Consider the following 72,089-nt stretch of genomic DNA (forward strand, 5'->3'; position numbering starts at 1 on the left):
TCAAACCAAAACAACTTTCCCGCATTCGGTTCTATGGGCTGCCATAGACTCCCAGTTGGAAGAAGGAAGAATAATAATAATAAGAACGGGAACAGATACAATAGGTGCCTCCGCACCTTCGGTGCTTGGCCCCTAAATATAGCTGCAAGCAGCAATTACCGGGGCCAAGCAGAATAAGACGACAAGACATGCCAACATTGCTGAAAGTGTCAGATCAACTGCAACAATTAGCAATTAAAGACATTTAAAGAAGATTTTAGGCGAAATGCCTGAAAAATCATATAAACAGTAATTAAAAATATGATTTAATGGATTATCACTTTCGAGCAATAGGTGGCGCAGTTACAAAACTGATGTGATGTGGTCAGAGTGAAGTGACAATGACACATACAAAGTTTGGTGTCAATATGTCAAGGCATTGCAGAGATAAAGCCTGAATAATGCTTTTAGCATCATGCCTCAACTTTGCTGCTGCGCTATACGAAAACGGTTTCGTCAATCGACACGAAATCCATAACTTTCAGTCGGCACAGTCTGGAGATGATATGATTCGATTTTGGTGAAAATCGGACAATCGGTGTAGGAGGAGTTCGAAAAAGTAGGTTTTGAATGAAAATAGCATTTTATTTCACAAAACTCTATTGAAGTCAATGGGAATTTCATGTTTTGTTCTATTATAGCGCCACCAAGAGGCTCAGTCCCACAATTTTTTTTACGTGTCCTCAGAGTGAGCCCATACATATGTGTGTCAGTTTTGGTGAAAATATCTCAATTCGCTTCAGAGTTATAGGCATTTATATGAAAAAACACGTAAAAAATGACTGACACATGACTTTGTTTGGAATTTACTACCCCTAAACATCAATATTTTCGCATTTGGGCATTGGCGTATAGCTATCGACCTATGTTTCCAAACTTCTGACGGTGGTTTCGTCTCGATCGGACTAGCGGTTTCGAAGATATAGCCAAATGTTTTTTAAGCGCTAAATCACAACGCTACACAAACCGTAAGGCGAAACCTAGCATGTTTGGTATCATAGGACTCGGCAATGATTCAGGAGTCTAAAAAGATGAGTTTCGTGAAAATAAGTTGACCACACCCAAAGTTATAAGCATTTGAAAAAAAAAATTCACCACTAGGTGGCGCTGTTTCGAAACTTCTCACGCTCCTTCAGGACATCGGGCTGATGACCCATACCAAGTTCCGTAACAATCCGTTCATGTGTTCTTAAAATACAGCATTTTAGCACAAAATTCAAAATGGCCGACAGCCAAAATGGCCGATATGGTAATATTGGATATCAGTGGACTCGGCATGTTACCCTGAATCTAACGAGACCAATTTTATGATTTTTGGACAAACTGTTCAGAAGTTATAAGCAAAAATAGCCATTTTTCATATCTCCGGACCAGTAGGTGGCGCTGCGCCGAAACACAGCATGTAGCCTCAGGTCATGCTTGTGATGACATGTACCAACTTTGGTCTGAATCTGATAAAGCGTTGCGGAGATACGGCTTTACATCTGTTTTCGCAAGCGCTACGTAAAATTTATTCGTGGGTTTATCGAAAACTGTTAAGCGAATCAACTTGAATTCCATAACTTTTTGTCAGCATGGTCTGTAGATGATCTGGTTTAATTTTCGTGCAAATCGGACAAACCGTCTAGGACGAGTTCGAAAAAGTAGCTTTTTAGATAAATTCAAAATGGCGGCCATATTGTTATGACGGAAATGACGTCATAGGGTGCAATCGAATTGGCATGAGCTCAGGAATCAGAGAGAAAAAGAATTTTGTTGATTGGCCTTACGGTTCAAAAGTTATTAGCAAAATAAAAGTGAAACTTTGGACAGGTGGTGGCGCTAGAGGGAATGACTTAGACACACCAAAATTGGTGTATTTAATGTTGGGACTGTCCTCTATCAGAATGTCAAACCAAAACAACTTTCCCGCATTCGGTTCTATGGGCTGCCATAGACTCCCAGTTGGAAGAAGGAAGAATAATAATAATAAGAACGGGAACAGATACAATAGGTGCCTCCGCACCTTCGGTGCTTGGCCCCTAAATATAGCTGCAAGCAGCAATTATCGGGGCCAAGCGCAAGCAGATGACAGGATATGCCAACATGGCTGAAGGTGTCAGACCAACTGCAACAATGAGCAATTAAAGACATTTAGAGAGGATTTTAGGCGAAATGGCTGAAAAATCATATAAAAAGTAATTCAGAATATGATTTAATGGATTATCACTTTCGACCAATAGGTGGAACAGTTACAAAACTGATGTGATGTGGTCAGAGTGAAGTGACAATGACACATACAAAGTTTGGTGTCAATATTTCAAGGGATTGCAGAGATAAAGCCTGAATAGTGCTTTTGGCATCATGCCTCAACTTTGCTGCTGCGCTATACGACAACGGTTTCGTCTATCGACACGAAATCCATAAGTTTTAGTCGGCACAGTCTGGAGATGATACGATTCGATTTTGGTGAAAATCGGACAAACGGTCTAGGAGGAGTTCGAAAAAGTAGGTTTTGAATGAAAATCAAGATGGCGGACAGGAAGTTTGGCCAAATAAGGAAAACTTGGTATCTATGTTCTCGGCTTGACCCAGGGAATCTATTAAGACCAGTGGCATTTCAATAGCCAGATTTATTCAAAAGTTATTAGCCTTTTTGGAAATTTTGTTATAACTTTTGACCACTAGGTGGCGCTGTCTCGAAATATTTTGGGTACCTTTAGGGGATGGAGCTGATGGCACATTCTGAGTTTCGTAATATTACACCAATGCATTTGTTTAGTATAGCATTTTATTTCACAAAACTGTATTGAAGTCAATGGGAATTTCATGTTTTGTTCTATTATAGCGCCACCAAGAGGCTCAGTCCCACAATTTTTTTTATGTGTCCTCAGAGTGAGCCCATACATATGTGTGTCAGTTTTGGTGAAAATATCTCAATTCGCTTCAGAGTTATAGGCATTTATATGAAAAAACACGTAAAAAATGACTGACACATGACTTTGTTTGGAATTTACTACCCCTAAACATCAATATTTTTGCATTTGGGCATTGGCGTATAGCTATCGACCTATGTTTCCAAACTTCTGACGGTGGTTTCGTCTCGATCGGACTAGCGGTTTCGAAGATATAGCCAAATGTTTTTTAAGCGCTAAATCACAACGCTACACAAATCGTAAGGCGAAACCTAGCATGTTTGGTATCATAGGACTCGGCAACGATTCAGGAGTCTAAAAAGATGAGTTTCGTGAAAATAAGTTGACCACACCCAAAGTTATAAGCATTTGAAAAAAAAAATCACCACTAGGTGGCGCTGTTTCGAAACTTCTCACGCTCCTTCAGGACATCGGGCTGATGACCCATACCAAGTTCCGTAACAATCCGTTCATGCGTTCTTAAAATACAGCATTTTAGCACAAAATTCAAAATGGCCGACAGCCAAAATGGCCGATATGGTAATATTGGATATCAGTCGACTCGGCATGTTACCCTGAATCTAACGAGACCAATTTTATGATTTTTGGACAAACTGTTCAGAAGTTATAAGCAAAAATAGACATTTTTCATATCTCCGGACCAGTAGGTGGCGCTGCGCCGAAACACAGCATGTAGCCTCAGGTCATGCTTGTGATGACATGTACCAACTTTGGTCTGAATCTGATAAAGCGTTGCGGAGATACGGCTTTACATCTGTTTTCACAAGCGCTACGTAAAATTTATTCGTGGGTTTATCGAAAACTGTTAAGCGAATCAACTTGAATTCCATAACTTTTTGTCAGCATGGTCTGTAGATGATCTGGTTCAATTTTCGTGCAAATCGGACAAACCGTCTAGGACGAGTTCGAAAAAGTAGCTTTTTAGATAAATTCAAAATGGCGGCCATATTGTTATGACGGAAATGACGTCATAGGGTGCAATCGAATTGCCATGAGCTCAGGAATCAGAGAGAAAAAGAATTTTGTTGATTGGCCTTACGGTTCAAAAGTTATTAGCAAAATAAAAGTGAAAATTTGGACAGGTGGTGGCGCTAGAGGGAATGACTTAGACACACCAAAATTGGTGTATTTAATGTTGGGACTGTCCTCTATCAGAATGTCAAACCAAAACAACTTTCCCGCATTCGGTTCTATGGGCTGCCATAGACTCCCAGTTGGAAGAAGGAAGAATAATAATAATAAGAACGGGAACAGATACAATAGGTGCCTCCGCACCTTCGGTGCTTGGCCCCTAAATATAGCTGCAAGCAGCAATTATCGGGGCCAAGCGCAAGCAGATGACAGGATATGCCAACATGGCTGAAGGTGTCAGACCAACTGCAACAATGAGCAATTAAAGACATTTAGAGAGGATTTTAGGCGAAATGGCTGAAAAATCATATAAAAAGTAATTCAGAATATGATTTAATGGATTATCACTTTCGACCAATAGGTGGAACAGTTACAAAACTGATGTGATGTGGTCAGAGTGAAGTGACAATGACACATACAAAGTTTGGTGTCAATATTTCAAGGGATTGCAGAGATAAAGCCTGAATAGTGCTTTTGGCATCATGCCTCAACTTTGCTGCTGCGCTATACGACAACGGTTTCGTCTATCGACACGAAATCCATAAGTTTTAGTCGGCACAGTCTGGAGATGATACGATTCGATTTTGGTGAAAATCGGACAAACGGTCTAGGAGGAGTTCGAAAAAGTAGGTTTTGAATGAAAATCAAGATGGCGGACAGGAAGTTTGGCCAAATAAGGAAAACTTGGTATCTATGTTCTCGGCTTGACCCAGGGAATCTATTAAGACCAGTGGCATTTCAATAGCCAGATTTATTCAAAAGTTATTAGCCTTTTTGGAAATTTTGTTATAACTTTTGACCACTAGGTGGCGCTGTCTCGAAATATTTTGGGTACCTTTAGGGGATGGAGCTGATGGCACATTCTGAGTTTCGTAATATTACACCAATGCATTTGTTTAGTATAGCATTTTATTTCACAAAACTGTATTGAAGTCAATGGGAATTTCATGTTTTGTTCTATTATAGCGCCACCAAGAGGCTCAGTCCCACAATTTTTTTTATGTGTCCTCAGAGTGAGCCCATACATATGTGTGTCAGTTTTGGTGAAAATATCTCAATTCGCTTCAGAGTTATAGGCATTTATATGAAAAAACACGTAAAAAATGACTGACACATGACTTTGTTTGGAATTTACTACCCCTAAACATCAATATTTTTGCATTTGGGCATTGGCGTATAGCTATCGACCTATGTTTCCAAACTTCTGACGGTGGTTTCGTCTCGATCGGACTAGCGGTTTCGAAGATATAGCCAAATGTTTTTTAAGCGCTAAATCACAACGCTACACAAATCGTAAGGCGAAACCTAGCATGTTTGGTATCATAGGACTCGGCAACGATTCAGGAGTCTAAAAAGATGAGTTTCGTGAAAATAAGTTGACCACACCCAAAGTTATAAGCATTTGAAAAAAAAAATCACCACTAGGTGGCGCTGTTTCGAAACTTCTCACGCTCCTTCAGGACATCGGGCTGATGACCCATACCAAGTTCCGTAACAATCCGTTCATGCGTTCTTAAAATACAGCATTTTAGCACAAAATTCAAAATGGCCGACAGCCAAAATGGCCGATATGGTAATATTGGATATCAGTCGACTCGGCATGTTACCCTGAATCTAACGAGACCAATTTTATGATTTTTGGACAAACTGTTCAGAAGTTATAAGCAAAAATAGACATTTTTCATATCTCCGGACCAGTAGGTGGCGCTGCGCCGAAACACAGCATGTAGCCTCAGGTCATGCTTGTGATGACATGTACCAACTTTGGTCTGAATCTGATAAAGCGTTGCGGAGATACGGCTTTACATCTGTTTTCACAAGCGCTACGTAAAATTTATTCGTGGGTTTATCGAAAACTGTTAAGCGAATCAACTTGAATTCCATAACTTTTTGTCAGCATGGTCTGTAGATGATCTGGTTCAATTTTCGTGCAAATCGGACAAACCGTCTAGGACGAGTTCGAAAAAGTAGCTTTTTAGATAAATTCAAAATGGCGGCCATATTGTTATGACGGAAATGACGTCATAGGGTGCAATCGAATTGCCATGAGCTCAGGAATCAGAGAGAAAAAGAATTTTGTTGATTGGCCTTACGGTTCAAAAGTTATTAGCAAAATAAAAGTGAAAATTTGGACAGGTGGTGGCGCTAGAGGGAATGACTTAGACACACCAAAATTGGTGTATTTAATGTTGGGACTGTCCTCTATCAGAATGTCAAACCAAAACAACTTTCCCGCATTCGGTTCTATGGGCTGCCATAGACTCCCAGTTGGAAGAAGGAAGAATAATAATAATAAGAACGGGAACGAAAACAATAGGTGCCTCCGCACCTTCGGTGCTTGGCCCCTAAATATAGCTGCAAGCAGCAATTACCGGGGCCAAGCAGAATAAGACGACAAGACATGCCAACATTGCTGAAAGTGTCAGATCAACTGCAACAATTAGCAATTAAAGACATTTAAAGAAGATTTTAGGCGAAATGCCTGAAAAATCATATAAACAGTAATTAAAAATATGATTTAATGGATTATCACTTTCGACCAATAGGTGGCGCAGTTACAAAACTGATGTGATGTGGTCAGAGTGAAGTGACAATGACACATACAAAGTTTGGTGTCAATATGTCAAGGCATTGCAGAGATAAAGCCTGAATAATGCTTTTAGCATCATGCCTCAACTTTGCTGCTGCGCTATACGAAAACGGTTTCGTCAATCGACACGAAATCCATAACTTTCAGTCGGCACAGTCTGGAGATGATATGATTCGATTTTGGTGAAAATCGGACAATCGGTGTAGGAGGAGTTCGAAAAAGTAGGTTTTGAATGAAAATAGCATTTTATTTCACAAAACTCTATTGAAGTCAATGGGAATTTCATGTTTTGTTCTATTATAGCGCCACCAAGAGGCTCAGTCCCACAATTTTTTTTACGTGTCCTCAGAGTGAGCCCATACATATGTGTGTCAGTTTTGGTGAAAATATCTCAATTCGCTTCAGAGTTATAGGCATTTATATGAAAAAACACGTAAAAAATGACTGACACATGACTTTGTTTGGAATTTACTACCCCTAAACATCAATATTTTCGCATTTGGGCATTGGCGTGTAGCTATCGACCTATGTTTCCAAACTTCTGACGGTGGTTTCGTCTCGATCGGACTAGCGGTTTCGAAGATATAGCCAAATGTTTTTTAAGCGCTAAATCACAACGCTACACAAACCGTAAGGCGAAACCTAGCATGTTTGGTATCATAGGACTCGGCAATGATTCAGGAGTCTAAAAAGATGAGTTTCGTGAAAATAAGTTGACCACACCCAAAGTTATAAGCATTTGAAAAAAAAAATTCACCACTAGGTGGCGCTGTTTCGAAACTTCTCACGCTCCTTCAGGACATCGGGCTGATGACCCATACCAAGTTCCGTAACAATCCGTTCATGTGTTCTTAAAATACAGCATTTTAGCACAAAATTCAAAATGGCCGACAGCCAAAATGGCCGATATGGTAATATTGGATATCAGTGGACTCGGCATGTTACCCTGAATCTAACGAGACCAATTTTATGATTTTTGGACAAACTGTTCAGAAGTTATAAGCAAAAATAGCCATTTTTCATATCTCCGGACCAGTAGGTGGCGCTGCGCCGAAACACAGCATGTAGCCTCAGGTCATGCTTGTGATGACATGTACCAACTTTGGTCTGAATCTGATAAAGCGTTGCGGAGATACGGCTTTACATCTGTTTTCGCAAGCGCTACGTAAAATTTATTCGTGGGTTTATCGAAAACTGTTAAGCGAATCAACTTGAATTCCATAACTTTTTGTCAGCATGGTCTGTAGATGATCTGGTTTAATTTTCGTGCAAATCGGACAAACCGTCTAGGACGAGTTCGAAAAAGTAGCTTTTTAGATAAATTCAAAATGGCGGCCATATTGTTATGACGGAAATGACGTCATAGGGTGCAATCGAATTGGCATGAGCTCAGGAATCAGAGAGAAAAAGAATTTTGTTGATTGGCCTTACGGTTCAAAAGTTATTAGCAAAATAAAAGTGAAACTTTGGACAGGTGGTGGCGCTAGAGGGAATGACTTAGACACACCAAAATTGGTGTATTTAATGTTGGGACTGTCCTCTATCAGAATGTCAAACCAAAACAACTTTCCCGCATTCGGTTCTATGGGCTGCCATAGACTCCCAGTTGGAAGAAGGAAGAATAATAATAATAAGAACGGGAACAGATACAATAGGTGCCTCCGCACCTTCGGTGCTTGGCCCCTAAATATAGCTGCAAGCAGCAATTACCGGGGCCAAGCAGAATAAGACGACAAGACATTTCGACATGTCTGAAAGTGTCAGACCAACTGCAACAATGAGCAATTAAAGACATTTAAAGAGGATTTTAGGCAAAATGCCTGAAAAATCATAGACACAAGAATTAAAAATGTGATTTAATGGATTATCACTTTCGACCAATAGGTGGCGCAGTTAACAAAACTGATGTAATGTGGTCAGAGTGAAGTGACAATGACACATACAAAGTTTGGTGTCAATATGTCAAGGCATTGCAGAGATAAAGCCTGAATAGTGCTATTAGCATCATGCCTCAAATTTGCTGCTGCGCTATACGAAAACGGTTTCGTCAATTGACACGAAATCCATAACTTTTAGTCGGCACAGTCTGGGGATGATACGATTCGATTTTGGTGAAAATCGGACAAACGGTGTGGGAGGAGTTCGAAAAAGTAGGTTTTGAATGAAAATAGCATTTTATCTCACAAAACTGTATTGAAGTCAATGGGAATTTCATGTTTTGTTCTATTATAGCGCCACCAAGAGGCTCAGTCCCACAATTTTTTTTACGTGTCCTCAGAGTGAGCCCATACATATGTGTGTCAGTTTTGGTGAAAATATCTCAATTTGCTTTAGAGTTATAAACATTTATATGAAAAAACACGTAAAAAATGACTGACACATGACTTTGTTTGAATTTTACTACCCCTAAACATCAATATTTTCGCATTTGGGCATTGGCGTATAGCTATCGACCTATGTTTCCAAACTTCTGACGGTGGTTTCGTCTCGATCGGACAAGCGGTTTCGAAGATATAGCCTAATGTTTTTTAAGCGCTAAATCACAACGCTACACAAACCGTAAGGCGAAACCTAGCATGTTTGGTATCGTAGGACTCGGCAAGGTTTCAGGAGTCTAATTAGATGAGTCTCGTGAAAATAAGTCGACCGCACCCAAAGTTATAAGCATTTGAAAAAAAAAATTCACCACTAGGTGGCGCTGTTTCGAAACTTCTCACACTCCTTCAGGACATCGTGCTGATGACCCATGCCAAGTTTCGTAACAATCCGTTCATGCGTTCATAAAATACAGCATTTTAGCACATAATTCAAAATGGCCGACAGTCAAAATGGCCGATATGGTAAAATTGGATATCAGTCGACTCGGCATGTCGCCCTGAATCTAACGAGACCAATTTTATGATTTTTGGACAAACTGTTCAGAAGTTATAAGCAAAAATAGCCATTTTTCATATCTCCGGACCAGTAGGTGGCGCTGCGCCGAAACGCAGCATGTAGCCTCAGGTCATGCTTGTGATGACATGTACCAAGTTTGGTCTGAATACGATAAACCGTTGCAGAGATACAGCCTTACGACTGTTTTTGCAGGCGCTACGTAAAATTTGTTCGTGCGTTTATTGAAAACGGTTTGACGAATCAATTTGAATTCCATAACTTTTGGTCAGCACTGCCTGAAGATGATCTGGTTCAATTTTCGTGCAAATCGGACAAACCGTCTAGGACGAGTTCGAAAAAGTAGGTTTTTCGAATGAATCAAAATGGCGGCCATATTTTTATTACAGAAAATGAAGTCATAGGATGCAATCGAATCGGCATGAGCTCAGGAATCAGAGGAAAAAATAATTTTGTTGATTGGCCTTACAGTTCAAAAGTTATTAGCAAAATAAAAGTGAAACTTTGGACAGGTGGTGGCGCTAGAGGGAATGACTTAGAAACACCAAAATTGGTGTATTTAATGTTGGGACTGTGCTCTATCAGAATGTCAAACCAAAACAACTTTCCCGCAATCGGTTCTATGGGCTGCCATAGACTCCAAGAGCGGAAGAAGAAGAAGAAGAAGAAGAAGAAGAAGAATAATAAATATAGCTGCAAGCAGCAATTACCGGGGCCAAGCAGAATAAGACGACAAGACATGCCAACATTGCTGAAAGTGTCAGATCAACTGCAACAATTAGCAATTAAAGACATTTAAAGAAGATTTTAGGCGAAATGCCTGAAAAATCATATAAACAGTAATTAAAAATATGATTTAATGGATTATCACTTTCGACCAATAGGTGGCGCAGTTACAAAACTGATGTGATGTGGTCAGAGTGAAGTGACAATGACACATACAAAGTTTGGTGTCAATATGTCAAGGCATTGCAGAGATAAAGCCTGAATAATGCTTTTAGCATCATGCCTCAACTTTGCTGCTGCGCTATACGAAAACGGTTTCGTCAATCGACACGAAATCCATAACTTTCAGTCGGCACAGTCTGGAGATGATATGATTCGATTTTGGTGAAAATCGGACAATCGGTGTAGGAGGAGTTCGAAAAAGTAGGTTTTGAATGAAAATAGCATTTTATTTCACAAAACTCTATTGAAGTCAATGGGAATTTCATGTTTTGTTCTATTATAGCGCCACCAAGAGGCTCAGTCCCACAATTTTTTTTACGTGTCCTCAGAGTGAGCCCATACATATGTGTGTCAGTTTTGGTGAAAATATCTCAATTCGCTTCAGAGTTATAGGCATTTATATGAAAAAACACGTAAAAAATGACTGACACATGACTTTGTTTGGAATTTACTACCCCTAAACATCAATATTTTCGCATTTGGGCATTGGCATATAACTATCGACCTATGTTTCCAAACTTCTGACGGTGGTTTCGTCTCGATCGGACTAGCGGTTTCGAAGATATAGCCAAATGTTTTTTAAGCGCTAAATCACAACGCTACACAAACCGTAAGGCGAAACCTAGCATGTTTGGTATCATAGGACTCGGCAATGATTCAGGAGTCTAAAAAGATGAGTTTCGTGAAAATAAGTTGACCACACCCAAAGTTATAAGCATTTGAAAAAAAAAATTCACCACTAGGTGGCGCTGTTTCGAAACTTCTCACGCTCCTTCAGGACATCGGGCTGATGACCCATACCAAGTTCCGTAACAATCCGTTCATGTGTTCTTAAAATACAGCATTTTAGCACAAAATTCAAAATGGCCGACAGCCAAAATGGCCGATATGGTAATATTGGATATCAGTGGACTCGGCATGTTACCCTGAATCTAACGAGACCAATTTTATGATTTTTGGACAAACTGTTCAGAAGTTATAAGCAAAAATAGCCATTTTTCATATCTCCGGACCAGTAGGTGGCGCTGCGCCGAAACACAGCATGTAGCCTCAGGTCATGCTTGTGATGACATGTACCAACTTTGGTCTGAATCTGATAAAGCGTTGCGGAGATACGGCTTTACATCTGTTTTCGCAAGCGCTACGTAAAATTTATTCGTGGGTTTATCGAAAACTGTTAAGCGAATCAACTTGAATTCCATAACTTTTTGTCAGCATGGTCTGTAGATGATCTGGTTTAATTTTCGTGCAAATCGGACAAACCGTCTAGGACGAGTTCGAAAAAGTAGCTTTTTAGATAAATTCAAAATGGCGGCCATATTGTTATGACGGAAATGACGTCATAGGGTGCAATCGAATTGGCATGAGCTCAGGAATCAGAGAGAAAAAGAATTTTGTTGATTGGCCTTACGGTTCAAAAGTTATTAGCAAAATAAAAGTGAAACTTTGGACAGGTGGTGGCGCTAGAGGGAATGACTTAGACACACCAAAATTGGTGTATTTAATGTTGGGACTGTCCTCTATCAGAATGTCAAACCAAAACAACTTTCCCGCATTCGGTTCTATGGGCTGCCATAGACTCCCAGTTGGAAGAAGGAAGAATAATAATAATAAGAACGGGAACAGATACAATAGGTGCCTCCGCACCTTCGGTGCTTGGCCCCTAATAAGAACGCGAACGGATACAATAGGTGCCTCCGCACCTTCGGTGCTTGGCCCCTAAATATAGCTGCAAGCAGCAATTATCGGGGCCAAGCGCAAGCAGATGACAGGATATTCCAACATGGCTGAAGGTGTCAGACCAACTGCAACAATGAGCAATTAAAGACATTTAAAGAGGAGTTTAGGCGAAATGGCTGAAAAATCATATAAAAAGTAATTCAGAATATGATTTAATGGATTATCACTTTCGACCAATAGGTGGAGCAGTTACAAAACTGATGTGATGTGGTCAGAGTGAAGTGACAATGACACATACAAAGTTTGGTGTCAATATTTCAAGGGATTGCAGAGATAAAGCCTGAATAGTGCTTTTGGCATCATGCCTCAACTTTGCTGCTGCGCTATACGAAAACGGTTTCGTCTATCGACACGAAATCCATAACTTTTAGTCGGCACAGTCTGGAGATGGTACGATTCGATTTTGGTGAAAATCGGACAAACGGTCTAGGAGGAGTTCGAAAAAGTAGGTTTTGAATGAAAATCAAGATGGCGGACAGGAAGTCTGGCCAAATAAGGAAAACTTGGTATCTATGTTCTCGGCTTGACCCAGGGAATCTATGAAGACCAGTGGCATTTCAATAGCCAGATTTATTCAAAAGTTATTAGCCTTTTTGGAAATTTTGTTATAACTTTTGACCACTAGGTGGCACTGTCTCGAAATATTTTGGGTACCTTCAGGGGATGGTGCTGATGGCACATTTTGAGTTTTGTAATATTACACCAATGCATTTGTTTAGTATAGCATTTTATTTCACAAAACTGTATTGAAGTCAATGAGAATTTCATGTTTTGTTCTATTATAGCGCCACCAAGAAGCTGAGTCCCACCATTTTTTTTACATGTCCTCAGAGTGAGCCCATACATATGTGTGTTGATTTTGGTGAAAATATCTCAATTCGCTTCAGAGTTATAGACATTTATATGAAAAAACACGTAAAAAATGACTGACACATGACTTTGATTGGAATTTACTACCCCTAAACAGCAATATTTTCGCATTTGGGCATTAGCATATAGCTATCGACCTATGTTTCCAAACTTCTGACGGTGGTTTCGTCTCGATCGGACTAGCGGTTTCGAAGATATAGCCAAATGTTTTTTAAGCGCTAAATCACAACGCTACACAAACCGTAAGGCAAAACCTAGCATGTTTGGTATCGTGGGACTTGGCAACGATTCAGGATTCTAATGAGATGAGTCTCGTGAAAATAAGTCGACCACACCCAAAGTTATAAGCATTTGGAAGCATTTGGGGAAAAAAATTCACCACTAGGTGGCACTGTTTCGAAACTTCTCAGGCTCCTTCAGGGCATCGTGCTGATGATCCATTCCGAGTTTTGTAACGATACGTTCACGCGTTCATAAAATACAGCATTTTAGCACATAATTCAAAATGGCCGACAGCCAAAATGGCTGATCTGGGAAAATTGGATATCAGTCGACTCGGCATGTTGCCCTGAATCTAACGAGACTGATTTTATGATTTTTGGACAAACCATTCAGAAGTTATAAGCAAAAACATCCATTTGTCATATCTCCGGACCAGTAGGTGGCGCTGCGCCGAAACGCAGCATGTAGCCTCAGGTCATGCTTGTGATGACATGTACCAAGATTGGTCTGAATCTGATAAAGCGTTGCGGAGATACAGCCTTATGTCTGTTTTCGCAAGCGCTACGTAAAATTTCTTCGTGGGTTTATCGAAAACGGTTAAGAGAATCAACTTGAATTCCATAACTTTTTGTCGGCATGGTCTGGAGATGATCTGGTTCAAATTTCGTGAAAATCGGAGTAACGGCCTAGGAGGAGTTCGAAAAAGTAGGTTTTTCGGAAAATTCAAAATGGCGGAAAAATTTTCATGACGGAAAATGACGTCATAGGGTGCAATCGAATCGTCATGAGCTAAGGAATCAGAGAAAAAAATAATTTTGTTTCTAGCCCATGTGGTTCAAAAGTTATTAGCATAAACATGAGTGCAACTTTGGACAGTTGGTGGCGCTAGAGGTAATGACTTGGAGACTCCAAATTTGCTATGCTGATAGGTCAGACCCTCCTCTATCAGTGTGCCAAATTTCATAACTTTCCCGCAAGCGGTTCTATGGGCTGCCATAGACTCCCAGTCGGAAAAATGAAGAATAATAATAATAAGAACGGGAACAGATACAATAGGTGCCTACGCACCTTCGGTGCTTGGCCCCTAAATATAGCTGCAAGCAGCCATTACCGGGGCCAAGCACAATCAGATGACAAGACATGCCAACATTGCTGAAAGTGTCAGACCAACTGCGACAATGAGCAATTAAAGACATTTAAAAAGGATTATAGGCAAAATGCCTGAAAAATCAGAGAAACAGTAAATAAAAATATGATTTAATGGATTATCACTTTTGACCAATAGGTGGCGCAGTTACAAAACTGATGTGATGTGGTCAGAGTGAAGTGACAATGACACACACAAAGTTTGGTGTCAATATGTCAAGGAATTGCAGAGATAAAGCCTGAATAGTGCTATTAGCATCATGCCTCAACTTTGCTGCTGCGCTATACGAAAACGGTTTTGTCAATCGACACGAAATCCATAACTTTTAGTCGGCACGGTCTGGAGATGATACGATTCGATTTTGGTGAAAATCGGACAAACGGTCTAGGAGGAGTTCGAAAAAGTAGGTTTTGAATGAAAATCAAGATGGCGGACAGGAAGTTAGGCCAAATAAGGTAAACTTGGTATCTATGTTCTCAGCTTGACCCAAGGAATCTACTAAGATGAGTTGCATTACAATAGGCCAATTTATTCAAAAGTTATTAGCAATTTTGGAAATTTTGTTATAACTTTTGACCACTAGGTGGCGCTGTTTCTAAATATGTTGGGTACCTTCAGGGGATGGTGCAGATGGCACATTCTGAGTTTTGTAATATTACACCAATGCATTTGTTTAGTATAGCATTTTATTTCACAAAACTGTATTGAAGTCAATGGGAATTTCATGTTTTGTTCTATTATAGCGCCACCAAGAGGCTCAGTCCAACCATTTTTTTTATGTGTCCTCAGAGTGAGCCCATACATATGTGTGTCGATTTTGGTGAAAATATCTCAATTATCTTCGGAGTTATAGACATTTATATGAAAAAACACGTAAAAAATGACTGACACATGACTTTAATTGGAATTTACTACCTCTAGACATCAATATTTTCGCATTTGGGCTTTGATGTTTAGTTAACAAGCTATGATTCCAAACTTCTGACGGTGGTTTCGTCTCGATCGGACAAACGGTTTCGAAGATATCGCCTAATGTTTTTTAAGTGCTAAATCACAACGCTACACAAACCGTAAGGCGAAACCTAGCATGTTTGGTATTGTTGGACTCGGCAAGGATTCAGGAGTCTAAAGAGATGAGTCTCCTGAAAATAAGTCAACCACACCCAAAGTTATAAGCATTTGAAAAAAAAAATTCACCACTAGGTGGCGCTGTTTCGAAACTTCTCAGGCTCCTTCAGGGCATCGTGCTGATGACCCACACCAAGTTTCGTAACAATTCGTTAATGCGTTCATAAAATACAGCATTTTAGCACATAATTCAAAATGGCCGACAGTCAAAATAGCCGATATGGTAAAATTGGATATCAGTCGACTCGGCATGTCGCCCTGAATCTAACGAGACCAATTTTATGATTTTTGGACAAACTGTTCAGAAGTTATAAGCAAAAATAGCCATTTTTCATATCTCCGGACCAGTAGGTGGCGCTGCGCCGAAACGCAGCATGTAGCCTCAGGTCATGCTTGTGAGTACATGTACCAAGTTTGGTCTGAATACGATAAACCGTTGCGGAGATACAGCCTTACGACTGTTTTTGCTAGCGCTACGTAAAATGTATTCATGCGTTTATCGAAAACGGTTTGACGAATCAATTTGAATTCCATAACTTTTGGTCAGCACTGCCTGAAGATGATCTGGTTCAATTTTCGTGCAAATCGGACAAACCGTCTAGGACGAGTTCGAAAAAGTAGGTTTATCGAATAATTCAAAATGGCGGCCATATTTTTATGACGGAAAATGACGTTATAGGGTGCAATCGAATCGTCATGAGCTCAGGAATCAGAGGAAAAAAGAATTTTGTTGATTGGCCTTGCGGTTCAAAAGTTATTAGCAAAATAAAAGTGAAATTTTGGACAGTTGGTGGCGCTAGAGGGATTGGTTTTAGGACACCAAATTTGGTATGGTGACTTTTTGGACTGTCCTCTATCATTGTGCCAAATTTCATAACTTTCCCGCAAGCGGTTCTATGGGCTGCCATAGACTCCCAGAGCGGAAGAAGAAGAAGAAGAAGAAATATAGCTGCAAGCAGCCATTACCGGGGCCAAGCAGAATAAGACGACAAGACATGGCTGAAAGTGTCAGATCAACTGCAACAATGAGCAATTAAAGACATTTAAAGAGGATTTTAGACGAAATGGCTGAAAAATCATAGAAACAGTAATTAAAAATATGATTTAACTGATTATCACTTTCGACAAATAGGTGGCGCAGTTACAAAACTGATGTGATGTGGTCAGAGTGAGGAGACAATGACACATACAAAGTTTGGTGTCAATATGTCATGGCATTGCAGAGATAAAGCCTGAATAGTGCTTTTAGTATCATGCCTCAACTTTGCTGCTGAGCTATACGAAAACGGTTTCGTCAATCGACACGAATTCCATAACTTTTAGTCGGCACAGTCTGGAGATGATACGATTCGATTTTGGTGAAAATCGGACAAACAGTCTAGGAGGAGTTCGAAAAAGTAGGTTTTGACTGAAAATCAAGATGGCGGACAGGAAGTTCGGCCAAATAAGGAAAACTTGGTATCTATGTTCTCTGCTTGAGCCAGGGAATCTATTAAGACCAGTGTCATTTCAATAGCTAGATTTATTCAAAAGTTATTAGCCTTTTTGGAAAAAAAATTATAACTTTTGACCACTAGGTGGCACTGTCTCGAAATATTTTGAGTACCTTCAGGGGATGGTGTTCATGGCACATTCTGAGTTTCGTAATATTAAACCAATGCATTTGTTTAGTATAGCATTTTATTTCACAAAACTGTATTGAAGTCAATGGGAATTTCATGTTTTGTTCTGTTATAGCGCCACCAAGAGGCTCAGTCACACCATTTTTTTTACGTGTCCTCAGAGTGAGCCCATACATATGTGTGTCGATTTTGGTGAAAATAACTCAATTCGCTTCAGAGTTATAGACATTTATATGAAAAAACACGTAAAAAATGACTGACACATGACTTTGATTGGAATTTACTACCCCTAAACAGCAATATTTTCGCATTTGGGTATTGGTGTATAGCTATCGACCTATGTTTCCAAACTTCTGACGGTGGTTTCGTCTCGATCGGACTAGCGGTTTAGAAGATATAGCCAAATGTTTTTTAAGCGCTAAATCACAACGCTACACAAACCGTAAGGCGAAACCTAGCATGTTTGGTATCGTGGGACTTGGCAACGATTCAGGACTCTAATGAGATGAGTCTCGTGAAAATAAGTCGACCACACCCAAAGTTATAAGCATTTGGAAGCATTTGGGGAAAAAAATTCACCACTAGGTGGCACTGTTTCGAAACTTCTCAGGCTCCTTCAGGGCATCGTGCTGATGATCCATTCCGAGTTTTGTAACGATACGTTCACGCGTTCATAAAATACAGCATTTTAGCACATAATTCAAAATGGCCGACAGCCAAAATGGCTGATCTGGGAAAATTGGATATCAGTCGACTCGGCATGTTGCCCTGAATCTAACGAGACTGATTTTATGATTTTTGGACAAACCATTCAGAAGTTATAAGCAAAAACATCCATTTGTCATATCTCCGGACCAGTAGGTGGCGCTGCGCCGAAACGCAGCATGTAGCCTCAGGTCATACTTGTGATGACATGTACCAAGATTGGTCTGAATCTGATAAAGCGTTGCGGAGATACAGCCTTATGTCTGTTTTCGCAAGCGCTACGTAAAATTTCTTCGTGGGTTTATCGAAAACGGTTAAGAGAATCAACTTGAATTCCATAACTTTTTGTCGGCATGGTCTGGAGATGATCTGGTTCAAATTTCGTCAAAATCGGAGTAACGGCCTAGGAGGAGTTCGAAAAAGTAGGTTTTTCGGAAAATTCAAAATGGCGGAAAAATTTTCATGACGGAAAATGACGTCATAGGGTGCAATCGAATCGGCTTGAGCTAAGGAATCAGAGAAAAAAATAATTTTGTTTCTAGCCCATCTGGTTCAAAAGTTATTAGCATAAACATGAGTGCAACTTTGGACAGATGGTGGCGCTAGAGGTAATGACTTGGAGACTCCAAATTTGCTATGCTGATAGGTCAGACCCTCCTCTATCAGTGTGCCAAATTTCATAACTTTCCCGCAAGCGGTTCTATGGGCTGCCATAGACTCCCAGTCGGAAAAATGAAGAATAATAATAATAAGAACGGGAACAGATACAATAGGTGCCTACGCACCTTCGGTGCTTGGCCCCTAATAATAAATATAGCTGCAAGCAGCAATTATCGGGGCCAAGCGCAAGCAGATGACAGGATATGCCAAAATGGCTGAAGGTGTCAGACCAACTGCAACAATGAGCAATTAAAGACATTTAGAGAGGATTTTAGATGAAATGGCTGAAAAATCATATAAAAAGTCATTCAGAATATGATTTAATGGATTATCACTTTCGACCAATAGGTGGAGCAGTTACAAAACTGATGTGATGTGGTCAGAGTGAAGTGACAATGACATATACAAAGTTTGGTGTCAATATTTCAAGGGATTTCAGAGATAAAGCCTGAATAGTGCTTTTGGCATCATGCCTCAACTTTGCTGCTGCGCTATACGAAAACGGTTCCGTCTATCGACACGAAATCCATAACTTTTAGTCGGCACAGTCTGGAGATGATACGATTCGATTTTGGTGAAAATCGGACAAACGGTCTAGGAGGAGTTCGAAAAAGTAGGTTTTGACTGAAAATCAAGATGGCGGACAGGAAGTTTGGCCAAATAAGGAAAACTTGGTATCTATGTTCTCGGCGTGAGCCAGGGAATCTATTAAGACCAGTGGCATTTCAATAGCCAGATGTATTCAAAAGTTATTAGCCTTTTTGGAAATTTTGTTATAACTTTTGACCACTAGGTGGCACTGTCTCGAAATATTTTGGGTACCTTCAGGGGATGGTGTTCATGGCACATTCTGAGTTTCGTAATATTAAACCAATGCATTTGTTTAGTATAGCATTTTATTTCACAAAACTGTATTGAAGTCAATGGGAATTTCATGTTTTGTTCTGTTATAGCGCCACCAAGAGGCTCAGTCACACCATTTTTGTTATGTGTCCTCAGAGTGAGCCCATACATATGTGTGTCAATTTTGGTGAAGATATCTCAATTCGCTTCGGAGTTATAGACATTTATATGAAAAAACACGTAAAAAATGACTGACACATGACTTTGATTGGAATTTACTACCCCTAAACATCAATATTTTTGCATTTGGGCATTGGCGTATAGCTATCGACCTATGTTTCCAAACTTCTGACGGTGGTTTCGTCTTGATCGGACTATCGGTTTCGAAGATATAGCCAAATGTTTTTTAAGCGCTAAATCACAACGCTACACAAACCGTAAGGCGAAACCTAGCATGTTTGGTATCGTGGGACTCGGCAACGATTCAGGACTGTAATGAGATGAGTCTCGTGAAAATAAGTCGACCACACCCAAAGTTATAAGCATTTGGGGAAAAAAATTCACCACTAGGTGGCGCTGTTTCGAAAGTTCTCAGGTTCCTTCAGGACATCGTGATGATGACCAATACCAAGTTTCGTAACAATTCGTTCATGCGTTCATAAAATACAGCATTTTAGCACAAAATTCAAAATGGCTGACAGTCAAAATGGCCGATATGGTCAAATTGGATATCAGTCGAATCGGCATGTTGCCCTGAATCTAACGAGACCAATTTTATGATTTTTGGACAAACTGTTCAGAAGTTATAAGCAAAAATAGCCATTTTCCATATCTCCGGACCAGTAGGTGGCGCTGCGCCGAAACACAGCATGTAGCCTCAGTTCATGCCTGTGATGACATGTACCAAGTTTGGTCTGAATACGATAAACCGTTGCGGAGATAGAGCCCTACGACTGTTTTTGCAGGCGCTACGTAAAATTAGTTCGAGCGTTTTTCGAAAACGGTTTAACGAATCAATTTGAATTCCATAACTTTTGGTCAGCACTGCCTGAAGATGATCTGGTTCAATTTTCGTGCAAATCGGACAAACCATCTAGGACGAGTTCGAAAAAGTAGCTTTTAAGGACAATTTAAAATGGCGGCCATATTGTTATGACGAAAATGACGGCATAGGGTGCAATCGAATTGGCATGAGATCAGGAATAAGAGAAAAAAAGAATTTTGTTGATTGGACTTACGGTTCAAAAGTTATTAGCAAAATAAAAGTGAAACTTTGGACAGGTGGTGGCGCTAGAGGGAATGACTTAGACACACCAAAATTGGTGGATTTGATGTTGGGACTGTCCTCTATCAGAATGTCAAACCATTACAACTTTCCCGCAATCGGTTCTATGGGCTGCCATAGACTCCCAGTCGGAAGAAACGGAAGAATAATAATAAATATAGCTGCAAGCAGCCATTACCGGGGCCAAGCAGAATAAGACGACAAGACAGGCCGACATGTCTGAAAGTGTCAGACCAACTGCAACAATGAGCAATTAAAGACATTTAAAGAGGATTTTAGGCAAAATGCCTGAAAAATCATAGAAACAATAATTAAAAATATGATTTAATGGATTATCACTTTCGACCAATAGGTGGCGCAGTTACAAAACTCATGTGATGTGGTCAGAGTGAAGTTACAATGACACATACAATGTTTGGTGTCAATATGTCAAGGCATTGCAGAGATAAAGCCTGATTAGTGCTATTAGCATCATGCCTCAACTTTGCTGCTGCGCTATACAAAAACGGTTTCGTCTGTCGACACGAAATCCATAACTTTTAGTCGGCACGGTCTGGAGATGATACGATTCGATTTTGGTGAAAATCGGACAAACGGTCTAGGAGGAGTTCGAAAAAGTAGGTTTTGAATGAAAATCAAGATGGCGGACAGGAAGTTAGGCCAAATAAGGTAAACTTGGTATCTATGTTCTCAGCTTGACCCAAGGAATCTACTAAGATGAGTTGCATTACAATAGGCCAATTTATTCAAAAGTTATTAGCAATTTTGGAAATTTTGTTATAACTTTTGACCACTAGGTGGCGCTGTTTCTAAATATGTTGGGTACCTTCAGGGGATGGTGCAGATGGCACATTCTGAGTTTTGTAATATTACACCAATGCATTTGTTTAGTATAGCATTTTATTTCACAAAACTGTATTGAAGTCAATGGGAATTTCATGTTTTGTTCTATTATAGCGCCACCAAGAGGCTCAGTCCAACCATTTTTTTTATGTGTCCTCAGAGTGAGCCCATACATATGTGTGTCGATTTTGGTGAAAATATCTCAATTATCTTCGGAGTTATAGACATTTATATGAAAAAACACGTAAAAAATGACTGACACATGACTTTAATTGGAATTTACTACCTCTAGACATCCATATTTTCGCATTTGGGCACAGACGTTTAGTTAACAAGCTATGATTCCAAACTTCTGACGGTGGTTTCGTCTCGATCGGACAAACGGTTTCGAAGATATCGCCTAATGTTTTTTAAGTGCTAAATCACAACGCTACACAAACCGTAAGGCGAAACCTAGCATGTTTGGTATTGTTGGACTCGGCAAGGATTCAGGAGTCTAAAGAGATGAGTCTCCTGAAAATAAGTCAACCACACCCAAAGTTATAAGCATTTGAAAAAAAAAATTCACCACTAGGTGGCGCTGTTTCGAAACTTCTCAGGCTCCTTCAGGGCATCGTGCTGATGACCCACACCAAGTTTCGTAACAATTCGTTAATGCGTTCATAAAATACAGCATTTTAGCACATAATTCAAAATGGCCGACAGTCAAAATAGCCGATATGGTAAAATTGGATATCAGTCGACTCGGCATGTCGCCCTGAATCTAACGAGACCAATTTTATGATTTTTGGACAAACTGTTCAGAAGTTATAAGCAAAAATAGCCATTTTTCATATCTCCGGACCAGTAGGTGGCGCTGCGCCGAAACGCAGCATGTAGCCTCAGGTCATGCTTGTGAGTACATGTACCAAGTTTGGTCTGAATACGATAAACCGTTGCGGAGATACAGCCTTACGACTGTTTTTGCTAGCGCTACGTAAAATGTATTCATGCGTTTATCGAAAACGGTTTGACGAATCAACAAGATTTTAATAACTTTTTGTCACCACTGCCTGAAGATGATCCGATTCAATTTTCGTGCAAATCGGACAAACCGTCTAGGACGAGTTCGAAAAAGTACCTTTTTAGGAAAATTCAAAATGGCGGCCATGTTTTTATGACGGAAAATGACGATATAGGGTGCAATCGAATCGGCATGAGCTCAGGAATCAGAGGAAAAAAGGATTTCGCTGATTGGCCTTACGGTTCAAAAGTTATTAGCAAAGTAAAAGTGAAACTTTGGACAGGTGGTGGCGCTAGAGGGAATGACTTAGACACACCAAAATTGGTGTACTTAATGTTGGGACTGTCCTCTATCAGAATGTCAAACCAAAACAACTTTCCCGCAATCGGTTCTATGGGCTGCCATAGACTCCAAGAGCGGAAGAAGAAGAAGAAGAAGAATAATAAGAACGCGAACGGATACAATAGGTGCCTCCGCACCTTCGGTGCTTGGCCCCTAATAATAGGAACGGGAACAGATACAATAGGTGCCTACGCACCTTCGGTGCTTGGCCCCTAATAATAGGAACGGGAACGGATACAATAGGTGCCTACGCACCTTCGGTGCTTGGCCCCTAATAAATATAGCTGCAAGCAGCAATTATCGGGGCCAAGCACAATCAGATGACAAGACATGCCAACATGTCTGAAAGTGTCAGACCAACTGCAACAATGAGCAATTAAAGACATTTAAAGAGGATTTTAGGTGAAATTGCTGAAAAATCATATAAACAGTCATTAAAAATATGATTTAATGCATTATCACTTTCGACCAATAGGTGGCGCAGTTACAAAACTGATGTGATGTGGTCACAGTGAAGTGACAATGACACATACAAAGTTTGGTGTCAATATGTCAAGGCATTGCAGAGATAAAGCCTGAATAGTGCTTTTAGCATTATACCTCAAAATTGCTGCTGCGCTATACGAAAACGGTTTCGTCTATCGACACGAAATCCATAACTTTTAGTCGGCACGGTCTGGAGATGATACGATTCGATTTTGGTGAAAATCGGACAAACGGTCTAGGAGGAGTTCGAAAAAGTACGTTTTGACTGAAAATCAAGATGGCGGACAGGAAGTTCGGCCAAATAAGGTAAACTTGGTATCTATGTTCTCGGCTTGACCCAAGGAATCTAGTAAGACCAGTGGCATTTCAATAGCCAGATTTATTCAAAAGTTATTAGCCTTTTTGGAAATGTTGTTATAACTTTTGACCACTAGGTGGTGCTGTTTCGAAATATTTTGAGTACCTTCAGGGGATGGTGTTGTTGGCACATTCTGAGTTTCGTAATATTACACCAATGCATTTGTTAAGTATAGCATTTTATTTCACAAAACTGCATTGAAGTCAATGGGAATTTCATGTTTTGTTCTATTATAGCGCCACCAAGAGGCTCAGTCACACCATTTTTTTTATGTGTCCTCAGAGTGAGCCCATACATATATGTGTCGATTTTGGTGCAAAAATCTCAATTTGCTTCGGAGTTATAGACATTTATATGAAAAAACACGTAAAAAATGACTGACACATGACTTTGATTGAATATTACTACCCCTAAACATCAATATTTTCGCATTTGGGCATAGACGTATAGCTATCGACCTATGTTTCCAAACTTCTGACGGTGGTTTCGTCTCGATCGGACAAACGGTTTCGAAGATATAGCCTAATGTTTTTTAAGCGCTAAATCACAACGCTACACAAACCGTAAGGCGAAACCTAGCATGTTTGGTATCGTAGGACTCGGCAACGATTCAGGAGTCTATTGAGATGAGTTTCGTGAAAATAAGTCGATCACACCCAAAGTTATAAGCATTTGAAAAAAAAAAAAGACCACTAGGTGGCGCTGTTTCGTAACTTCTCACACTCCTTCAGGACATCGTGCTGATGACCCATGCCAAGTTTCGTAACAATCCGTTCATGCGTTCCTAAAATACAGCATTTTAGCACATAATTCAAAATGGCCGACAGTCAAAATGGCCGATATGGTATAATTGGATATCAGTCGACTCGGCATGTTGCCCTGGATCTAACGAGACCAATTTTATGATTTTTGGACAAACTGTTCAGAAGTTATAAGCAAAAATAGCCATTTTTCATATCTCCGGACCAGTAGGTGGCGCTGCGCCGAAACGCAGCATGTAGCCTCAGGTCATGCTTGTGATGACATGTACCAAGTTTGGTCTGAATACGATAAACCGTTGCGGAGATACAGCCCTACGACTGTTTTTGCAGGCGCTACGTAAAATTTGTTCGAGCGTTTATCGAAAACGGTTTGACGAATCAATTTGAATTCCATAACTTTTGGTCAGCACTGCCTGAAGATGATCTGGTTCAATTTTCGTACAAATCGGACAAACCGTCTAGGACGAGTTCGAAAAAGTAGCTTTTTAGAAAAATTAAAAATGGCGGCCATATTTTAATGACGGAAAATGACGTCATAGGGTGCAATCGAATCGTCATGAGCTCAGGAATCAGAGGAAAAAAGAATTTTGTTGATTGGCCTTACGGTTCAAAAGTTATTAGCATAATAAAAGTGAAAGTTCGGACAGGTGGTGGCGCTAGAGGGAGTGACTTAGAAACACCAAAATTGGTGTATTTAATGTTGGGACTGTCCTCTATCAGAATGTCAAACCAAAACAACTTTCCCGCAATCGGTTCTATGGGCTGCCATAGACTCCCAGTCGGAAGAAACGGAAGAATAATAATAATAATAGGAACGGGAACAGATACAATAGGTGCCTACGCACCTTCGGTGCTTGGCCCCTAATAAGAACGGGAACGAAAACAATAGGTGCCTCCGCACCTTCGGTGCTTGGCCCCTAAATATAGCTGCAAGCAGCAATTATCGGGGCCAAGCGCAAGCAGATGACAGGATATGCCAACATGGCTGAAGGTGTCAGACCAACTGCAACAATGAGCAATTAAATACATTTAAAGAGGATTTTAGGTGAAATAGCTGAAAAATCATATAAAAAGTCATTCAAAATATGATTTAATGGATTATCACTTTCGACCAATAGGTGGCGCAGTTACAAAAGTGATGTGATGTGGTCAGAGTGAAGTGACAATGACACATACAAAGTTTGGTGTCAATATGTCAAGGCATTGCAGAGATAAAGCCTTAATTAGTGCTATTAGCATCATCCCTCAACTTTGCTGCTGCGCTATACGAAAACGGTTCCGTCTATCGACACGAAATCCATAACTTTTAGTCGGCACGGTCTGGAGATGATACGATTCGATTTTGGTGAAAATCGGACAAACGGTCTAGGAGGAGTTCGAAAAAGTAGGTTTTGACTGAAAATCAAGATGGCGGACAGGAAGTTCGGCCAAATAAGGTAAACTTGGTATCTATGTTCTCGGCTTGACCCAAGGAATCTAGTAAGACCAGTGGCATTTCAATAGCCAGATTTATTCAAAAGTTATTAGCCTTTTTGGAAATGTTGTTATAACTTTTGACCACTAGGTGGTGCTGTTTCGAAATATTTTGAGTACCTTCAGGGGATGGTGTTGTTGGCACATTCTGAGTTTCGTAATATTACACCAATGCATTTGTTAAGTATAGCATTTTATTTCACAAAACTGCATTGAAGTCAATGGGAATTTCATGTTTTGTTCTATTATAGCGCCACCAAGAGGCTCAGTCACACCATTTTTTTTATGTGTCCTCAGAGTGAGCCCATACATATATGTGTCGATTTTGGTGCAAAAATCTCAATTTGCTTCGGAGTTATAGACATTTATATGAAAAAACACGTAAAAAATGACTGACACATGACTTTGATTGAATATTACTACCCCTAAACATCAATATTTTCGCATTTGGGCATTGGCATATAGCTATCGACCTATGTTTCCAAACTTCTGACGGTGGTTTCGTCTCGATCGGACAAACGGTTTCGAAGATATAGCCTAATGTTTTTTAAGCGCTAAATCACAACGCTACACAAACCGTAAGGCAAAACCTAGCATGTTTGGTATCGTAGGACTCGGCAACGATTCAGGAGTCTATTGAGATGAGTTTCGTGAAAATAAGTCGATCACACCCAAAGTTATAAGCATTTGAAAAAAAAAAGACCACTAGGTGGCGCTGTTTCGTAACTTCTCACACTCCTTCAGGACATCGTGCTGATGACCCATGCCAAGTTTCGTAACAATCCGTTCATGCGTTCATAAAATACAGCATTTTAGCACATAATTCAAAATGGCCGACAGTCAAAATGGCCGATATGGTATAATTGGATATCAGTCGACTCGGCATGTCGCCCTGGATCTAACGAGACCAATTTTATGATTTTTGGACAAACTGTTCAGAAGTTATAAGCAAAAATAGCCATTTTTCATATCTCCGGACCAGTAGGTGGCGCTGCGCCGAAACGCAGCATGTAGCCTCAGGTCATGGCTGTGATGACATGTACCAAGTTTGGTCAGAATACGATAAACCGTTGCGGAGATACAGCCTTACGACTGTTTTTGCAGGCGCTACGTAAAATTTGTTCGAGCGTTTATCGAAAACAGTTTAACAAATCAATTTGAATTCCATAACTTTTGGTCAGCACTGCCTGAAGGTGATCTGGTTCAATTTTCGTGCAAATCGGACAAACCGTCTAGGACGAGTTCGAAAAAGTAGATTTTTCAAAAAATTCAAAATGGCGGCCATGTTTTTATGACAGAAAATGAAGTGATAGGGTGCAATCGAATCGGCATGAGCTCTGGAATCAACAGAAAAAAGAATTTTGCTGATTGGCCTTACGGTTCAAAAGTTATTAGCAAAATAATAGTGAAATTTTGGACAGGTGGTGGCGCTAGAGGGAATGACTTAGAAACACCAAAATTGGTGTATTTAATGTTGGGGCTGTCCTCTATCAGAATGTCAAACCATTACAACTTTCCCGCAATCGGTTCTATGGGCTGCCATAGACTCCCAGTCGGAAGAAGGAAGAATAATAATAAATATAGCTGCAAGCAGCAATTATCGGGGCCAAGCGCAAGCAGATGACAGGATATGCCAACATGGCTGAAGGTGTCAGACCAACTGCAACAATGAGCAATTAAATACATTTAAAGAGGATTTTAGGCGAAATGGCTGAAAAATCATATAAAAAGTCATTCAAAATATGATTTAATGGATTATCACTTTTGACCAATAGGTGGCGCAGTTACAAAACTGATGTGATGTGGTCAGAGTGAAGTGACAATGACACATACAAAGTTTGGTGTCAATATGTCAAGCCATTGCAGAGATAAAGCCTGAATAGTGCTTTTAGCATCATGCTTCAAATTTGCTGCTACGCTATACGAAAACGGTTTCGTCTATAGACACGAAATCCATAACTTTTAGTCAGCACACTCTGGAGATGATACGATTCGATTTTGGTGAAAATCGGACAAACGGTCTAGGAGGAGTTCGAAAAAGTAGGTTTTGACTGAAAATCAAGATGGCGGACAGGAAGCTAGGCCAAATAAGGAAACCTTGGTATCTATGTTCTCGGCTTGACCCAAGGAATCTATTAAGACCAGTTGCATTACAATAGGCCAATTTATTCAAAAGTTATTAGCAGTTTTGTAAATTTTGTTACAACTTTTGACCACTAGGTGGCACTGTCTCAAAATATTTTGGGTACCTTCAGGGGATGGTGCTGATGGCATATTTTGAGCTTCGAAATATTAAACTAATGCATTCGTTTAGTATAGCATTTTATTTCACAAAACTGTATTGAAGTCAATGGGGATTTCATGTTTTGTTCTATTATAGCGCCACCAAGAGGCTGAGTTCCACCATTTTTTTTACATTTCCTCAGAGTGAGCCCATACATATGTGTGTCGATTTTGGTGAAGATATCTCAATTCGCTTCAGAGTTATAGACATTTATATGAAAAAACACGTAAAAAATGACTGACACATGACTTTGATTGGATTTTACTACCCTTTACTATCAATATTTTCGCATTTGGGCATTGGCGTATAGCTATCGACCTATGTTTCCAAACTTCTGACGGTGGTTTCGTCTCGATCGGACTAGCGGTTTCGAAGATATAGCCAAATGTTTTTTAAGCGCTAAATCACAACGCTACACAAACCGTAAGGCGAAACCTAGCATGTTTGGTATCGTGGGACTTGGCAACGATTCAGGACTCTAATGAGATGAGTCTCGTGAAAATAAGTCGACCACACCCAAAGTTATAAGCATTTGGAAGCATTTGGGGAAAAAAATTCACCACTAGGTGGCACTGTTTCGAAACTTCTCAGGCTCCTTCAGGGCATCGTGCTGATGATCCATTCCGAGTTTTGTAACGATACGTTCACGCGTTCATAAAATACAGCATTTTAGCACATAATTCAAAATGGCCGACAGCCAAAATGGCTGATCTGGGAAAATTGGATATCAGTCGACTCGGCATGTTGCCCTGAATCTAACGAGACTGATTTTATGATTTTTGGACAAACCATTCAGAAGTTATAAGCAAAAACATCCATTTGTCATATCTCTGGACCAGTAGGTGGCGCTGCGCCGAAACGCAGCATGTAGCCTCAGGTCATGCTTGTGATGACATGTACCAAGATTGGTCTGAATCTGATAAAGCGTTGCGGAGATACAGCCTTATGTCTGTTTTCGCAAGCTCTACGTAAAATTTCTTCGTGGGTTTATCGAAAACGGTTAAGAGAATCAACTTGAATTCCATAACTTTTTGTCGGCATGGTCTGGAGATGATCTGGTTCAAATTTCGTGAAAATCGGAGTAACGGCCTAGGAGGAGTTCGAAAAAGTAGGTTTTTCGGAAAATTCAAAATGGCGGAAAAATTTTCATGACGGAAAATGACGTCATAGGGTGCAATCGAATCGGCTTGAGCTAGGGAATCAGAGAAAAAAATAATTTTGTTTCTAGCCCATGTGGTTCAAAAGTTATTAGCATAAACATGAGTGCAACTTTGGACAGTTGGTGGCGCTAGAGGTAATGACTTGGAGACTCCAAATTTGCTATGCTGATAGGTCAGACCCTCCTCTATCATTGTGCCAAATTTCATAACTTTCCCGCAAGCGGTTCTATGGGCTGCCATAGACTCCCAGTCGGAAAAATGAAGAATAATAATAATAAGAACGGGAACAGATACAATAGGTGCCTACGCACCTTCGGTGCTTGGCCCCTAATAATAGGAACGGGAACGGATACAATAGGTGCCTACGCACCTTCGGTGCTTGGCCCCTAAATATAGCTGCAAGCAGCCATTACCGGGGCCAAGCAGAATAAGACGACAAGACAGGCCGACATGTCTGAAAGTGTCAGACCAACTGCAACAATGAGCAATTAAAGACATTTAAAGAGGATTTTAGGCAAAATGCCTGAAAAATCATAGAAACAATAATTAAAAATATGATTTAATGGATTATCACTTTCGACCAATAGGTGGCGCAGTTACAAAACTCATGTGATGTGGTCAGAGTGAAGTTACAATGACACATACAATGTTTGGTGTCAATATGTCAAGGCATTGCAGAGATAAAGCCTGATTAGTGCTATTAGCATCATGCCTCAACTTTGCTGCTGCGCTATACAAAAACGGTTTCGTCTGTCGACACGAAATCCATAACTTTTAGTCGGCACGGTCTGGAGATGATACGATTCGATTTTGGTGAAAATCGGACAAACGGTCTAGGAGGAGTTTGAAAAAGTACGTTTTGAATGAAAATCAAGATGGCGGACAAGAAGTTTGACCAAATAAGGAAAATTTGGTATCTATGTTCTCGGCTTGACCCAAGGAATCTATTAAGACCAGTGGCATTTACATAGGCCGATGTATTCAAAAGTTATTAGCAGTTTTGGAAATTTTGTTATAACTTTTGACCACTAGGTGGCGCTGTCTTGAAATATTTTGGTTGCCTTCAGGGGATGGTGCTGATGACACAATCTGAGTTTCGTAATATTACACCAATACATTTGTTTAGTATAGCATTTTATTTCACAAAACTGTATTGAAGTCAATGGGAATTTCATATTTTGCTCAATTATAGTGCCACCAAGAGGCTCAGTCCCACAATTTTTTTTACGTGTCCTCAGAGTGAGCCCATACATATGTGTGTCAATTTTGGTGAAAATATCTCAATTCGCTTCGGAGTTATAGACATTTATATGAAAAAACACGAAAAAAATGACTGACACATGACTTTAATTGGAATTTACTACCTCTAGACATCAATATTTTCGCATTTGGGCTTTGACGTTTAGTTAACAAGCTATGATTCCAAACTTCTGACGGTGGTTTCGTCTCGATCGGACAAACGGTTTCGAAGATATCGCCTAATGTTTTTTAAGTGCTAAATCACAACGCTACACAAACCGTAAGGCGAAACCTAGCATGTTTGGTATTGTTGGACTCGGCAAGGATTCAGGAGTCTAAAGAGATGAGTCTCCTGAAAATAAGTCAACCACACCCAAAGTTATAAGCATTTGAAAAAAAAATTTCACCACTAGGTGGCGCTGTTTCGAAACTTCTCAGGCTCCTTCAGGGCATCGTGCTGATGACCCACACCAAGTTTCGTAACAATCCGTTCATGCGTTCATAAAATACAGCATTTTAGCACATAATTCAAAATGGCCGACAGTCAAAATGGCCGATATGGTAAAATTGGATATCAGTCGACTCGGCATGTCGCCCTGAATCTAACGAGACCAATTTTATGATTTTTGGACAAACTGTTCAGAAGTTATAAGCAAAAATAGCCATTTTTCATATCTCCGGACCAGTAGGTGGCGCTGCGCCGAAACGCAGCATGTAGCCTCAGGGAATGCTTGTGATGACATGTACCAAGTTTGGTCCGAATACGATAAACCGTTGCGGAGATACAGCCCTACGACTGTTTTTGCAGGCGCTACGTAAAATTTGTTCGAGCGTTTATCGAAAACGGTTTGACGAATCAATTTGAATTCCATAACTTTTGGTCAGCACTGCCTGAAGATGATCTGGTTCAATTTTGGTACAAATCGGACAAACCGTCTAGGACGAGTTCGAAAAAGTAGGTTTTTAGAAAAATTCAATATGGCGGCCATATTTTAATGACGGAAAATGACGTCATAGGGTGCAATCGAATCGTCATGAGCTCAGGAATCAGAGGAAAAAAGAATTTTGTTGATTGACCAAACGGTTCAAAAGTTATTAGCAAAATAAAAGTGAAATTTTGGACAGGTGGTGGCGCTAGAGGGATTGGTTTTAAGACACCAAATTTGGTATGGTGACTTTTTGGGCTGTCCTCTATCATTGTGCCAAATTTCATAACTTTCCCGCAAGCGGTTCTATGGGCTGCCATAGACTCCCAGAGCGGAAGAAGAAGAAGAAGAAGAATAAATATAGCTGCAAGCAGCCATTACCGGGGCCAAGCAGAATAAGACGACAAGACAGGCCGACATGTCTGAAAGTGTCAGACCAACTGCAACAATGAGCAATTAAAGACATTTAAAGAGGATTTTAGGCAAAATGCCTGAAAAATCATAGAAACAATAATTAAAAATATGATTTAATGGATTATCACTTTCGACCAATAGGTGGCGCAGTTACAAAACTCATGTGATGTGGTCAGAGTGAAGTTACAATGACACATACAATGTTTGGTGTCAATATGTCAAGGCATTGCAGAGATAAAGCCTGATTAGTGCTATTAGCATCATGCCTCAACTTTGCTGCTGCGCTATACAAAAATGGTTTCGTCTGTCGACACGAAATCCATAACTTTTAGTCGGCACGGTCTGGAGATGATACGATTCGATTTTGGTGAAAATCGGACAAACGGTCTAGGAGGAGTTCGAAAAAGTAGGTTTTGAATGAAAATCAAGATGGCGGACAGGAAGTTAGGCCAAATAAGGTAAACTTGGTATCTATGTTCTCAGCTTGACCCAAGGAATCTACTAAGATGAGTTGCATTACAATAGGCCAATTTATTCAAAAGTTATTAGCAATTTTGGAAATTTTGTTATAACTTTTGACCACTAGGTGGCGCTGTTTCTAAATATGTTGGGTACCTTCAGGGGATGGTGCAGATGGCACATTCTGAGTTTTGTAATATTACACCAATGCATTTGTTTAGTATAGCATTTTATTTCACAAAACTGTATTGAAGTCAATGGGAATTTCATGTTTTGTTCTATTATAGCGCCACCAAGAGGCTCAGTCCAACCATTTTTTTTATGTGTCCTCAGAGTGAGCCCATACATATGTGTGTCGATTTTGGTGAAAATATCTCAATTATCTTCGGAGTTATAGACATTTATATGAAAAAACACGTAAAAAATGACTGACACATGACTTTAATTGGAATTTACTACCTCTAGACATCAATATTTTCGCATTTGGGCTTTAACGTGTAGTTAACAAGCTATGATTCCAAACTTCTGACGGTGGTTTCGTCTCGATCGGACAAACGGTTTCGAAGATATCGCCTAATGTTTTTTAAGTGCTAAATCACAACGCTACACAAACCGTAAGGCGAAACCTAGCATGTTTGGTATTGTTGGACTCGGCAAGGATTCAGGAGTCTAAAGAGATGAGTCTCCTGAAAATAAGTCAACCACACCCAAAGTTATAAGCATTTGAAAAAAAAAATTCACCACTAGGTGGCGCTGTTTCGAAACTTCTCAGGCTCCTTCAGGGCATCGTGCTGATGACCCACACCAAGTTTCGTAACAATTCGTTAATGCGTTCATAAAATACAGCATTTTAGCACATAATTCAAAATGGCCGACAGTCAAAATAGCCGATATGGTAAAATTGGATATCAGTCGACTCGGCATGTCGCCCTGAATCTAACGAGACCAATTTTATGATTTTTGGACAAACTGTTCAGAAGTTATAAGCAAAAATAGCCATTTTTCATATCTCCGGACCAGTAGGTGGCGCTGCGCCGAAACGCAGCATGTAGCCTCAGGTCATGCTTGTGAGTACATGTACCAAGTTTGGTCTGAATACGATAAACCGTTGCGGAGATACAGCCTTACGACTGTTTTTGCTAGCGCTACGTAAAATGTATTCATGCGTTTATCGAAAACGGTTTGACGAATCAATTTGAATTCCATAACTTTTGGTCAGCACTGCCTGAAGATGATCTGGTTCAATTTTCGTGCAAATCGGACAAACCGTCTAGGACGAGTTCGAAAAAGTAGGTTTATCAAAAAATTCAAAATGGCGGCCATATTTTTATGACGGAAAATGACGTCATAGGGTGCAATCGAATCGTCATGAGCTCAGGAATCAGAGGAAAAAAGAATTTTGTTGATTGGCCTTGCGGTTCAAAAGTTATTAGCAAAATAAAAGTGAAATTTTGGACAGTTGGTGGCGCTAGAGGGATTGGTTTTAGGACACCAAATTTGGTATGGTGACTTTTTGGACTGTCCTCTATCATTGTGCCAAATTTCATAACTTTCCCGCAAGCGGTTCTATGGGCTGCCATAGACTCCCAGAGCGGAAGAAGAAGAAGAAGAAATATAGCTGCAAGCAGCAATTACCGGGGCCAAGCAGAATAAGACGACAAGACATGCCAACATGTCTGAATGTGTCAGACCAACTGCAACAATGAGCAATTAAAGACATTTAAAGAGGATTTTAGGCGAAATGGCTGAAAAATCATGTAAAAAGTGATTCAAAATATTATTTAATGGATTGTCACTTTTGACCAAAAGGTGGCGCTGTAAGAAATTGATGTGGTGTGGTCAGAGTAAGGAGACAGTGACACATACAAAGTTTTGTGTCAATATGTCGAGGCATTGCAGATATAAAGCCTGAATAGTCATTTTGGCATCATGCCTCAACTTTGCTGCTGTGCTATACGAAAACGGTTTCATCAATCGACACGAAATCCATAACTTTTTGTCGGCACAGTCTGGAGATGATACGATTCGATTTTGGTGAAAATCGGACAAACGGTCTAGGAGGAGTTCGAAAAAGTAGGTTTTGAATGAAAATCAAGATGGCGGACAGGAAGTTTGGCCAAATAAGGAAAACTTGGTATCTATGTTCTCGGCTTGACCCAAGGAATCTATTAAGACCCGTGGCATTTCAATAGCCAGATTTATTCAAAAGTTATTAGCCTTTTTGGAAATTTTGTTATAACTTTTGACCACTAGGTGGCGCTGTCTTGAAATATTTTGGTTGCCTTCAGGGGATGGTGCTGATGACACAATCTGAGTTTCGTAATATTACACCAATGCATTTGTTTAGTATAGCATTTTATTTCACAAAACTGTATTGAAGTCAATGGGAATTTCATATTTTGTTCAATTATAGCGCCACCAAGAGGCTCAGTCCCACAATTTTTTTTACGTGTCCTCAGAGTGAACCCATACATATGTGTGTCAATTTTGGTGAAAATATCTCAATTCGCTTCGGAGTTATAGACATTTATATGAAAAAACACGTAAAAAATGACTGACACATGACTTTGATTGGAAATTAGTACCCCTAAACATCAATATTTTCGCATTTGGGCATTGGCATTTAGCTATCGACCTATGTTTCCAAACTTCTGACGGTGGTTTCGTCTCGATCGGACTAGCGGTTTCAAAGATATAGCCAAATGTTTTTTAAGCGCTAAATCACAACGCTACACAAACCGTAAGGCGAAACCTAGCATGTTTGGTATCGTAGGACTCGGCAACGATTCAGGAGTCTAAAAAGATGAGTTGCGTGAAAATAAGTCGACCACACCCAAAGTTATAAGCATTTGAAAAAAAGAATTCATCACTAGGTGGCGCTGTTTCGAAACTTCTCAGGCTCATTCAGGGCATTGTGCTGATGACCCATACCACGTTTCGTAACAATCCGTTCATGCGTTCATAAAATACAGAATTTTAGCACAAAATTCAAAATGGCCGACAGCCAAAATGACCGATATGGTCAAATTGGATATCAGTCGACTCGGCATGTTGCCCTGAATCTAACGAGACCAATTTTATGATTTTTGGACAAACTGTTCAGAAGTTATAAGCAAAAATAGCCATTTTTCATATCTCCGGACCAGTAGGTGGCGCTGCGCCGAAGCACAGCATGTAGCCTCAAGTCATGCTTGTGAGTACAAGTACCAAGTTTGGTCTGAATACGATAAACCGTTGCGGAGATACAGCCTTACGACTGTTTTTGCTAGCGCTACGTAAAATGTATTCATGTGTTTATCGAAAACGGTTTGACGAATCAATTTGAATTCCATAACTTTTTGTCAGCACTACCTGAAGATGATCTGGTTCAATTTTCGTGCAAATCGAACAAACCGTCTAGGACGAGTTCGAAAAAGTAGCTTTTTCAGTACATTCCAAATGGCGGCCATATTTATATGCCGGAAAATGACTTCATAGGGTGCAATCGAATCAGCATGAGCTCAGGAATCAGAGGAAAAAATAATTTTGTTGATTGGCCTTACGGTTCAAAAGTTATTAGCAAAATAAAAGTGAAACTTTGGACAGGTGGTGGCGCTAGAGGGAATGACTTAGAAACATCAAAATTGGTGTATTTAATGTTGGGACTGTCCTCTATCAGAATGTCAAACCAAAACAACTTTCCCGCAATCGGTTCTATGGGCTGCCATAGACTCCCAGTCGGAAGAAACGGAAGAATAATAATAATAATAGGAACGGGAACAGATACAATAGGTGCCTCCGCACCTTCGGTGCTTGGCCCCTAAATATAGCTGCAAGCAGCAATTACCGGGGCCAAGCAGAATAAGACGACAAGACATGCCGACATGTCTGAAAGTGTCAGACCAACTGCAACAATGAGCAATTAAAGACATTTAAAGAGGATTTTAAACGAAATGGCTGAAAAATCATAGAAACAGTAATTAACCCTCTGGGGACCAAAAACGCGCCCGCGCGTTTTGCTCGTTTTTTTTTTTTAGCAATGAAAATAAACACTAAATGCTCTGTTAATTTTGATCTTTCATTTTCGTGTAATACATCAAACGATCCTGTTCAGTTTCTATTTTTTTTCTGTATACTCACAATAAAAATAAAGTGTTTTGCTTTTTGACAAATAAAGAAAAATTAACATGATGCGATTTCTGCCTTCTCACTGTCAGTAAACTCCCATTTGAAACGCGTTCGAAAATGATCTATAACTCCGCGAAAATTCAGTCAAACAGGCAAACAGACCCACGGGCATAAAGCTTGAGATCGCATCTGTTAAATGAAGTAACTTATATAAAAAACAAATATTCTCATCTTCTGTAATCTGTATAAAAAGAGAGCGACTCCAGTCGAGCTCATTACGAGCTAATTCACAGTAATGTGACCACTCCCCGGAGAGCGCGTGCTATTCAAACGCAAATTCTGAGAACTATTGAAGATCTGTGAAACGCCCACATCAGCTGTAAACAAAGCGCGTCGCGATCGAGTGAGGCATAATATAGCCTACCTTATGGAGAAAAGATTCCTCAGAACAGTGCTGATATGAGGAACAATATATCCTGATATGAGGAGCAGATCCCGCTGAGGAGTGAGGTAGGCTGTTTTCTTTTCTCAAGTGTGGAATAACGTTATGGAATAACGTTAGTGTAGGCCTATGCAAACCGCAAAAAGATGAATCGCATTTCTATAATATGACTCGCCTTTCTGTGAGATGAATGAAGGGTACATATTTGTAAAGACTGTTTAGCCTAAATATAAATTGCGCGTCTGTGTGTGAAAGAATAAACTGCTTTGCTATAGCCTACTGAGATGAGTAAAAATCGACTGGAATATGTTGAAATAAAATGTATTTGTATAAGCAACGTATTAAACTGCAAATTAGCATTTATATGCCCTAATATTTCATAAAAACAACGTTACAGTCAGTCACTTGTTGACTAGATTTGGGTACAGTTTTTAGGCTACTGTAAAATATACTGCCACATAAAATAAGCTTTTGTTTAGCAATTTCTGCTCATATCTAACGTTTTATATATATATATATATATATATATATATATATATATATATATATATATATATATATATTTGTCAAAAATAAAGTCATAGACTAAGATGTTAGATGTTCCAATGTTGGCTATATTCAAACTAATGAATACATATGATAAAATGTAGGCCTATAATCTTTTTTCTTTTTCTTTTTTACAAAGAAAGAGTACACTTGAAATATTGTTGAAATTGTAATTATTGTTGTAATTGTAACATTTTTAATAAAATAGCAAAACATCTTTACAAGAGAGATGTAAGCAAAATCTTAAATGGTCAATATAAGTCTTCTTCTAAATACATCCTTTGTCCTTGCATTGTGGCTCAGTCAGTGTCACACCTGAAAGAATGGCTCATTAGGCAGAGTCATTATGCAGAGTGGGTGTAAACTACTCCTCCCCCTCGCATATTGGCTTTCCAAGCAAAACCTGTTTTACACCATTTAAATCAATGTATTTTTTTTTGTGAACGATAAAGCAAGACTATTTTCATATAATTTTGAAGCTAGAACTCAAAGGGACCACATCCATTGGTCAAAAGTCTTGTGGACACATATTTAATATGTGTTTTGTGGTCTTAATTCAGCAACTTTCATTTTTATTTTTTCCAATAACCACGCATAAACATTATTCTCTTAAAAATACAAACATCTACATACAAGTTGCTCGCATATTATGGTAGCCCTGTTTGTGCTATATATAGTGAATTTACACCTTTGTCATTAACATGTTTATAAATAACTGAAAAAAGCACAAATGTCAAGGCATGTCAGAACATCTCAAGGGCCCCAAAAACACCTTGTTCCCCAGAGGGTTAAAAATATGATTTAATGGATTATCACTTTCGACAAATAGGTGGCACAGTTACAAAACTGATGTGATGTGGTCAGAGTGAGGAGACAATGACACATACAAAGTTTGGTGTCAATATGTCAAGGCATTGCAGAGATAAAGCCTGAATAGTGCTATTAGCATCATGCCTCAAATTTGCTGCTGCGCTATACGAAAACTGTTTCGTAAATTGACACGAAATCCATAACTTTTAGTCGGCACAGTCTGGAGATGATACGATTCGATTTTGGTGAAAATCGGACAAACGGTGTGGGAGGAGTTCGAAAAAGTAGATTTTGAATGAAAATAGCATTTTATCTCACAAAACTGTATTGAAGTCAATGGGAATTTCATGTTTTGTTCTATTATAGCGCCACCAAGAGGCTCAGTCCCACAATTTTTTTTACGTGTCCTCAGAGTGAGCCCATACATATGTGTGTCAGTTTTGGTGAAAATATCTCAATTTGCTTTAGAGTTATAAACATTTATATGAAAAAATACGTAAAAAATGACTGACACATGACTTTGTTTGAATTTTACTACCCCTAAACATCAATATTTTCGCATTTGGGCATTGGCGTATAGCTATCGACCTATGTTTCCAAACTTCTGACGGAGGTTTCGTCTCGATCGGACAATCGGTTTCGAAGATATAGCCAAATGTTTTTTAAGCGCTAAATCACAACGCTACACAAACCGTAAGGCGAAACCTAGCATGTTTGGTATCGTAGGACTCGGCAAGGTTTCAGGAGACTAATTAGATGAGTCTCGTGAAAATAAGTCGACCACACCCAAAGTTATAAGCGTTTGAAAAAAACAATTCACCACTAGGTGGCGCTGTTTCGAAACTTCTCACGCTCCTTCAGGACATTGTGCTGATGACCCATACCAAGTTTCGTAACAATCCGTTCATGCGTTCTTAAAATACAGCATTTTAGCACAAAATTCAAAATGGCTGACAGTCAAAATGGCCGATATGGTCAAATTGGATATCAGTCGAATCGGCATGTTGCCCTGAATCTAACGAGACCAATTTTATGATTTTTGGACAAACTGTTCAAAAGCTATAAGCAAAAATAGCCATTTTCCATATCTCCGGACCAGTAGGTGGCGCTGCGCCGAAACACAGCATGTAGCCTCAGGTCATGCCTGTGATGACATGTACCAAGTTTGGTCTGAATACGATAAACCGTTGCGGAGATAGAGCCCTACGACTGTTTTTGCAGGCGCTACGTAAAATTAGTTCGAGCGTTTTTCGAAAACGGTTTAACGAATCAATTTGAATTCCATAACGTTTGGTCAGCACTGCCTGAAGATGATCTGGTTCAATTTTCGTGCAAATCGGACAAACCATCTAGGACGAGTTCGAAAAAGTAGCTTTTAAGGACAATTCAAAATGGCGGCCATATTCTTATGACGAAAATGACGGCATAGGGTGCATTCGAATTGGCATGAGATCAGGAATAAGAGAAAAAAAGAATTTTGTTGATTGGACTTACGGTTCAAAAGTTATTAGCAAAATAAAAGTGAAACTTTGGACAGGTGGTGGCGCTAGAGGGAATGACTTAGACACACCAAAATTGGTGGATTTGATGTTGGGACTGTCCTCTATCAGAATGTCAAACCATTACAACTTTCCCGCAATCGGTTCTATGGGCTGCCATAGACTCCCAGTCGGAAGAAACGGAAGAATAATAATAAATATAGCTGCAAGCAGCAATTATCGGGGCCAAGCGCAAGCAGATGACAGGATATGCCAACATGGCTGAAGGTGTCAGACCAACTGCAACAATGAGCAATTAAATACATTTAAAGAGGATTTTAGGCGAAATGGCTGAAAAATCATATAAAAAGTCATTCAAAATATGATTTAATGGATTATCACTTTTGACCAATAGGTGGCGCAGTTACAAAACTGATGTGATGTGGTCAGAGTGAAGTGACAATGACACATACAAAGTTTGGTGTCAATATGTCAAGCCATTGCAGAGATAAAGCCTGAATAGTGCTTTTAGCATCATGCTTCAAATTTGCTGCTACGCTATACGAAAACGGTTTCGTCTATAGACACGAAATCCATAACTTTTAGTCAGCACACTCTGGAGATGATACGATTCGATTTTGGTGAAAATCGGACAAACGGTCTAGGAGGAGTTCGAAAAAGTAGGTTTTGACTGAAAATCAAGATGGCGGACAGGAAGCTAGGCCAAATAAGGAAACCTTGGTATCTATGTTCTCGGCTTGACCCAAGGAATCTATTAAGACCAGTTGCATTACAATAGGTCAATTTATTCAAAAGTTATTAGCAGTTTTGTAAATTTTGTTACAACTTTTGACCACTAGGTGGCACTGTCTCAAAATATTTTGGGTACCTTCAGGGGATGGTGCTGATGGCATATTTTGAGTTTCGAAATATTAAACTAATGCATTCGTTTAGTATAGCATTTTATTTCACAAAACTGTATTGAAGTCAATGGGGATTTCATGTTTTGTTCTATTATAGCGCCACCAAGAGGCTGAGTTCCACCATTTTTTTTACATTTCCTCAGAGTGAGCCCATACATATGTGTGTCGATTTTGGTGAAGATATCTCAATTCGCTTCAGAGTTATAGACATTTATATGAAAAAACACGTAAAAAATGACTGACACATGACTTTGATTGGATTTTACTACCCTTTACTATCAATATTTTCGCATTTGGGCATTGGCGTTAGGCTATCGACCTATGTTTCCAAACTTCTGACGGTGGTTTCGTCTCGATCGGACTAGCGGTTTCGAAGATATAGCCAAATGTTTTTTAAGCGCTAAATCACAACGCTACACAAACCGTAAGGCGAAACCTAGCATGTTTGGTATCGTGGGACTTGGCAACGATTCAGGACTCTAATGAGATGAGTCTCGTGAAAATAAGTCGACCACACCCAAAGTTATAAGCATTTGGAAGCATTTGGGGAAAAAAATTCACCACTAGGTGGCACTGTTTCGAAACTTCTCAGGCTCCTTCAGGGCATCGTGCTGATGATCCATTCCGAGTTTTGTAACGATACGTTCACGCGTTCATAAAATACAGCATTTTAGCACATAATTCAAAATGGCCGACAGCCAAAATGGCTGATCTGGGAAAATTGGATATCAGTCGACTCGGCATGTTGCCCTGAATCTAACGAGACTGATTTTATGATTTTTGGACAAACCATTCAGAAGTTATAAGCAAAAACATCCATTTGTCATATCTCTGGACCAGTAGGTGGCGCTGCGCCGAAACGCAGCATGTAGCCTCAGGTCATGCTTGTGATGACATGTACCAAGATTGGTCTGAATCTGATAAAGCGTTGCGGAGATACAGCCTTATGTCTGTTTTCGCAAGCTCTACGTAAAATTTCTTCGTGGGTTTATCGAAAACGGTTAAGAGAATCAACTTGAATTCCATAACTTTTTGTCGGCATGGTCTGGAGATGATCTGGTTCAAATTTCGTGAAAATCGGAGTAACGGCCTAGGAGGAGTTCGAAAAAGTAGGTTTTTCGGAAAATTCAAAATGGCGGAAAAATTTTCATGACGGAAAATGACGTCATAGGGTGCAATCGAATCGGCTTGAGCTAGGGAATCAGAGAAAAAAATAATTTTGTTTCTAGCCCATGTGGTTCAAAAGTTATTAGCATAAACATGAGTGCAACTTTGGACAGTTGGTGGCGCTAGAGGTAATGACTTGGAGACTCCAAATTTGCTATGCTGATAGGTCAGACCCTCCTCTATCATTGTGCCAAATTTCATAACTTTCCCGCAAGCGGTTCTATGGGCTGCCATAGACTCCCAGTCGGAAAAATGAAGAATAATAATAAATATAGCTGCAAGCAGCAATTATCGGGGCCAAGCGCAAGCAGATGACAGGATATGCCAAAATGGCTGAAGGTGTCAGACCAACTGCAACAATGAGCAATTAAAGACATTTAGAGAGGATTTTAGGCGAAATGGCTGAAAAATCATATAAAAAGTAATTCAGAATATGATTTAATGGATTATCACTTTCGACCAATAGGTGGAGCAGTTACAAAACTGATGTGATGTGGTCAGAGTGAAGTGACAATGACATATACAAAGTTTGGTGTCAATATTTCAAGGGATTTCAGAGATAAAGCCTGAATAGTGCTTTTGGCATCATGCCTCAACTTTGCTGCTGCGCTATACGAAAACGGTTCCGTCTATCGACACGAAATCCATAACTTTTAGTCGGCACAGTCTGGAGATGATACGATTCGATTTTGGTGAAAATCGGACAAACGGTCTAGGAGGAGTTCGAAAAAGTAGGTTTTGACTGAAAATCAAGATGGCGGACAGGAAGTTTGGCCAAATAAGGAAAACTTGGTATCTATGTTCTCGGCGTGAGCCAGGGAATCTATTAAGACCAGTGGCATTTCAATAGCCAGATGTATTCAAAAGTTATTAGCCTTTTTGGAAATTTTGTTATAACTTTTGACCACTAGGTGGCACTGTCTCGAAATATTTTGGGTACCTTCAGGGGATGGTGTTCATGGCACATTCTGAGTTTCGTAATATTAAACCAATGCATTTGTTTAGTATAGCATTTTATTTCACAAAACTGTATTGAAGTCAATGGGAATTTCATGTTTTGTTGTGTTATAGCGCCACCAAGAGGCTCAGTCACACCATTTTTTTTATGTGTCCTCAGAGTGAGCCCATACATATGTGTGTCGATTTTGGTGAAAATATCTCAATTCTCTTCAGAGTTATAGACATTTATATGAAAAAACACGTAAAAAATGACTGACACATGACTTTGATTGGAATTTACTACCCCTAAACAGCAATATTTATCGCATTTGGGCATTGGCGTATAGCTATCGACCTATGTTTCCAAACTTCTGACGGTGGTTTCGTCTCGATCGGACTAGCGGTTTCGAAGATATAGCCAAATGTTTTTTAAGCGCTAAATCACAACGCTACACAAACCGTAAGGCGAAACCTAGCATGTTTGGTATCGTGGGACTTGGCAACGATTCAGGAGTCTAATGAGATGAGTCTCGTGAAAATAAGTCGACCACACCCAAAGTTATAAGCATTTGGAAGCATTTGGGGAAAAAAATTCACCACTAGGTGGCACTGTTTCGAAACTTCTCAGGCTCCTTCAGGGCATCGTGCTGATGATCCATTCCGAGTTTTGTAACGATACGTTCACGCGTTCATAAAATACAGCATTTTAGCACATAATTCAAAATGGCCGACAGCCAAAATGGCTGATCTGGGAAAATTGGATATCAGTCGACTCGGCATGTTGCCCTGAATCTAACGAGACTGATTTTATGATTTTTGGACAAACCATTCAGAAGTTATAAGCAAAAACATCCATTTGTCATATCTCCGGACCAGTAGGTGGCACTGCGCCGAAATGCAGCATGTAGCCTCAGGTCATGCTTGTGATGACATGTACCAAGATTGGTCTGAATCTGATAAAGCGTTGCGGAGATACAGCCTTATGTCTGTTTTCGCAAGCGCTACGTAAAATTTCTTCGTGGGTTTATCGAAAACGGTTAAGAGAATCAACTTGAATTCCATAACTTTTTGTCGGCATGGTCTGGAGATGATCTGGTTCAAATTTCGTGAAAATCGGAGTAACGGCCTAGGAGGAGTTCGAAAAAGTAGGTTTTTCGGAAAATTCAAAATGGCGGAAAAATTTTCATGACGGAAAATGACGTCATAGGGTGCAATCGAATCGGCTTGAGCTAAGGAATCAGAGAAAAAAATAATTTTGTTTCTAGCCCATGTGGTTCAAAAGTTATTAGCATAAACATGAGTGCAACTTTGGACAGTTGGTGGCGCTAGAGGTAATGACTTGGAGACTCCAAATTTGCTATGCTGATAGGTCAGACCCTCCTCTATCAGTGTACCAAATTTCATAACTTTCCCGCAAGCGGTTCTATGGGCTGCCATAGACTCCCAGTCGGAAAAATGAAGAATAATAATAATAAGAACGGGAACAGATACAATAGGTGCCTACGCACCTTCGGTGCTTGGCCCCTAATAAGAACGGGAACAGATACAATAGGTGCCTACGCACCTTCGGTGCTTGGCCCCTAATAATAGGAACGGGAACAGATACAATAGGTGCCTACGCACCTTCGGTGCTTGGCCCCTAATAATAAATATAGCTGCAAGCAGCAATTACCGGGGCCAAGCAGAATAAGACGACAAGACATGCCAACATGTCTGAAAGTGTCAGACCAACTGCAACAATGAGCAATTAAAGACATTTAAAGAGGATTTCAGGCGAAATGGCTGAAAAATCATGTAAAAAGTGATTCAAAATATGATTTAATGGATTGTCACTTTTGACCAAAAGGTGGCGCTGTTACGAAATTGATGTGGTGTGGTCAGAGTAAGGAGACAGTGACACATACAAAGTTTTGTGTCAATATGTCGAGGCATTGCAGATATAAAGCCTGAATAGTCATTTTGGCATCATGCCTCAACTTTGCTGCTGTGCTATACGAAAACAGTTTCATCAATCGACACGAAATCCATAACTTTTTGTCGGCACAGTCTGGAGATGATACGATTCGATTTTGGTGAAAATCGGACAAACGGTCTAGGAGGAGTTCGAAAAAGTAGGTTTTGAATGAAAATCAAGATGGCGGACAGGAAGTTTGGCCAAATAAGGAAAACTTGGTATCTATGTTCTCGGCTTGACCCAAGGAATCTATTAAGACCCGTGGCATTTCAATAGCCAGATTTATTCAAAAGTTATTAGCCTTTTTGGAAATTTTGTTATAACTTTTGACCACTAGGTGGCGCTGTCTTGAAATATTTTGGTTGCCTTCAGGGGATGGTGCTGATGACACAATCTGAGTTTCGTAATATTACACCAATGCATTTGTTTAGTATAGCATTTTATTTCACAAAACTGTATTGAAGTCAATGGGAATTTCATATTTTGTTCAATTATAGCGCCACCAAGAGGCTCAGTCCCACAATTTTTTTTACGTGTCCTCAGAGTGAACCCATACATATGTGTGTCAATTTTGGTGAAAATATCTCAATTCGCTTCGGAGTTATAGACATTTATATGAAAAAACACGAAAAAAATGACTGACACATGACTTTGATTGGAAATTAGTACCCCTAAACATCAATATTTTCGCATTTGGGCATTGGCGTATAGCTATCGACCTATGTTTCCAAACTTCTGACGGTGGTTTCGTCTCGATCGGACTAGCGATTTCAAAGATATAGCCAAATGTTTTTTAAGCGCTAAATCACAACGCTACACAAACCGTAAGGCGAAACCTAGCATGTTTGGTATCGTAGGACTCGGCAACGATTCAGGAGTCTAAAAAGATGAGTTTCGTGAAAATAAGTCGACCACACCCAAAGTTATAAGCATTTGAAAAAAAAAATTCATCACTAGGTGGCGCTGTTTCGAAACTTCTCAGGCTCATTCAGGACATTGTGCTGATGACCCATACCACGTTTCGTAACAATCCGTTCATGCGTTCATAAAATACAGAATTTTAGCACAAAATTCAAAATGGTCGACAGCCAAAATGACCGATATGGTCAAATTGGATATCAGTCGACTCGGCATGTTGCCCTGAATCTAACGAGACCAATTTTATGATTTTTGGACAAACTGTTCAGAAGTTATAAGCAAAAATAGCCATTTTTCATATATCCGGACCAGTAGGTGGCGCTGCTCCGAAACACAGCATGTAGCCTCAGGTCATGCTTGTGAGTACAAGTACCAAGTTTGGTCTGAATACGATAAACCGTTGCGGAGATACAGCCTTACGACTGTTTTTGCTAGCGCTACGTAAAATGTATTCGTGCGTTTATCGAAAACGGTTTGACGAATCAATTTGAATTCCATAACTTTTTGTCAGCACTACCTGAAGATGATCTGGTTCAATTTTCGTGCAAATCGAACAAACCGTCTAGGACGAGTTCGAAAAAGTAGCTTTTTCAGTACATTCCAAATGGCGGCCATATTTATATGCCGGAAAATGACTTCATAGGGTGCAATCGAATCAGCATGAGCTCAGGAATCAGAGGAAAAAAAGAATTTTGTTGATTGGCCTTACGGTTCAAAAGTTATTAGCAAAATAAAAGTGAAACTTTGGACAGGTGGTGGCGCTAGAGGGAATGACTTAGAAACATCAAAATTGGTGTATTTAATGTTGGGACTGTCCTCTATCAGAATGTCAAACCAAAACAACTTTCCCGCAATCGGTTCTATGGGCTGCCATAGACTCCCAGTCGGAAGAAACGGAAGAATAATAATAATAATATAGCTGCGAGCAGCGATTGCGGGCCCAAGCCGGTGGCACCGCCAACCTGGTGCCTTTAGTTACACTAAAGGCACCGGGGTGGCGGTGTCACCGGCTTGGGCCCTCCATCGCTGCTCGCAGCTATATTTATATATATATATATATATATATATATATATATATATATATATATATATATATATCAGACAAGTAATATTCTTTGTCTTGTCACTTAAAAAAAAAAAAAAAAAAATATATATATATATATAATGACCTTTTTTTGGATGCTAAACTATTGTTTATTATATGCTTTGTACTTCACTCACGTTCCAATATCGAAGGGAAAAATGATCCTCTTCACATGCGCAAAAATGTCCTTGGAAAATTCACAGTGGAGCGGTGCTTACTGTGATTGTACGAATTGTACTACTGACTATTTAGAGCAGTGTAATCTTTATATGTTAGGTTGACCATTTTATTATTATATTTTATTAAGTCTATAATGAACAGGCTGCAATGTCAAGATTGCAATGCTAGTGTGTGTGTGTGTGTGTGTGTGTGTGTGTGTGTGTGTGTGTGTGTGTGTGTGTGTGTGTGTGTGTGTGTGTGTGTGTGTGTTCATGTTTTTCTGTCCCGGTGGGGACTTTAACCTGAATGCACACAGACTCATGGGGACTCGTATCACAGTGGGGACCTAAATAGAGGTCCCCATGGGTAAACAAGCTTCATACAGAATGAGTTTTTTTGGAAATGTAAAAATGCAGAAAGTTTTCAGTGATGGGTAGGTTTAGGGGTAGGGTTAGTGTAAGGATATAAAATATACAGTTTGTACAGTATAAAAATCATTAAATCTATGGAGAGTCCCCAAAAAGATAGTAAACCGTGTGTGTGTGGGTGTGTGTGTGTGGCGTGGGCGCGTTTGAACAGTGGACACATAAAAACATACTCCGTCATTATACAGGACGACATTCAAACTGCAAAGTGTTAACTTATATTTGTGTACAGTCGCAATAAAACACAACATTGTGCTTTTGTAAAATAATTTCAAGCAATCAACCCCCGAAAGGCTCTAATTTTAAAATTAAACTAAAATGCTCATGGCTGCACGGGCATTCATAACGGTGCACATCCACGGCGAGGAACGAGCAGAACAGAGTGAACTTTTTCAGTTAATTCCTACTTCCATAGGAATTAATTTGAAACGCTCGCTCAACCACTATCAATGTCAGTGTGGACGAACATATTTTACTTTCGTTTTTAAGTTGGCGATTCAAAAGCCCCCAGCGGTGTCACACGTCGATTAACCGGTGGTAAAATATTCTCACCGTCACATACCTAGTATATTTTTAAGTAGATACAATAGGCCTACCTGATTTTTAACACAAGAGGGCAGTATAGCCCTATGTATGACTTGACTTTTATGGGACTAAATAGTACAATTACTATTTTTAAACTTATAAATATTTATTAAATTGAAAAAAAAAGAATAAAACGGGTTTAGTTGTGATATTTTTATACTTTTATATAGAAATAAATGGTGTTTAATTACATTTTTAGAAGATGAGGCTTTAAGTGTTACTTTACTTTAGTCCCTCACTATAGCAAAACCGTTTGAGATGTTTAATATCCGTTCACAATTTAGCATCTTTAATGTATCTTTATCATTTTGAAAAAGTTTGGTGTGAATAAAATAAACCAGTTAGGAAGAGTAGCTAAAAACTCAGAGTCTGAAATATCCAAAAAATCCACATTCAAACCAAAATATCTGACTTCCTTTTGCTCTGAGCTAATAACTGTAAATTAGAAAGTTGTCCGGCTCGGTGAGACCAATATATGTACTGATTTTTGTAACTGTTGGTAAAACTAACCCACCCACTTTTGTCAAACGCATGTTGAAAGTGACACACTTCCTGCTGCCAGTTGGTGGCGCTATAACTTTGACTCACGATAGTTACATCCATCTGATCTGCCTCTTACCACGAACACACTGCTAAAGTTTCATCAAGATCAGTTAATGTATGCAGAAGTTATAACACTTCGTCTCCTCTCTTTTCTCGCCATAAATTTGTTTCCTCGCCACGGCCAAACCGTTCGAGATATCAAAAATCCGTCCGCAATTTAGCATTCTCAATGTCTTGACTTCATGCTGACTGAGTTTGGAGGTGATTGAATGAATTCTCTAGGAGGAGTACATCACATTCCACAGCAAGCGTTTTCCAAACAACCCATAATAGCCGACTTCCTGTTGGGCTGGCGTGAAACTTGACAGAGGGAAAGTTGTTCAGCCCGATGAAATCTATATGTGTACCGAGTTTCATATTAATTCATGCAAGCGTGTTTGATATATGGACCAAGTTTTCAGACCCTGTTCAAGAGGGCGCTGTTGAGCCCCCCTGCCACGCCCGTTTCTGAAACTTTTCACATGTCTACTGGCTAATAAGTGTTATGTGTCTGTCGAGTTTCATCCAATTTCAAGCATGCTAAGAGTTTCAAACGCATCCGAAAAGAATATTAAAATTTGATGCGTTGCCACGGCAACAGTATCTAAGATATCAATAATCCTTTCACAGGTCTACATCTGCCGTGTGTTTACATTATACACATAAAGTTTGAAGCAAATCGGGTAAAAGTAAGAGGGTGACTTCAAAGCATTTTGAAAGTGACACACTTCCTGCTGCCAGTTGGTGGCGCTATAACTTTGACTCACAATAGTCACATCCATGTGATCGGCCTCTTACAACGAATACACTGCTGAAGTTTCATCAAGATCAGTCAATGTATGCAGAAGTTATAACACACTTCCTGTGTCCCATTATTCGCCATAAATTAGTTTCCTCGCCACGGCCAAACCGTTCGAGATATCAAAAATCTGTTCGCAAGAATTCATCCTCAATGTCTTGACTTTATTCTCACCGAGTTTGGTGGCGATCGGATGAAATCCCTAGGAGGAGTATTTCACATTCCATTGTATGCGTTTTCCAAACAACGTATAATAACCGACTTCCTGTTGGGCTTTTGTAAAACTTAGAGCACGAAAGTTGTTCGGCCCGATGAGATCTATATGTGTACTGAGTTTCATATTATTACATGCAAGCGTGTTTGATTTATGGACCAAGTTTTCGGACCCCATTCCAGGGGGCGCCGTCGAGCCCCCCTGCCACGCCACGGTACCAGCTTCAGCCCGGCCCTGATGGCCGCGGGTTCTGACGTGTGTGCAAAATTTCAAGAGTTTTTGAGCATGTTAAGGGCCCCAAAAGTGTCAAAAAGGCAAAAAAAAAAATAATGAAGAAAAAAAAAAAAAATAATCCTTACGGAAACAATAGGGCCTTCGCCCTTTCAGGGCTTGGGCCCTAAATAGGAACGGGAACAGATACAATAGGTGCCTCCGCACCTTCGGTGCTTGGCCCCTAATAAATATAGCTGCAAGCAGCAATTACCGGGGCCAAGCAGAATAAGACGACAAGACATGCCAACATGTCTGAAAGTGTCAGACCAACTGCAACAATGAGCAATTAAAGACATTTAAAGAGGATTTTAGGCGAAATGGCTGAAAAATCATGTAAAAAGTGATTCAAAATATGATTTAATGGATTGTCACTTTTGACCAAAAGGTGGCGCTGTTACGAAATTGATGTGGTGTGGTCAGAGTAAGGAGACAGTAACACATACAAAGTTTTGTGTCAATATGTCGAGGCATTGCAGATATAAAGCCTGAATAGTCATTTTGGCATCATGCCTCAACTTTGCTGCTGTGCTGTACGAAAACGGTTTCATCAATCGACACGAAATCCATAACTTTTTGTCAACACAGTCTGGAGATGATACGATTCGATTTTGGTGAAAATCGGACAAACGGTCTAGGAGGAGTTCGAAAAAGTAGGTTTTGAATGAAAATCAAGATGGCGGACAGGAAGTTTGGCCAAATAAGGAAAACTTGGTATCTATGTTCTCGGCTTGACCCAAGGAATCTATTAAGACCCGTGGCATTTCAATAGCCAGATTTATTCAAAAGTTATTAGCCTTTTTGGAAATTTTGTTATAACTTTTGACCACTAGGTGGCGCTGTCTTGAAATATTTTGGTTGCCTTCAGGGGATGGTGCTGATGACACAATCTGAGTTTTGTAATATTACACCAATGCATTTGTTTAGTATAGCATTTTATTTCACAAAACTGTATTGAAGTCAATGGGAATTTCATATTTTGTTCAATTATAGCGCCACCAAGAGGCTCAGTCCCACCATTTTTTTTAAGTGTCCTCAGAGTGAGCCCATACATATATGTGTCGATTTTGGTGCAAAAATCTCAATTTGCTTCGGAGTTATAGACATTTATATGAAAAAACACGTAAAAAATGACTGACACACGACTTTGATTGAATATTACTACCCCTAAACATCAATATTTTCGCATTTGGGCATTGGCGTATAGCTATCGACCTATGTTTCCAAACTTCTGACGGTGGTTTCGTCTCGATCGGACAAACGGTTTCGAAGATATAGCCTACTGTTTTTTAAGCGCTAAATCACAACGCTACACAAACCGTAAGGCAAAACCTAGCATGTTTGGTATCGTTGGACTCGGCAACGATTCAGGAGTCTAATGAGATGAGTTTCGTGAAAATAAGTCTATCACACCCAAAGTTATAAGCATTTTTTTTTTTTAAATCACCACTAGGTGGCGCTGTTTCGAAAATTCTCACACTCCTTCAGGACATCGTGTTGATGACCCATACCAAGTTTCGTAACAATCCGTTTGTGCGTTCTTAAAATACAGCATTTTAGCACAAAATTCAAAATGGCCGACAGTCAAAATGGCCGATATGGCAACATTGGATATCAGTCGACTCGGCATGTCGCCCTGAATCTATCAAGACCAATTTTATGATTTTTGGACAAACTGTTCAGAAGTTATAAGCAAAAATAGCCATTTTTCATATCTCCGGACCAGTAGGTGGCGCTGCGCCGAAACACAGCATGTAGCCTCAGGTCATGCTTGTGAGTACAAGTACCAAGTTTGGTCTGAATACGATAAACCGTTGCGGAGATACAGCCTTACGACTGTTTTTGCTAGCGCTACGTAAAATGTATTCGTGCGTTTATCGAAAACGGTTTGACGAATCAATTTGAATTCCATAACTTTTTGTCAGCACTACCTGAAGATAATCTGGTTCAATTTTCGTGCAAATCGAACAAACCGTCTAGGACGAGTTCGAAAAAGTAGCTTTTTCAGTACATTCCAAATGGCGGCCATATTTATATGCCGGAAAATGACTTCATAGGGTGCAATCGAACCAGCATGAGCTCAGGAATCAGAGGAAAAAAGAATTTTGTTGATTGGCCTTACGGTTCAAAAGTTATTAGCAAAATAAAAGTGAAACTTTGGACAGGTGGTGGCGCTAGAGGGAATGACTTAGAAACATCAAAATTGGTGTATTTAATGTTGGGACTGTCCTCTATCAGAATGTCAAACCAAAACAACTTTCCCACAATCGGTTCTATGGGCTGCCATAGACTCCCAGTCGGAAGAAACGGAAGAATAAATATAGCTGCAAGCAGCCATTACCGGGGCCAAGCACAATCAGATGACAAGACATGCCAACATTGCTTAAAGTGTCAGACCAACTGCGACAATGAGCAATTAAAGACATTAAAGAGGATTTTAGGCAAAATGCCTGAAAAATCATAGAAACAGTAAATAAAAATATGATTTAATGGATTATCACTTTTGACCAATAGGTGGCGCAGTTACAAAACTGATGTGATGTGGTCAGAGTGAAGTGACAATGACACATACAAAGTTTGGTGTCAATATGTCAAGGTATTGCAGAGATAAAGCCTGAATAATGCTTTTAGCATCATGCCTCAACTTTGCTGCTGCGCTATACGAAAACGGTTTCGTCAATTGACACGAAATCCATAACTTTTAGTCGGCACAGTCTGGAGATGATACGATTCGATTTTGGTGAAAATCGGACAAACGGTGTGGGAGGAGTTCGAAAAAGTAGATTTTGAATGAAAATAGCATTTTATCTCACGAAACTGTATTGAAGTCAATGGGAATTTCATGTTTTGTTCTATTATAGCGCCACCAAGAGGCTCAGTCCCACAATTTTTTTTACGTGTCCTCAGAGTGAGCCCATACATATGTGTGTCAGTTTTGGTGAAAATATCTCAATTTGCTTTAGAGTTATAGACATTTATATGAAAAAACACGAAAAAAATGACTGACACATGACTTTGATTGGAAATTAGTACCCCTAAACATCAATATTTTCGCATTTGGGCATTGTCGTATAGCTATCGACCTATGTTTTCAAACTTCTGACGGTGGTTTCGTCTCGATCGGACTAGCGGTTTCAAAGATATAGCCAAATGTTTTTTAAGCGCTAAATCACAACGCTACACAAACCGTAAGGCGAAACCTAGCATGTTTGGTATCGTAGGACTCGGCAACGATTCAGGAGTCTAAAAAGATGAGTTTCGTGAAAATAAGTCGACCACACCCAAAGTTATAAGCATTTGGAAAAAAAAATTCATCACTAGGTGGCGCTGTTTCGAAACTTCTCAGGCTCATTCAGGGCATTGTGCTGATGACCCATACCACGTTTCGTAACAATCCGTTCAGCGTTCATAAAATACAGAATTTTAGCACAAAATTCAAAATGGCCGACAGCCAAAATGACCGATATGGTCAAATTGGATATCAGTCGACTCGGCATGTTGCCCTGAATCTAACGAGACCAATTTTATGATTTTTGGACAAACTGTTCAGAAGTTATAAGCAAAAATAGCCATTTTTCATATCTCCGGACCAGTAGGTGGCGCTGCGCCGAAACACAGCATGTAGCCTCAGGTCATGCTTGTGAGTAAAAGTACCAAGTTTGGTCTGAATACGATAAACCGTTGCGGAGATACAGCCTTACGACTGTTTTTGCTAGCGCTACGTAAAATGTATTCATGCGTTTATCGAAAACGGTTTGACGAATCAATTTGAATTCCATACCTTTTTGTCAGCACTACCTGAAGATGATCTGGTTCAATTTTCGTGCAAATCGAACAAACCGTCTAGGACGAGTTCGAAAAAGTAGCTTTTTCAGTACATTCCAAATGGCGGCCATATTTATATGCCGGAAAATGACTTCATAGGGTGCAATCGAATCAGCATGAGCTCAGGAATCAGAGGAAAAAAGAATTTTGTTGATTGGCCTTACGGTTCAAAAGTTATTAGCAAAATAAAAGTGAAACTTTGGACAGGTGGTGGCGCTAGAGGGAATGACTTAGAAACATCAAAATTGGTGTATTTAATGTTGGGACTGTCCTCTATCAGAATGTCAAACCAAAACAACTTTCCCGCAATCGGTTCTATGGGCTGCCATAGACTCCCAGTCGGAAGAAACGGAAGAATAATAATAATAATAGGAACGGGAACAGATACAATAGGTGCCTCCGCACCTTCGGTGCTTGGCCCCTAATAATAATAATAGGAACGGGAACAGATACAATAGGTGCCTACGCACCTTCGGTGCTTGGCCCCTAATAATAGGAACGGGAACAGATACAATAGGTGCCTACGCACCTTCGGTGCTTGGCCCCTAAATATAGCTGCAAGCAGCCATTACCGGGGCCAAGCACAATCAGATGACAAGACATGCCAACATTGCTGAAAGTGTCAGACCAACTGCGACAATGAGCAATTAAAGACATTTAAAAAGGATTATAGGTAAAATGCCTGAAAAATCTGAGAAACAGTAAATAAAAATATGATTTAATGGATTATCACTTTTGACCAATAGGTGGCGCAGTTACAAAACTGATGTGATGTGGTCAGAGTGAAGTGACAATGACACACACAAAGTTTGGTGTCAATATGTCAAGGAATTGCAGAGATAAAGCCTGAATAGTGCTATTAGCATCATGCCTCAACTTTGCTGCTGCGCTATACGAAAACGGTTTCGTCAATCGACACGAAATCCATAACTTTTAGTCGGCACGGTCTGGAGATGATACGATTCGATTTTGGTGAAAATCGGACAAACGGTCTAGGAGGAGTTCGAAAAAGTAGGTTTTGAATGAAAATCAAGATGGCGGACAGGAAGTTAGGCCAAATAAGGTAAACTTGGTATCTATGTTCTCAGCTTGACCCAAGGAATCTACTAAGATGAGTTGCATTACAATAGGCCAATTTATTCAAAAGTTATTAGCAATTTTGGAAATTTTGTTATAACTTTTGACCACTAGGTGGCGCTGTTTCTAAATATGTTGGGTACCTTAAGGGGATGGTGCAGATGGCACATTCTGAGTTTTGTAATATTACACCAATGCATTTGTTTAGTATAGCATTTTATTTCACAAAACTGTATTGAAGTCAATGGGAATTTCATGTTTTGTTCTATTATAGCGCCACCAAGAGGCTCAGTCCAACCATTTTTTTTATGTGTCCTCAGAGTGAGCCCATACATATGTGTGTCGATTTTGGTGAAAATATCTCAATTATCTTCGGAGTTATAGACATTTATATGAAAAAACACGTAAAAAATGACTGACACATGACTTTAATTGGAATTTACTACCTCTAGACATCAATATTTTCGCATTTGGGCTTTGACGTTTAGTTAACAAGCTATGATTCCAAACTTCTGACGGTGGTTTCGTCTCGATCGGACAAACGGTTTCGAAGATATCGCCTAATGTTTTTTAAGTGCTAAATCACAACGCTACACAAACCGTAAGGCGAAACCTAGCATGTTTGGTATTGTTGGACTCGGCAAGGATTCAGGAGTCTAAAGAGATGAGTCTCCTGAAAATAAGTCAACCACACCTAAAGTTATAAGCATTTGAAAAAAAAAATTCACCACTAGGTGGCGCTGTTTCGAAACTTCTCAGGCTCCTTCAGGGCATCGTGCTGATGACCCACACCAAGTTTCGTAACAATCCGTTCATGCGTTCATAAAATACAGCATTTTAGCACATAATTCAAAATGGCCGACAGTCAAAATGGCCGATATGGTAAAATTGGATATCAGTCGACTCGGCATGTCGCCCTGAATCTAACGAGACCAATTTTATGATTTTTGGACAAACTGTTCAGAAGTTATAAGCAAAAATAGCCATTTTTCATATCTCCGGACCAGTAGGTGGCGCTGCGCCGAAACACAGCATGTAGCCTCAGGTCATGCTTGTGATGACATGTACCAAGTTTGGTCTGAATACGATAAACCGTTGCGGAGATACAGCCCTACGACTGTTTTTGCAGGCGCTACGTAAAATTTGTTCGAGCGTTTATCGAAAACGGTTTGACGAATCAATTTGAATTCCATAACTTTTGGTCAGCACTGCCTGAAGATGATCTGGTTCAATTTTCGTACAAATCGGACAAACCGTCTAGGACGAGTTCGAAAAAGTAGGTTTTTAGAAAAATTCAAAATGGCGGCCATATTTTAATGACGGAAAATGACGTGATAGGGTGCAATCGAATCGTCATGAGCTCAGGAATCAGAGGAAAAAAGGATTTCGCTGATTGGCCTTACGGTTCAAAAGTTATTAGCATAATAAAAGTGAAACTTTGGACAGTTGGTGGCGCTAGAGGGATTGGTTTTATGACACCAAATTTGGTATGGTGACTTTTTGGCCTGTCCTCTATCATTGTGCCAAATTTCATAACTTTCCCGCAAGCGGTTCTATGGGCTGCCATAGACTCCCATGGCGGAAGAAGAAGAAGAAGAATAAATATAGCTGCAAGCAGCCATTACCGGGGCCAAGCACAATCAGATGACAAGACATGCCAACATTGCTGAAAGTGTCAGACCAACTGCGACAATGAGCAATTAAAGACATTTAAAAAGGATTATAGGCAAAATGCCTGAAAAATCAGAGAAACAGTAAATAAAAATATGATTTAATGGATTATCACTTTTGACCAATAGGTGGCGCAGTTACAAAACTGATGTGATGTGGTCAGAGTGAAGTGACAATGACACACACAAAGTTTGGTGTCAATATGTCAAGGAATTGCAGAGATAAAGCCTGAATAGTGCTATTAGCATCATGCCTCAACTTTGCTGCTGCGCTATACGAAAACGGTTTTGTCAATCGACACGAAATCCATAACTTTTAGTCGGCACGGTCTGGAGATGATACGATTCGATTTTTGTGAAAATCGGACAAACGGTCTAGGAGGAGTTCGAAAAAGTAGGTTTTGAATGAAAATCAAGATGGCGGACAGGAAGTTAGGCCAAATAAGGTAAACTTGGTATCTATGTTCTCAGCTTGACCCAAGGAATCTACTAAGATAAGTTGCATTACAATAGGCCAATTTATTCAAAAGTTATTAGCAATTTTGGAAATTTTGTTATAACTTTTGACCACTAGGTGGCGCTGTTTCTAAATATGTTGGGTACCTTCAGGGGATGGTGCAGATGGCACATTCTGAGTTTTGTAATATTACACCAATGCATTTGTTTAGTATAGCATTTTATTTCACAAAACTGTATTGAAGTCAATGGGAATTTCATGTTTTGTTCTATTATAGCGCCACCAAGAGGCTCAGTCCAACCATTTTTTTTATGTGTCCTCAGAGTGAGCCCATACATATGTGTGTCGATTTTGGTGAAAATATCTCAATTATCTTCGGAGTTATAGACATTTATATGAAAAAACACGTAAAAAATGACTGACACATGACTTTAATTGGAATTTACTACCTCTAGACATCCATATTTTCGCATTTGGGCTTTGACGTTTAGTTAACAAGCTATGATTCCAAACTTCTGACGGTGGTTTCGTCTCGATCGGACAAACGGTTTCGAAGATATCGCCTAATGTTTTTTAAGTGCTAAATCACAACGCTACACAAACCGTAAGGCGAAACCTAGCATGTTTGGTATTGTTGGACTCGGCAAGGATTCAGGAGTCTAAAGAGATGAGTCTCCTGAAAATAAGTCAACCACACCCAAAGTTATAAGCATTTGAAAAAAAAAATTCACCACTAGGTGGCGCTGTTTCGAAACTTCTCAGGCTCCTTCAGGGCATCGTGCTGATGACCCACACCAAGTTTCGTAACAATTCGTTAATGCGTTCATAAAATACAGCATTTTAGCACATAATTCAAAATGGCCGACAGTCAAAATAGCCGATATGGTAAAATTGGATATCAGTCGACTCGGCATGTCGCCCTGAATCTAACGAGACCAATTTTATGATTTTTGGACAAACTGTTCAGAAGTTATAAGCAAAAATAGCCATTTTTCATATCTCCGGACCAGTAGGTGGCGCTGCGCCGAAACGCAGCATGTAGCCTCAGGTCATGCTTGTGAGTACATGTACCAAGTTTGGTCTGAATACGATAAACCGTTGCGGAGATACAGCCTTACGACTGTTTTTGCTAGCGCTACGTAAAATGTATTCATGCGTTTATCGAAAACGGTTTGACGAATCAACAAGATTTTAATAACTTTTTGTCACCACTGCCTGAAGATGATCCGATTCAATTTTCGTGCAAATCGGACAAACCGTCTAGGACGAGTTCGAAAAAGTACCTTTTTAGGAAAATTCAAAATGGCGGCCATGTTTTTATGACGGAAAATGACGATATAGGGTGCAATCGAATCGGCATGAGCTCAGGAATCAGAGGAAAAAAGGATTTCGCTGATTGGCCTTACGGTTCAAAAGTTATTAGCAAAGTAAAAGTGAAACTTTGGACAGGTGGTGGCGCTAGAGGGAATGACTTAGACACACCAAAATTGGTGTACTTAATGTTGGGACTGTCCTCTATCAGAATGTCAAACCAAAACAACTTTCCCGCAATCGGTTCTATGGGCTGCCATAGACTCCAAGAGCGGAAGAAGAAGAAGAAGAATAAATATAGCTGCAAGCAGCCATTACCGGGGCCAAGCAGAATAAGACGACAAGACAGGCCGACATGTCTGAAAGTGTCAGACCAACTGCAACAATGAGCAATTAAAGACATTTAAAGAGGATTTTAGGCAAAATGCCTGAAAAATCATAGAAACAATAATTAAAAATATGATTTAATGGATTATCACTTTCGACCAATAGGTGGCGCAGTTACAAAACTCATGTGATGTGGTCAGAGTGAAGTTACAATGACACATACAATGTTTGGTGTCAATATGTCAAGGCATTGCAGAGATAAAGCCTGATTAGTGCTATTAGCATCATGCCTCAACTTTGCTGCTGCGCTATACAAAAACGGTTTCGTCTGTCGACACGAAATCCATAACTTTTAGTCGGCACGGTCTGGAGATGATACGATTCGATTTTGGTGAAAATCGGACAAACGGTCTAGGAGGAGTTCGAAAAAGTAGGTTTTGAATGAAAATCAAGATGGCGGACAGGAAGTTAGGCCAAATAAGGTAAACTTGGTATCTATGTTCTCAGCTTGACCCAAGGAATCTACTAAGATGAGTTGCATTACAATAGGCCAATTTATTCAAAAGTTATTAGCAATTTTGGAAATTTTGTTATAACTTTTGACCACTAGGTGGCGCTGTTTCTAAATATGTTGGGTACCTTCAGGGGATGGTGCAGATGGCACATTCTGAGTTTTGTAATATTACACCAATGCATTTGTTTAGTATAGCATTTTATTTCACAAAACTGTATTGAAGTCAATGGGAATTTCATGTTTTGTTCTATTATAGCGCCACCAAGAGGCTCAGTCCAACCATTTTTTTTATGTGTCCTCAGAGTGAGCCCATACATATGTGTGTCGATTTTGGTGAAAATATCTCAATTATCTTCGGAGTTATAGACATTTATATGAAAAAACACGTAAAAAATGACTGACACATGACTTTAATTGGAATTTACTACCTCTAGACATCCATATTTTCGCATTTGGGCTTTGACGTTTAGTTAACAAGCTATGATTCCAAACTTCTGACGGTGGTTTCGTCTCGATCGGACAAACGGTTTCGAAGATATCGCCTAATGTTTTTTAAGTGCTAAATCACAACGCTACACAAACCGTAAGGCGAAACCTAGCATGTTTGGTATTGTTGGACTCGGCAAGGATTCAGGAGTCTAAAGAGATGAGTCTCCTGAAAATAAGTCAACCACACCCAAAGTTATAAGCATTTGAAAAAAAAAATTCACCACTAGGTGGCGCTGTTTCGAAACTTCTCAGGCTCCTTCAGGGCATCGTGCTGATGACCCACACCAAGTTTCGTAACAATTCGTTAATGCGTTCATAAAATACAGCATTTTAGCACATAATTCAAAATGGCCGACAGTCAAAATAGCCGATATGGTAAAATTGGATATCAGTCGACTCGGCATGTCGCCCTGAATCTAACGAGACCAATTTTATGATTTTTGGACAAACTGTTCAGAAGTTATAAGCAAAAATAGCCATTTTTCATATCTCCGGACCAGTAGGTGGCGCTGCGCCGAAACGCAGCATGTAGCCTCAGGTCATGCTTGTGAGTACATGTACCAAGTTTGGTCTGAATACGATAAACCGTTGCGGAGATACAGCCTTACGACTGTTTTTGCTAGCGCTACGTAAAATGTATTCATGCGTTTATCGAAAACGGTTTGACGAATCAACAAGATTTTAATAACTTTTTGTCACCACTGCCTGAAGATGATCCGATTCAATTTTCGTGCAAATCGGACAAACCGTCTAGGACGAGTTCGAAAAAGTACCTTTTTAGGAAAATTCAAAATGGCGGCCATGTTTTTATGACGGAAAATGACGATATAGGGTGCAATCGAATCGGCATGAGCTCAGGAATCAGAGGAAAAAAGGATTTCGCTGATTGGCCTTACGGTTCAAAAGTTATTAGCAAAGTAAAAGTGAAACTTTGGACAGGTGGTGGCGCTAGAGGGAATGACTTAGACACACCAAAATTGGTGTACTTAATGTTGGGACTGTCCTCTATCAGAATGTCAAACCAAAACAACTTTCCCGCAATCGGTTCTATGGGCTGCCATAGACTCCAAGAGCGGAAGAAGAAGAAGAATAATAATAATAAGAACGCGAACGGATACAATAGGTGCCTCCGCACCTTCGGTGCTTGGCCCCTAATAATAAGAACGCGAACGGATACAATAGGTGCCTCCGCACCTTCGGTGCTTGGCCCCTAATAAATATAGCTGCAAGCAGCAATTACCGGGGCCAAGCAGAATAAGACGACAAGACATGCCGACATGTCTGAAAGTGTCAGACCAACTGCAACAATGAGCAATTAAAGACATTTAAAGAGGATTTTAGACGAAATGGCTGAAAAATCATAGAAACAGTAATTAAAAATATGATTTAATGGATTATCACTTTCGACAAATAGGTGGCGCAGTTACAAAACTGATGTGATGTGGTCAGAGTGAGGAGACAATGACACATACAAAGTTTGGTGTCAATATGTCAAGGCATTGCAGAGATAAAGCCTGAATAGTGCTATTAGCATCATGCCTCAAATTTGCTGCTGCGCTATACGAAAACGGTTTCGTCAATTGACACGAAATCCATAACTTTTAGTCGGCACAGTCTGGGGATGATACGATTCGATTTTGGTGAAAATCGGACAAACGGTGTGGGAGGAGTTCGAAAAAGTAGGTTTTGAATGAAAATAGCATTTTATCTCACAAAACTGTATTGAAGTCAATGGGAATTTCATGTTTTGTTCTATTATAGCGCCACCAAGAGGCTCAGTCCCACAATTTTTTTTATGTGTCCTCAGAGTGAGCCCATACATATGTGTGTCAGTTTTGGTGAAAATATCTCAATTTGCTTTAGAGTTATAAACATTTATATGAAAAAACACGTAAAAAATGACTGACACATGACTTTGTTTGAATTTTACTACCCCTAAACATCAATATTTTCGCAATTGGGCATTGGCGTATAGCTATCGACCTATGTTTCCAAACTTCTGACGGTGGTTTCGTCTCGATCGGACAAGCGGTTTCGAAGATATAGCCTAATGTTTTTTAAGCGCTAAATCACAACGCTACACAAACCGTAAGGCGAAACCTAGCATGTTTGGTATCGTAGGACTCGGCAAGGTTTCAGGAGTCTAATTAGATGAGTCTCGTGAAAATAAGTCGACCGCACCCAAAGTTATAAGCATTTGAAAAAAAAAATTCCCCACTAGGTGGCGCTGTTTCGAAACTTCTCACACTCCTTCAGGACATCGTGCTGATGACCCATGCCAAGTTTCGTAACAATCCGTTCATGCGTTCATAAAATACAGCATTTTAGCACATAATTCAAAATGGCCGACAGTCAAAATGGCCGATATGGTAAAATTGGATATCAGTCGACTCGGCATGTCGCCCTGAATCTAACGAGACCAATTTTATGATTTTTGGACAAACTGTTCAGAAGTTATAAGCAAAAATAGCCATTTTTCATATCTCCGGACCAGTAGGTGGCGCTGCGCCGAAACGCAGCATGTAGCCTCAGGTCATGCTTGTGATGACATGTACCAAGTTTGGTCTGAATACGATAAACCGTTGCAGAGATACAGCCTTACGACTGTTTTTGCAGACGCTACGTAAAATTTGTTCGTGCGTTTATTGAAAACGGTTTGACGAATCAATTTGAATTCCATAACTTTTGGTCAGCACTGCCTGAAGATGATCTGGTTCAATTTTCGTGCAAATCGGACAAACCGTCTAGGACGAGTTCGAAAAAGTAGGTTTTTCGAATGAATCAAAATGGCGGCCATATTTTTATTACAGAAAATGAAGTCATAGGATGCAATCGAATCGGCATGAGCTCAGGAATCAGAGGAAAAAATAATTTTGTTGATTGGCCTTACAGTTCAAAAGTTATTAGCAAAATAAAAGTGAAACTTTGGACAGGTGGTGGCGCTAGAGGGAATGACTTAGAAACACCAAAATTGGTGTATTTAATGTTGGGACTGTGCTCTATCAGAATGTCAAACCAAAACAACTTTCCCGCAATCGGTTCTATGGGCTGCCATAGACTCCAAGAGCGGAAGAAGAAGAAGAAGAAGAAGAAGAAGAATAAATATAGCTGCAAGCAGCAATTACCGGGGCCAAGCAGAATAAGACGACAAGACATGCCAACATGTCTGAAAGTGTCAGACCAACTGCAACAATGAGCAATTATAGACTTTAAAGAGGATTTTATGCAAAATGCCTGAAAAATCATAGAAACAATAATTAAAAATATGATTTTATGGATTATCACTTTCGACCAATAGGTGGCGCAGTTACAAAACTGATGTGATGTGGTCAGAGTGAAGTGACAATGACACATACAAAGTTTGGTGTCAATATGTCAAGGCATTGCAGAGATAAAGCCTGAATAGTGCTATTAGCATCATGCCTCAACTTTGCTGCTGCGCTATACGAAAACGGTTTCGTCTATCGACACGAAATCCATAACTTTTAGTCGGCACGGTCTGGAGATGATACGATTCGATTTTGGTGAAAATCGGACAAACGGTCTAGGAGGAGTTCGAAAAAGTAGGTTTTGACTGAACATCAAGATGGCGGACAGGAAGTTCGGCCAAATAAGGAAAACTTGGTATCTATGTTCTCGGCTTGACCCAAGGAATCTATTAAGACCAGTGGCATTTCAATAGACAGATTTATTCAAAAGTTATTAGCCTTTTTGGAAATTTTGTTATAACTTTTGACCACTAGGTGGCGCTGTTTCGAAATATTTTGAGTACCTTCAGGGGATGGTGCTGAAGGCACATTCTGAGTTTCGTAATATTACACCAATGCATTTGTTTAGTATAGCATTTTATTTCACAAAACTCTATTGAAATCAATGGGAATTTCATGTTTTGTTCTATTATAGCGCCACCAAGAGGCTCAGTCCCACTATTTTTTTTATGTGTCATCAGAGTGAGCCCATACATATATGTGTCGATTTTGGTGCAAAAATCTCAATTTGCTTCGGAGTTATAGACATTTATATGAAAAAACACGTAAAAAATGACTGACACATGACTTTGATTGAATATTACTACCCCTAAACATCAATATTTTCACATTTGGGAATTAACATATAGTTAACAAGCTATGATTCCAAACTTCTGACGGTGGTTTCGTCTCAATCGGACAAACGGTTTCGAAGATATAGCCTAATGTTTTTTAAGCGCTAAATCACAATGCTACACAAACCGTTAGGCGAAACCTAACATGTTTGGTATCGTTGGACTCGGCAACGATTCAGGAGTCCAATGAGATGAGTTTCGTGAAAATAAGTCGATCACACCCAAAGTTATAAGCATTTGAAAAAAAAAATTCACCACTAGGTGGCGCTGTTTCGAAACTTCTCACACTCCTTCAGGACATCGTGCTGATGACCCATACCAAGTTTCGTAACAATCCGTTCATGCGTTGTTAAAATACAGCATTTTAGCACAAAATTCAAAATGGCCGACAGTCAAATTGGCCGATATGGCAAAATTGGATATCAGTCGACTCGGCATGACGCCCTGAATCTATCAAGACCAATTTTATGATTTTTGGACAAACTGTTCAGAAGTTATAAGCAAAAATAGCCATTTTTCATATCTCCGGACCTGTAGGTGGCGCTGTGCCGAAACGCAGCATGTAGCCTCAGGTCATGCTTGTGAGTACATGTACCAAGTTTGGTCTGAATACGATAAACCGCTGCGGAGATACAGCCTTACGACTGTTTTTGCAAGCGCTACGTAAAATTTGTTCGAGCGTTTATCAAAAACGGTTTGACGAATCAACAAGATTTTAATAACTTTTTGTCACCACTGCCTGAAGATGATCCGATTCAATTTTCGTGCAAATCGGACAAACCGTCTAGGACGAGTTCGAAAAAGTACCTTTTTAGGAAAATTCAAAATGGCGGCCATGTTTTTATGACGGAAAATGACGATATAGGGTGCAATCGAATCGGCATGAGCTCAGGAATCAGAGGAAAAAAGGATTTCGCTGATTGGCCTTACGGTTCAAAAGTTATTAGCAAAGTAAAAGTGAAACTTTGGACAGGTGGTGGCGCTAGAGGGAATGACTTAGACACACCAAAATTGGTGTACTTAATGTTGGGACTGTCCTCTATCAGAATGTCAAACCAAAACAACTTTCCCGCAATCGGTTCTATGGGCTGCCATAGACTCCAAGAGCGGAAGAAGAAGAAGAATAATAAATATAGCTGCAAGCAGCCATTACCGGGGCCAAGCAGAATAAGACGACAAGACAGGCCGACATGTCTGAAAGTGTCAGACCAACTGCAACAATGAGCAATTAAAGACATTTAAAGAGGATTTTAGGCAAAATGCCTGAAAAATCATAGAAACAATAATTAAAAATATGATTTAATGGATTATCACTTTCGACCAATAGGTGGCGCAGTTACAAAACTCATGTGATGTGGTCAGAGTGAAGTTACAATGACACATACAATGTTTGGTGTCAATATGTCAAGGCATTGCAGAGATAAAGCCTGATTAGTGCTATTAGCATCATGCCTCAACTTTGCTGCTGCGCTATACAAAAACGGTTTCGTCTGTCGACACGAAATCCATAACTTTTAGTCGGCACGGTCTGGAGATGATACGATTCGATTTTGGTGAAAATCGGACAAACGGTCTAGGAGGAGTTCGAAAAAGTAGGTTTTGAATGAAAATCAAGATGGCGGACAGGAAGTTAGGCCAAATAAGGTAAACTTGGTATCTATGTTCTCAGCTTGACCCAAGGAATCTACTAAGATGAGTTGCATTACAATAGGCCAATTTATTCAAAAGTTATTAGCAATTTTGGAAATTTTGTTATAACTTTTGACCACTAGGTGGCGCTGTTTCTAAATATGTTGGGTACCTTCAGGGGATGGTGCAGATGGCACATTCTGAGTTTTGTAATATTACACCAATGCATTTGTTTAGTATAGCATTTTATTTCACAAAACTGTATTGAAGTCAATGGGAATTTCATGTTTTGTTCTATTATAGCGCCACCAAGAGGCTCAGTCCAACCATTTTTTTTATGTGTCCTCAGAGTGAGCCCATACATATGTGTGTCGATTTTGGTGAAAATATCTCAATTATCTTCGGAGTTATAGACATTTATATGAAAAAACACGTAAAAAATGACTGACACATGACTTTAATTGGAATTTACTACCTCTAGACATCCATATTTTCGCATTTGGGCTTTGACGTTTAGTTAACAAGCTATGATTCCAAACTTCTGACGGTGGTTTCGTCTCGATCGGACAAACGGTTTCGAAGATATCGCCTAATGTTTTTTAAGTGCTAAATCACAACGCTACACAAACCGTAAGGCGAAACCTAGCATGTTTGGTATTGTTGGACTCGGCAAGGATTCAGGAGTCTAAAGAGATGAGTCTCCTGAAAATAAGTCAACCACACCCAAAGTTATAAGCATTTGAAAAAAAAAATTCACCACTAGGTGGCGCTGTTTCGAAACTTCTCAGGCTCCTTCAGGGCATCGTGCTGATGACCCACACCAAGTTTCGTAACAATTCGTTAATGCGTTCATAAAATACAGCATTTTAGCACATAATTCAAAATGGCCGACAGTCAAAATAGCCGATATGGTAAAATTGGATATCAGTCGACTCGGCATGTCGCCCTGAATCTAACGAGACCAATTTTATGATTTTTGGACAAACTGTTCAGAAGTTATAAGCAAAAATAGCCATTTTTCATATCTCCGGACCAGTAGGTGGCGCTGCGCCGAAACGCAGCATGTAGCCTCAGGTCATGCTTGTGAGTACATGTACCAAGTTTGGTCTGAATACGATAAACCGTTGCGGAGATACAGCCTTACGACTGTTTTTGCTAGCGCTACGTAAAATGTATTCATGCGTTTATCGAAAACGGTTTGACGAATCAACAAGATTTTAATAACTTTTTGTCACCACTGCCTGAAGATGATCCGATTCAATTTTCGTGCAAATCGGACAAACCGTCTAGGACGAGTTCGAAAAAGTACCTTTTTAGGAAAATTCAAAATGGCGGCCATGTTTTTATGACGGAAAATGACGATATAGGGTGCAATCGAATCGGCATGAGCTCAGGAATCAGAGGAAAAAAGGATTTCGCTGATTGGCCTTACGGTTCAAAAGTTATTAGCAAAGTAAAAGTGAAACTTTGGACAGGTGGTGGCGCTAGAGGGAATGACTTAGACACACCAAAATTGGTGTACTTAATGTTGGGACTGTCCTCTATCAGAATGTCAAACCAAAACAACTTTCCCGCAATCGGTTCTATGGGCTGCCATAGACTCCAAGAGCGGAAGAAGAAGAAGAATAATAATAATAAGAACGCGAACGGATACAATAGGTGCCTCCGCACCTTCGGTGCTTGGCCCCTAATAATAATAACGCGAACGGATACAATAGGTGCCTCCGCACCTTCGGTGCTTGGCCCCTAATAAATATAGCTGCAAGCAGCAATTATCGGGGCCAAGCGCAAGCAGACGACAGGATATGCCAACATGGCTGAAGGTGTCAGACCAACTGCAACAATGAGCAATTAAATACATTTAAAGAGGATTTTAGGCGAAATGGCTGAAAAATCATATAAAAAGTCATTCGAAATATGATTTAATGGATTATCACTTTCGACCAATCTGTGGCGCAGTTACAAAACTGATGTGATGTGGTCAGAGTGAAGTGACAATGACACATACAAAGTTTGGTGTCAATATGTCAAGGCATTGCAGAGATAAAGCCTGAATAGTGCTTTTAGCATCATGCCTCAACTTTGCTGCTACGCTATACGAAAACGGTTTCGTCTATAGACACGAAATCCATAACTTTTAGTCGGCACAGTCTGGAGATGATACGATTCGATTTTGGTGAAAATCGGACAAACGGTCTAGGAGGAGTTCGAAAAAGTAGGTTTTGACTGAAAATCAAGATGGCGGACAGGAAGCTAGGCCAAATAAGGAAACCTTGGTATCTATGTTCTCGTCTTGACCCAAGGAATCTATTAAGACCAGTTGCATTACAATAGGCCAACTTATTCAAAAGTTATTAGCAGTTTTGTAAATTTTGTTATAACTTTTGACCACTAGGTGGCACTGTCTCGAAATATTTTGGGTACCTTCAGGGGATGGTGCTGATGGCACATTTTGAGTTTCGTAATATTACACCAATGCATTTGTTTAGTATAGCATTTTATTTCACAAAACTGCATTGAAGTCAATGGGAATTTCATGTTTTGTTCTATTATAGCGCCACCAAGAGGCTGAGTCCCACCATCTTTTTTACATGTCCTCAGAGTGAGCTCATACATATGTGTGTCGATTTTGGTGAAAATATCTCAATTCGCTTCGGAGTTATAGACATTTATATGAAAAAACATGTAAAAAATGACTGACACATGACTTTGTTTGGAATTTACTACCCCTAAACATCAATATTTTCGCATTTGGGCATTGGCGTATAGCTATCGACCTATGTTTCCAAACTTCTGACGGTGGTTTCATCTCGATCGGACTAGCGGTTTCAAAGATATAGCCAAATGTTTTTTAAGCGCTAAATCACAACGCTACACAAACCGTAAGGCGAAACCTAGCATGTTTGGTATCATAGGACTCGGCAACGATTCAGGAGTCTAAAAAGATGAGTTTCGTGAAAATAAGTCGACCACACCCAAAGTTATGAGCATTTGAAAAAAAAAATTCACCACTAGGTGGCGCTGTTTCGAAACTTCTCAGGCTCATTAAGGGCATTGTGCTGATGACCCATACCACGTTTCGTAACAATCTGTTCATGCGTTCTTAAAATACAGCATTTTAGCACAAAATTCAAAATGGCCGACAGTCAAAATGGCCGATATGGTAATATTGGATATCAGTCGACTCGGCATGTTACCCTGAATCTAACGAGACCAATTTTATGATTTTTGGACAAACTGTTCAGAAGTTATAAGCAAAAATAGCCATTTTTCATATCTCTGGACCAGTAGGTGGCGCTGCGCCGAAACACAGCATGTAGCCTCAGGTCATGCTTGTGATGACATGTACCAAGTTTGGTCTGAATCCGATAAAGCGTTGCGGAGATACGGCCTTACATCTGTTTTCGCAAGCGCTACGTAAAATGTATTCGTGGGTTTATCGAAAACTGTTAAGCGAATCAACTTGAATTCCATAACTTTTTGTCAGCATGGTCTGTAGATGATCTGGTTCAATTTTCGTGCAAATCGGACAAACCGTCTAGGACGAGTTTGAAAAAGTAGCTTTTTAGATAAATTCAAAATGGCGGCCATATTGTTATGACAGAAATGATGTCATAGGGTGCAATCGAATTGGCATGAGCTCAGGAATCAGAGAGAAAAATAATTTTGTTGATTGGCCTTACGGTTCAAAAGTTATTAGCAAAATAAAAGTGAAACTTTGGACAGGTGGTGGCGCTAGAGGGAATGACTTAGACACACCAAAATTGGTGTATTTAATGTTGGGACTGTCCTCTATCAGAATGTCAAACCAAAACAACTTTCCCGCATTCGGTTCTATGGGCTGCCATAGACTCCCAGTTGGAAGAAGGAAGAATAATAATAATAAGAACGGGAACAGATACAATAGGTGCCTACGCACCTTCGGTGCTTGGCCCCTAATAATAAGAACGCGAACGGATACAATAGGTGCCTCCGCACCTTCGGTGCTTGGCCCCTAAATATAGCTGCAAGCAGCAATTACCGGGGCCAAGCAGAATAAGACGACAAGACATGCCGACATGTCTGAAAGTGTCAGACCAACTGCAACAATGAGCAATTAAAGACATTTAAAGAGGATTTTAGACGAAATGGCTGAAAAATCATAGAAACAGTAATTAAAAATATGATTTAATGGATTATCACTTTCGACAAATAGGTGGCGCAGTTACAAAACTGATGTGATGTGGTCAGAGTGAGGAGACAATGACACATACAAAGTTTGGTGTCAATATGTCAAGGCATTGCAGAGATAAAGCCTGAATAGTGCTATTAGCATCATGCCTCAAATTTGCTGCTGCGCTATACGAAAACGGTTTCGTCAATTGACACGAAATCCATAACTTTTAGTCGGCACAGTCTGGGGATGATACGATTCGATTTTGGTGAAAATCGGACAAACGGTGTGGGAGGAGTTCGAAAAAGTAGGTTTTGAATGAAAATAGCATTTTATCTCACAAAACTGTATTGAAGTCAATGGGAATTTCATGTTTTGTTCTATTATAGCGCCACCAAGAGGCTCAGTCCCACAATTTTTTTTACGTGTCCTCAGAGTGAGCCCATACATATGTGTGTCAGTTTTGGTGAAAATATCTCAATTTGCTTTAGAGTTATAAACATTTATATGAAAAAACACGTAAAAAATGACTGACACATGACTTTGTTTGAATTTTACTACCCCTAAACATCAATATTTTCGCATTTGGGCATTGGCATATGGCTATCGACCTATGTTTCCAAACTTCTGACGGTGGTTTCGTCTCGATCGGACAAGCGGTTTCGAAGATATAGCCTAATGTTTTTTAAGCGCTAAATCACAACGCTACACAAACCGTAAGGCGAAACCTAGCATGTTTGGTATCGTAGGACTCGGCAAGGTTTCAGGAGTCTAATTAGATGAGTCTCGTGAAAATAAGTCGACCGCACCCAAAGTTATAAGCATTTGAAAAAAAAAATTCCCCACTAGGTGGCGCTGTTTCGAAACTTCTCACGCTCCTTCAGGACATCGTGCTGATGACCCATGCCAAGTTTCGTAACAATCCGTTCACGCGTTCATAAAATACAGCATTTTAGCACATAATTCAAAATGGCCGACAGTCAAAATGGCCGATATGGTAAAATTGGATATCAGTCGACTCGGCATGTCGCCCTGAATCTAACGAGACCAATTTTATGATTTTTGGACAAACTGTTCAGAAGTTATAAGCAAAAATAGCCATTTTTCATATCTCCGGACCAGTAGGTGGCGCTGCGCCGAAACGCAGCATGTAGCCTCAGGTCATGCTTGTGATGACATGTACCAAGTTTGGTCTGAATACGATAAACCGTTGCAGAGATACAGCCTTACGACTGTTTTTGCAGGCGCTACGTAAAATTTGTTCGTGCGTTTATTGAAAACGGTTTGACGAATCAACTTGAATTCCATAACTTTTTGTCGGCATGGTCTGGAGATGATCTGGTTCAAATTTCGTGAAAATCGGAGTAACGGCCTAGGAGGAGTTTGAAAAAGTAGGTTTTTCGGAAAATTCAAAATGGCGGAAAAATTTTCATGACGGAAAATGACGTCATAGGGTGCAATCGAATCGGCTTGAGCTAAGGAATCAGAGAAAAAAATAATTTTGTTTCTAGCCCATGTGGTTCAAAAGTTATTAGCATAAACATGAGTGCAACTTTGGACAGTTGGTGGCGCTAGAGGTAATGACTTGGAGACTCCAAATTTGCTATGCTGATAGGTCAGACCCTCCTCTATCAGTGTGCCAAATTTCATAACTTTCCCGCAAGCGGTTCTATGGGCTGCCATAGACTCCCAGTCGGAAAAATGAAGAATAATAATAAATATAGCTGCAAGCAGCAATTACCGGGGCCAAGCAGAATAAGACGACAAGACATGCCAACATGTCTGAAAGTGTCAGACCAACTGCAACAATGAGCAATTAAAGACATTTAAAGAGGATTTTAGACGAAATGGCTGAAAAATCATGGAAACAGTAATTAAAAATATGATTTAATTGATTATCACTTTTGACAAATAGGTGGCACAGTTACAAAACTGATGTGATGTGGTCAGAGTGAGGAGACAATGACACATACAAAGTTTGGTGTCAATATGTCAAGGCATTGCAGAGATAAAGCCTGAATAGTGCTTTTATCATCATGCCTCAAATTTGCTGCTGCGCTATACGAAAACGGTTTCGTCAATCGACACGAAATCCATAACTTTTAGTCGGCACAGTCTGGAGATGATATGATTCGATTTTGGTGAAAATCGGACAAACGGTGTGGGAGGAGTTCGAAAAAGTAGGTTTTGAATGAAAATAGCATTTTATTTCACAAAACTGTATTGAAGTCAATGGGAATTTCATGTTTTGTTCTATTATAGCGCCACCAAGAGGCTCAGTCACACCATTTTTTTTATGTGTCCTCAGAGTGAGCCCATACATATATGTGTCGATTTTGGTGCAAAAATCTCAATTTGCTTCGGAGTTATAGACATTTATATGAAAAAACACGTAAAAAATGACTGACACATGACTTTGTTTGAATTTTACTACCCCTAAACATCAATATTTTCGCATTTGGGCATTGGCGTAAAGCTATCGACCTATGTTTCCAAACTTCTGACGGTGGTTTCGTCTCGATCGGACAAGCGGTTTCGAAGATATAGCCTAATGTTTTTAAAGCGCTAAATCACAACGCTACACAAACCGTAAGGCGAAACCTAGCATGTTTGGTATCGTAGGACTCGGCAAGGTTTCAGGAGTCTAA

This window comes from Squalius cephalus (assembly GCF_949319135.1).
Source record: "Squalius cephalus genome assembly, chromosome: 3".
NCBI classification, from domain to species: Eukaryota; Metazoa; Chordata; class Actinopteri; order Cypriniformes; family Leuciscidae; genus Squalius; species Squalius cephalus.